Source organism: Schistocerca gregaria, chromosome 3, assembly GCF_023897955.1.
Source record: "Schistocerca gregaria isolate iqSchGreg1 chromosome 3, iqSchGreg1.2, whole genome shotgun sequence".
Lineage (NCBI taxonomy): Eukaryota > Metazoa > Arthropoda > Insecta > Orthoptera > Acrididae > Schistocerca > Schistocerca gregaria.
In genome coordinates, this window is record NC_064922.1 from 917,414,532 (window position 1) to 917,486,620 (window position 72,089).

The 72,089-nt window shown below is 42.4% G+C and overlaps 2 protein-coding genes across 2 annotated transcripts; both read right to left on the reverse strand.

Annotated features, from left to right (window-relative positions):
- Positions 1-23,031: 23,031 nt before the first annotated feature.
- Positions 23,032-26,183, reverse strand: LOC126355776 (cuticle protein 63-like). Its single transcript, XM_050006179.1, has 2 exons — positions 26,132-26,183; positions 23,032-23,474 (listed from the first exon to the last, which is right to left on the reverse strand). The coding sequence occupies exons 1-2, from the start codon at positions 26,141-26,143 to the stop codon at positions 23,160-23,162; spliced, it is 327 nt and encodes a 108-aa protein (XP_049862136.1). The 5' UTR covers positions 26,144-26,183; the 3' UTR covers positions 23,032-23,159.
- Positions 26,184-60,909: 34,726 nt separating this feature from the next.
- On the reverse strand, positions 60,910-64,475 carry LOC126355775 (cuticle protein 18.7-like). Its single transcript, XM_050006178.1, has 2 exons — positions 64,436-64,475; positions 60,910-61,490 (listed from the first exon to the last, which is right to left on the reverse strand). Exons 1-2 carry the CDS (start codon positions 64,445-64,447, stop codon positions 61,038-61,040), a joined length of 465 nt encoding a protein of 154 aa, XP_049862135.1. The 5' UTR covers positions 64,448-64,475; the 3' UTR covers positions 60,910-61,037.
- Between the last annotated feature and the right edge of the window lie 7,614 nt (positions 64,476-72,089).

Below are 72,089 nucleotides of genomic sequence, written 5' to 3' on the forward strand. Positions count from 1 at the left end.
GTCAGTGGTTTGATTTAGTTTTCAGTTTGTTTCCCTTTTTTAAGATTTTTTTTATTCAGTCCATTTGGCCATGGTGGCTACCGTCCCACGTCCACTCTAACGTTCAGGTTTTTCCAACCGTTTGGTCAGAGCCTCGGCTGGCTGGCCTGCACTCGCGAGTTCTCGTACTTTGAGGTCTGCCAACCATCGTATCTCAAAGGTGGCGCCACCTACTGACTACACTGCAAAGCTCATCCAACTCAACAGGGGCGCTGCAGCTGCGAGAACTCGCTCAGTTGGCTGTCACTACACTCGCCGATTCGACTGCTAGCATTGCAACAGGACATACATGGATCACCCCGGTAGTTGATGTAAGGTCTCAAGGGCTAAAACGTAACGGTTTTCATAATCTTGTGTGTACTTCTAAAAATACGACTTTTTTGCAGCCAGAACTGTGGGTGCGTTTCATACTTTTTTCGACTCTACTTCATCACCCCGTCCGGTGATAAAGTTTTTTTGTCTCCATTCCTGGGATGTAAGGTCTCAAGCGCTAAAACTTAACAGTTTTCAAAATCTTCTGTGTATTTCTAAAAATACGACTTTTTTGAAGCCAGAACTGTAGGTGCGTTTCATACTTTTTTCGACTCTGGTGTAGCAAGTGGGGTACTCGAGACATTGCAGAAATGCCCTGTTTTGATAGGTGAAAGGGGGTGCTGAGAGCATGTTTGGAAACAGGGGAGCATCATTTTCGAGATGCCACTCGACTGCAGATTTCTGATAATTAGCAAGTGTCAAACTCTGCAATTGGGGGGAGGGGGGGGGATGAAAGGCCATAAACTAAGCTAGCTAACAGCAGAGCGGTGGTAGCCTGGAGTGTTACTTTGAGGCGGGTAAAAATCCATGCGCTTGGTGGTGGCACAATGCTGGTGGTGTAAGACACCATCATGATTCAGAGACAGTGGCCAAAACTTCATTTCACAGCCACAAAATATATAAAATTGGAATCATTACAGGTACAAGCAAGACATGAATACCAAAGAAAAGCTAGAAACGTGACAAGAAAGGGCTTCTAAACATCCAATCGGCAGAGGGAATAGTCCTTAAGACAGTATACATACAACATTTGGTAATACGTATTGACTTAATAAATTACTATTATTCTCGTGTCAGAAACACACAGGCACATGTACATAAAACTTAACAATTATGATTAAATTACTTCTGACCAAAATGTGGCCACTTCCAGGGGATTTTCTGTTGCTTGTTGAAGATCATCTTGTGTACAGGAGAGTGGTCACAATCGACACTAAAGCATGTGCCGAGCTGTCTGTTCTTCTCAATAGCCACATCGAATATCATTTCGATCAGCGTATCTCCATGCTGGCAAGTTAACGTTTGATCTTCCAACTCCGGATCTCAGTCTATTAAGGGACATCCAGGTTGTTCAGTTCCCGTCATGGTTTGGAGATAAGGCTTCAACCACTCTTTTCCAAGCAGGGGTGAGGTAGGCCGAAGCCCTCCATAGCTGTAACCCAGCTTTTTCAGCAGTGGTTCTAAGTTCGTTTGATGTCCTCAGGAAACTCTCCTTGACCTTCAGTCGTTGCACATGCGGTTCACGTCCATAAAGAGGATGGATAATTTGCTGTTCCACTGCCTTTCTTTCCTTCTTCGCAGCTATCTCTCTTCGAACATGTGGTGGTGTTATTCCTGCGACGTGGTAAAACCATTCGACAGGAGTGGATTTCAAGCAACTTGTTATAATTCTGCAGATTTCGTTGAGAGCTATAGCCACTTGTTTTGAATGAGTTGGACTATACCAAACAGGACAGGCATACTCTGCCTCAGAATAGCACAGTGCCATTTCAGATGTTCGCATTGTTTCATGTTGACTACCTCGCTGTGACCCCGCCAGTTTCCGTAGGAGATTGCTTCTGATGGAATCATTCGACTTGCATTTCATGCAGTGCTTTTGAAAGTGAGAGATCTGTCAAGATCCACACCTGGATATTTTGGAGTCTCGTAGTGTTCCAGTTCGAACCCCGATCATACTATTTGGAACTTTCGAGTGGCATCCTTGTTTCTGAAATGAAATTCACACTCTTGGGTCCTTGAAGAATTTAATTTAAGCTGGTTTGTGTTTTAGTATATGGATAGATCTACAAAGGTATCCGTGAGGTTGTTCTCCACTGATTCAAAAGCTGCGCTCTGGGTGACTAGAGCGACGTCTTCAGCTTATAAGAAGCTCCTGGTGTTTGGGGCTATAGATTTGTCGTTCGTGTATTCAGGGTGGTCCATTTATTGTGACCGGGCCAAATATCTCACGAAATAAGCATGAAACGAGAAAACTACAAAGAACGAAACTCGTCTAGCTTGAAGGGGGAAGCCATATGGCCCTATGGTTGGCCCGCTAGATGGCGTTGCCATAGGTCACACGGATATCAACTGCGTCTTTTTAAATAGGAACCCCAATTTTTATTACATATTCGTGTGGTACATAAAGAACTATGAATGTTTTAGTTGGACCACTTTCTCCGCTTTGTGTTAATGGCGCTGTAATAGTCACAAACGTATAAGTACGTGGTGTCACATAACATTCCGCCAGTGCGGACGGTATTTGGTTCGTGATACATTACCCGTGTTAAAATAGGCCGTTTACCATTTGCGGAAAAGGTCGATATCGTCTTTATGTATGATTCTTGTTATCAAAATGCCCAACGGAGGTGTGTTATGCAGCCGGCCGCGGTGGTCTCGAGGTTCTAGGCGAGCAGTCCGGAACCGTGCGACTGGTACGGTCGCAGGTTCGAATCCTGCTTCGGGCATGGATGTGTGTGATGTCCTTAGGTTAGTTAGGTTTAAGTAGTTCTAATATCCCAGTGTCCGGACCGTTCGCCGGATAGTTATGTTATTTAAGGAAACAGGAAGAATTCAAACACATGTGAAACGTCAACCACGTCCTGCAAAAAATGATGATGCCCAAGCAGGTGTTTTAGCTGCTGTCGCGGCTAATCCGCACATCAGTAGCAGAAAAATTGCACGAAAGTCGGGAATCTCAAAAACGTCGGTGTTGAGAATGCTACATCAACATCTATTGCACCTATACCATATTACTATGCAGCAGGAATTGCACGGCGACGACTTTGAACGTCGCGCACAGTTCTGCGACTGGGCACAAGAGAAATTGCGGGACGATGACAGATTTTTTCCACGCGTTCTATTTAGGAAGAAGCGTCATTCACCAACAGCGGTAATGTAATCCGGCGTAATATGCACGGAAAATCCTCGATGGCTGCGACAAGTGGAACATCAGCGACCTTGGCATGTTAATGTATGGTCCGGGATTGTGGGAGGAGGTATAATTGGCCCCTATTTTATCGATGGCCATCTAAATGGTGCAATGTACGCTGATTTCCTACGTAATGTTGTACTGATGTTACTACAAGATGTTTCATTGCATGACAGGATGGGGATTTACTTCCAACATGATGGATGTGCGGCACATAACTCGCGGTATTGAATAGCATATTTCATGACAGGTAGATTGGTCGTCGAAGCACCATACCACGGCCCGCACGTTCAACGGATCTGACGTCCCCGGATTTCTTTCTGTGGGGAAAGTTGAAGGATATTTGCTATCGTGATCCACCGACAACGCCTGACAACATGCGTCAGCGCATTGTCAATGCATGTGCGAACATTACGGAAGGCGAACTACTCGTTGTTGAGAGGAATGTCGTTACACGTATTGCCAAATGCATTGTGGTTGCCGGACATCATTTTGAGAATTTATTGCATTTATGTGGTATTTACAGGTAATCACGCTGTAACGGCATGCGTTTTCAAAAATGATAAGTTCGCAATGGTACATGAATCACATTGGAACAACCAAGTAAAATGTTCAAACGTACCTACGTCCTGTATTTTAATTTAAAAGACCTACCTGTTAGCAACCGTTCGTCTAAAATTGTGAGCCATATGTTTGTGACTATTACAGCGCCATCTATCACAAAGTGAAAAAAGTGGTCCAACTAAAATATTCATATTTCTTTGCGTACTACATGAATATGTAATAAAAAATGAGGGTTCCTATTTAAAAAACGCAGTTGATATCCGTTTGACCTACGGCAGCGCAACCGATCGGGACAACCATAGCGCCATCCGGTTTCCCCCTTCAAGCTAGACAAGTTTCGTTCTTTGTAGTTTTTTCGTTTGAAGCTTATTTCGTGAGATATTTGGCCCCGTCACGATCACTGAACCACCCTGTATATAAAACAGAACTGGAGCCAAAACACTTCCTTGCGGGAGCTGCTCCCGTCACCTTCCGAGTTTCAAAGCCATCTTCTATAATCTGTGTGAGATTTAGCAAGTACGCAATACAGCTTCTACAATTATTAATAAATTAATAATTGCCAAAACCTTAAGCACTTTTAATGAAGCAAGTGCCAATAGAGACAACTTTTACAGTGCTGTAGAAACATAGTTTCTAAATTTTTATTTAGGTAATACGTTTCGTATTGTGTGCTCGACTGTTAATTCCGAGAAGTAAGGACTTATATTTTCGCAAAAGAATCAGAAATTAGTAAACGTTGTGGATGTTTGAATAAGTAAGCCGCAGTAGCCATTCTTCTGTAAATTTCATACTGTCTCACTGATTCAACCGTGAACTTAAAAAAAAATTGAAGAGTAGGAGAGCCCCACCACTCCATTCAGCAGCGGCGGACAAGAGAACAATGGACTACAGCTATAATCTAACGACATTCAGCAACGTTGCTGGTCTTTTGTCCTAATTCTTATGTGATTTATATTCTAGCGAAAAGTTAACTATTTACGGATGCAGTCATATTAGCTCTGAACAGGTAACTTGGGGAGTAGGCCGAGTAAACAGGTATTGGTTTTTGAGTTCAATGACACCCGCATCTTAAGGCCAGGTTCGCATACAAAATGGTCGAAAATTCGATTTTTATTGCTTTTTTTTAACGGTATGTGCGTCTAGAATGTTGGGACGGAAAGGCATTTTAATCTGTGCGTTACTGGATGTTCTACAGTCCATTGCTCGAAGCAGTGACACTTGCGCCGTGGGACTCTCTGAAAAAAAAGTGGTTCAAATGGCTCTGAGCACTATGGGACTCAACTGCTGTGGTCATCAGTCCCCTAGAACTTAGAACTACTTAAACCTAACTAACCAAAGGACATCACACTCATCCATGCCCGAAGCAGGATTCGAACCTGCGACCGTAGCAGTCGCACGGTTCCGGACTGCGCGCCTAGAACGGCGAAACCACCGCGGGCGGCGGGGTACTCTCTGAGCCAGAGGCGCCAGTCTCAGGTAGAAAATCTCTCGTGCCGTGACGTACGCAAGCGAACGTATTCGCCGAAAAAGCTGTCGAATAATATGTGGAAGCTGCCGAACGCAGCATACCCAACTCAATGATACTGGCTTTTCTCGCTAAGAAGAAAAGGGGAATTGCTCTGTAGGACGAATTGCAGTTAGAAGAATTGTTGATATACGGTCCTGGAAATACGGAAAACACTTTTCTGGTCAAAATTTTTAAAGATTTGTCAAGCAATATTTTTGGTCCGTCATACTGGAATAGTCAGTTTGAATTTTGAAAATCTAACTTCAGATTTGTATTCAGCGACATCAAAGTAAATAATAACACGTAGTTTGTATGGAAATTGAAATATTCGTATTAATAGATGTTAATGTTTTCCCTAAACCTTAAACAGCATCTTCTCAAGAAACGGTTTTTGAAGACTGCGGTCAGAATAAAATTAAAAAAGTTAACCCTATTAACTTCTACCATTGAACCCCGAAAAGTAAACAGATTTCTTGAGAGCTTGTACCTGTAATATATGAAATTTACTAAGATTTTTAAAAAACGCTCAAAAATCGTACTCAAAGTTCAAGTTAGCACCGTAGTTTTAAATTTAAGGCTATTTCATTGTTTTTAGGCAAAAGCTCGCATTAATTTAATGTAGTATCGACTGATTTTATCCATTTTTTTATTTCGGAAAACTCCTGAGGAGCTACACTGCAAGCAGTCAGACTTGCAGGCCCTTGATCAGACTATAATTATGGGCGCCACTTTCTTAGGTTTTTTACTGAAAATCTTAAAGGTCAAAGGTTGATCAGTCCTAATCCCCTGACAGATCCCTTGTATATATTTTGACTGTCTCAAAAAAGGTCCAAATGATGCCTGTTTTTTGCTCGTTTGAATGAGAACCTGGCCGTAAGTGATTGAGAATTACAGGGTGACAGTGACGCTAAGCAGGAGTTCTGAAAACTTAGTAAAGTTTCTAAAGTTAGTTTATGGAGCAGTTACCCAATTAGACTTGCAAGTGTTTTGACAGATACGGCGAGCTTTAACGTTTTTACAAAAACGCACCTGGCCTTTCATGCAGTCTGTGTCGTAGATTTTGCATCAGAACAGTTGGTGTGTGGACTAGTTAACATTTGAGTAGGTAGCCTTGTGAAACGCAGGGAAATGTAAAAATTTGTGACTTTTAATTCGGTGAATATTAACTTTAACTGAAAGCAGGGTGGAATTTGGAATTTTTCAGCAGTTAAGCACAGGAAAATTAACGTTGTACAATAACACTTTGTGCTGCATTTAGTACCAGTACTTCCGTAATTGCTAAGGACTCCATCTTTTGTTGTGTTGCTTTCAGACTAATATAGGTTTAATGAACTGTTACAATTATAAACGTAAACAGGTTTGTAATTTATTCACAGATTTTCTAGTTTTGCAACGGTTTCTACCAGATAGATGAAAAGTAAAAAACACAACGTCTCAAGGAGAAAGAACTCTCAGAAGTGGCGGAGAGCCAAGTTGCAGGCACTTTGACTCGAGCTCAGTTCCTTGGTCTGACCAGTCGCCGCGTTCAGCGACGCTGTAGCCTGTAAAACGCAACCGCCACGTGTTCACTGCACAAGGTGTAATGTGGTGTCTTTGGACATTCATACGTTCTGACTGAAATGAGAGGCCGGATAAAAGGTAGATCGGCTAGCAAATACACTGGTATCCAAAATTAAAGTAACAAACGGGAATTCTGCAAGGTTGCGTTTATTTTGCCACAAAACAGTGTAAAAAGTTGATAGTAAATTATAAACAATGTAAAGAATACAGAACACAAACGACTGCAACTTGCATAACGGTTTCTTCCAGCTTAACAAAACGCACAAACATTCCGACAACTGGTTAATGTGCTCAATATGGGGTGTGACCACCTCTGGCAGAAATGCGCGCCGGACAACGATGGAGCATGCTGTCAATTGTCAAATTGTCATCAGACTTTTGCTGAGGCGGTAACGACAATTCTTCCTGCATAGCTGCTCGCAGTCTTGGAGAGTGGTTGGTGGATTCTGACGTGATGCAAGCCGTCTCCATAGTGCATCCTAGACATGGTGTATAGGATTCAAGTCGGGAGAGCGAGCGCACCACGCCATGCGTGCAATATCTTCTGTTTCCAAGAAAACGTCAACCACCCATGCTCTATTGGGTCGAGCATGATCGTCCATCAGTACAAAGTCTCGGCCGCAACACCTCGCAACAACCCCGGATGAGGTCCCAGGACCTCGCCACCCATATATACTATGACGAGGGGTTCGAGTGGATAACATAAGCTCTGCACGCATCATTACGGATCCTCTTCGATCTCAGTCGCTTTCCACAACTCGCGTTCCGCGTTCTCTTCCGATGCGAGTCGATCGAGAATGACTCTCCAGACTGGAAATGGTCCAAATGGCTCTGAGCACTATGGGACTTAACATCTATGTGTGATGTACTTAGGTTAGTTACGTTTAAGTAGTTCTACGTCCCTAGAACGTAGAACTACTTAAACCTAACTAACCTAAGTACATCACACACATCCATGTCCGAGGCAGGATTCGACCCTGTGACCGTAGTGGTCGCGCGGTTCCAGACTGAAGCGCCTACAACCGCTCGGCTACAACGGCCGGCTCCAGACTAAATCGGGACTCATCTATGAAAACAACAGTGATCGACCGCCGAGGTGTCTTGTGATGACTTCACTCTACAAGTTCCCTTCTGTGAAGACGCATCAGAGGTACACATACAGCATGCATCTGACAATAACGCCATTCTACCGAAGCCTTCTGCAGACCGTTTACCGCCATACAACACGTCCGGAGGATGCTGCAAGTTCACGTTCCAGTTGCCATGCAGTACTAAGGTGGTAATGTCACCCACTTACAGAAATAATTGTCCTCTCTTGTGAAGCCACATGTGGTCGGCCATGCCTTGGCCTTCGGGATACAATTTCGGTCTTTATAAACAGTCACCACGTCCGAGAAACAACAGAACTATTCAAATTAAGCCTTCTGACCAAATCAGTTAGCGTCTGTCCAGCTTCCTTTCTTTCTACGGCCATCCACCGCAGAGTGTATGGCAGGTATCTTGTTTGTGCCATACTGCACCGTTTGTGACTACACACACAGCGATTGTGGGTGTGGGGCTACTCGCCAAACACTACCTCGTATCATAGATGCCCTGACGTCATCGTTGGCATGGTTGTCCGTTGACCGGAATGGTTGACAGTTTGTATGATGATATCGTGAACTAGACACAGGAAGGGAAATTAGCGGTTTGTTGCTTTAATTTTGGATACCAATGTAAAAGCCAAATTCGTACGGCAAAAACAGACTATATTTTTGAAGGTCTGCGTCCTAGCATTAAACTAGTGTACAGAAGTACCACATTCATAACATCAGCGATATGAGCACAACAGCAAAATTCAAGAATTCAAGGATCCATCACAAAGTCACAGAAGCCACTAATTCCGAGTCTTCCCAAAGTTCTCTGTACCATCTCTCAACACAGAAGGGAGATGAAACACTCAGGTCAGTGTTACTCACACTTATTCGACGACGGCTGCACAAAATATTCTGCAATTCGGGGCCTAGAACACCAAAGGCCAGGATACTAAAATACTGTTTGGCATCATTCACCGACGGTTTCTCCAATTCTATATCGTATAACCACTCAGTCATGATCAAAGAGACATCTGTAATTATATGCCGGCCGCAGTGGAAGAGCGGTTCTAGGCGCTACAGTCTGGAACCATGCGACCGCTACTGTCGCAGGTTCGAATCCTGCCTCGAGCATGGATGTGTGTGATGTCCTTCGGTTAGTTAGGTTTAAGTAGTTGTAAGTTCTAGGGGACTGAGGACCACTGCAGCTAAGTCCCATGGTGCACAGAGCCATCATCATCTGTAATTGTATAAACAAACACTGAATATTTGCAGCAGGATAATTAGCATAGCCCTACTTTCCGTTACAGTGGAGAAAAATGACGCAGTGGAGGAGCATAAGCTTTGTTCCATTGATCTATCTACGTTTACGACTGTAATTACTATTACAATTCCGTCTCAAAGACATTTCCTATGCGAACAAACATATTTCAAGTAGCAATGTCAAATATACCACCGATTCAACTTATTGCTACACTGAGATTCTCCTGCAACCAGCAGCGTGATCAGTTCTCTTCCAAACCTCATCATGATCTACTTCAAAGTTGGGACCACTATCCTTATTTGTAAGGTTTTCCCTCTAGTGATGCCACATACATCCGTCTGCATAGCAAACATAACTGAAATATACTTTTAGCACGAAGTGTGACGAACTCGGATCAAGTGTTACGAAAATTTTAGTATGTGCGTTTGTTATCTAAAATGTATATTTACTGATAGAGTACTTCATGTCTCCCGCACACACATGGACAAACTCAAGTGGTGTGTCCGCAGCTCGTGGTCGTGAGGTAACGTTTTCGCGCCCGGGTTCCCGGGTTCGATTCCCGGAGGGGTCAGGGATTTTCTCTGCCTCGTGATGACTGGGTGTTGTGCGATGTCCTTAGGATAGTTAGGTTTAAGTAGTTCTAAGTTCTAGGGGACTGATGACCTCAGATGTTAAGTCCCATAGTGCTCAGAGTCATTTGAACCATTTGAAGCACTCAAGTGGTGTCTCTCCTAATGGTTCAAATGGCCCTGAGCAGTAAGGGACTTATCATCTGGGGTCATCAGTCCCCTAGAACTTAGAACTACTTGAACCGAACTAACCTAAGGTCATCACACACATCCATGCCGCAGGCAGGAATCGGACCTGCGACCGTAGCGGTCGCGCGGCTCCAGACTGTAGCGCGTAGAACCACTCGTCCACTGCGGCCAGCAGTGTGTCTCCACTCAAACTAAATACCACTTTCTGTCTTCTCCGGCAATGTACCCATATGCTCATCTTCTATAAAGTTTAAGAAGCTTCTTTAACCCCTCGCCTCCTCCTTCCACAACGGCGTCCCCTCAGTTCGCTTGGCTGTTTGTTCTCTCGGCTTTCGCAACAATGGCAAATTTAGCTGCACTTGCTGCTCCGCTAGATTTAAAATTTGCACAGAAGTCAAACCATAAGTTTGATTTACATGCTGATTGCATCAATTAATTACAAATTTTCTATTTCATATTTTCCAACTCCTCACACAGTAATTTATTATTTACATTATTCGCCTTAAGCTTCGTTATTACCTAGTCTTATATTCGGTAATGAGCGTGGGCAGATAAATGAAATATCACTGCTACGCCTCAAGCTGGTGCTTAGGACGTCTTTTTTGTACAACGGACGCCAGTGCTACCTGGAATTAATGATTGCTAAGATTTTAAGGAAACTAGTTATTGGCTACAGTGATTGACTTGTAATCGTCCCCTAGCCAAGGATGAAATCGGTCACACATTCAAATCCGCTGACTTGCTAGAACACTTCAAACGATTTAAGGGAGACAAGTAAGTCAAAATGTCTCACTGAATGGATTGGAGAACTAAATGCGGAAAGGACGGAGTAGTTTAAGAGAAACGTCAATAGTAGAATTGATTCGGTTGCTTCGTAAGAGATCCACTGAATGGAGTTATCATTTCGAGAAAATGAATAGAAGGAACTGTAATTAACTAGGAATAACGAAGTGAACAGTTCAACATTTCGAGTACTAACGTAGTCAAGCTATCTAGAGCCTCAAAATAAGTCGAATGCCTAAGAACATAAGGCGTGGGACGTCTTAAGGAACTGTGTTGGAGAAAATGCAGTGGAGATGACTACATCTTCTAGCATATGGCAGACTTGTGTTGTAGAAGATGCAGTAGAGATGACTACATGTTCTAGCATATGGCAGACTTGCGTTCCATTCCTATGAAGGATCTTGGAATGGAAAGAGGGCATTCACTCCAAAGTTCATGTTTTAATTAATCAAATTTTGGTAACAAATAGCAAAAGGATTACACAGGTGAAACTTCTACTCTACGATATCTGAGAAATCTTAACGGGGTCTTAGATTCCTACTGGAAAGAGAGCTGGGCAGAGATGCGAGGTCGAACTTTTTCGAAGAGACGATGGTCGAAAAGCGGTCATTGAGAAAGAGATTTGCATTTATTTGGAAAAATATACTTGTTGTTATTAACATACCTTGAATAATTTCATGTTCCTTCAGAATATCACATTTTCCTTGAGGATTTAGTAAACGAATTTGTAGAATATTTGGTTTCATCGCTTCAGCTTTCTAAAAGTGAAGACTTTTTACCCCACAAGGCACTAAGCAAATAAATATATTTGCTTTACATTGATTTTAGACCACTGCATTTCCTGTCGCCAGAATCTGTCTCTTTAACACAATGGTTCGTCTTGACAACTGTGTCCCATTACTGTCAATCAATATGAATTTATTGATGGTTTCACATTTTAAAGTCAATTTCTTACATGCAGGTGTTGTGATGATAGCCTAGCGTTAGTTCATGAAATTTACTTCATCTCTTGACTGTCTTCTTGGTGTGTAGGAAAGAGGTTTGTCATGAGAGGAACATTACACTACTTAAAGTACGCGCTCGTTGTTATTAGGATGTAGAGAGAACAGGTACTCATCTTAAGGACAACTCACTGTGGATTCCTGTGAATCAAGTATACGCATGTATGCTACTGCAGTCTTTCTCGGCGTATTCCAATGATGAATTCTTCTCGGGTTATCAGCCGAGTGGTATAGTCGTCTTTTCGCAGCGTTTCGATGAGTTTGGTACCCATCATCTTCTAGCGAAGTGATAGAGATGACTGTCAGCAGTGTCACATACAGCATCTGATGACAATCAGTCGATCATGAACGAGCTATAGTGGAGACATTCGAAATCTATTATACGAGGGGTGTTCGATAAGTAATTCAACACACGTTTTTATCGATTTATTTCGGTCGACAGAATGCGGGACATCGTTGAATATTCTCCCTTCAGCCCCTATAGTTTCCTGTAGTTCCAATAGGTGGTGGCGCTATACCTGTATGTAACCTTCAAAATGGTGTCTGTAACAGAGGTGAGTTTAGAGGAGAGAGCTGTCAGTAATGTTCTTTTGGCGAAAAACCAAGCGTTGCAGATATTCAAAGGTGCTTGCAAAATGTCTACGGAGACCTGACAGTGATCAAAAGCACTGTGAGCTGTTCAGCGAGGCGTCTCTCATCGCAACAAGGTGGCGCAGACCTGCTCTTCCTCGTCCACCCTACATCCCGGATCTCGTACCTTCCGACTTACAGATGCCTTGCTCAAGGAAGGATGCACTCCGCAAGGAGCAGTAAGAGGATGATAGGGAGGTTATTGATGCAGCAATACATCATCTCCGATGTCGACCAGTAAAATGGGACACATGGCTATATAAACCCTGCCAATATGGTGAGGTAACGCTGTCACATTGAATGGAAATTATGTTGAAAAATAGAGTTTTGTAGCCGAAAGCATCGGGAATAATAAGGTGTACTGGGTTCCACAATAAAACGTGCCTCTTTTCAGAAAAAATTTTGAATTGCTTTTTGAACGTACCTCGTAGTACTAGATAGTGTCCTAAAAATACTGACAAACTGTCGAACGACAAATAAAAAGACGGCTTTCTCTGTGGTCTAGTATTTTATTACAATATCAAAATCCCAGAATTATACCCTGCCACAAAATGGATAGAAGTTCCTGTCTTCGGTGTTTCGATCCACCAGTGCACACGGAAACCAGTATCTTGCATCAGGTTCAATCCCGGCGCCTGCTAAGATTTTGAACAAAAATCATCAGCTATGGCACCCGAACACTTTCTGTATAGGAAGTCACCATAATTCTGCCTTCCAACTTATCAAGGAAGGAGGAAGAGGAAATAGAAGTTAAGGCCAGGCTCTTAATCTTGGAGTAGTAAAGTGTCCCTAATCACCAACGATCAACGGCGTGGTGATTCAAAAGGCAGAAGAAATCGCTACATCAACCCAGCGTAATACGTCTCCGCAGGAAATGTACTCTAGAGCTGAAAAGGAGTCAGGATAATCCCTCCACTGGAAAAATATTCCCGATGACGCTCCCACTAGGATACCTAGAAGGGGGCTACAAAGGAGAGGATGACTATGAGAAAAAAAATTCATAGCGAAACAGTTGGACTGCAAAAGTGGAAATACTGAAAGAAAATAAGAAAGACACACAAGGGAAATGCAGTGGCTCCAGCTAGATACAACTGGTCATTAAAGTACGTCGCACGACGTGTGGGTTGACTGGCAGCCTGCCGCCCCTACCAGTCGCGTCGTGGTGGCTCAAGTTAAGTAAATTTGATTGTTTCACACGTGTTACCGAGGATTGTCACCGCTTAAGCAGGAACCATCAGCTGGATCTGTTTGGTGGATTTAAAGAGCTCTGGAGGTGAAGGCGTGTTTACCAAACCTGAGATTCTTCCTCATTATACTTCTGTAACTATTTGTTTAAAAATGGCCACTCATTACTACTTCTCAGCGCGTTAAATTTGAGATCTCTTACTTATCAATATAAACTACCAGACCTTACCTTGATCCACAGTCGTTAGCTATTACACTTGCTGTTAAATTGGGCTGCTCAATCCTTGTGAGCTATGGTACTCATCTGCTGCAGCTCTCAGCTTAGTATGAATTATAGGCAATTGTATAGTTATTAAGGGCTGTGTCAACATTTCTGCGGGTGTGTACCAGTTGAAGTACATTTGAATTGCATGTACTTTCAACTTATCGTGAACTTTGGGCAAGTGTGCATTTATGGAGTGTTGTTGGTAATGTTTAGTTGGAACATAGGGTAGAGCATTTATGTTTAAATTTTATACCTTCCCAGTTGCTCTGTTTGAGCGACTATGTATTTTATTCCTTACGTCGTATCCTTATTAAGGTTTATGCTTTTCTAAGCAGCTTTCCAACAGCTACGAACAGTATCATTTCTTGTGATCACTCCCCTATTTGGATGAAAGTTGCCCAGTTGTGTGACAGTTACCTAGGCTTGTAATTTGTCAGTCCATTTAACAGCTGTTATTGTAATTCATTTGGTTGATAAAATTGTTTGTTGAACCTGCTTGAGTAATATAAATGAACAAATGGAGGTGCTACATAAAGCTCCAAAAAGTCTCTATCTCAACGTGCTCGAAGAGATTGAAATATACGCACATCAAAGAAAAACCCCAGGCCTACTACTTAACGAGCAAATTGATTTTATGCAGAGGAATTATTATGAGAATTTTAAAGACCTGTTTTAGGCTTACTCTTGTACGCAGCAGCACGCCCCAGTAAGAAACAGCTGCAGCGGGGCGGCCCTCAGCTTACTAGCGGCGACGTGAATTGGGCGCGGCGGAAGAGGACACGGCGTGGCGTTGTGTACGTTCTGACGTAAGGAAAAACACTCCACCAACAATCAAAACAAAGAAGAGGAAAAGGACGTTTTCGGAAGAATATCTACATTTTAATTATATTTTATGTTTCTTTATAAATAAATGTTAAATAAATCTAAATTTTTCGTTTCATGGTCCACTCAAAAAGATTATTCATGTTATTACCTTAAAAATTGTTTTATTAAAAAGAATATATGCCAGTTATATTTACGGTGAAACAATAACAAATGCACAATTGTTATAGGTAGAGGGCAATTTTACTGTTACCAATCAGGTTACTCTTAAAATGTTTTAACAGATTGAAATTTACTTTACTTATGACAGTTAACCGTGTGTTCTGTACGGACAAGTTACTCTGTAACGACGACATAGGGTATGTTGGCATTTAAATACGTTCCAAAAATTTCTTATTGTAATCTAAGATATTTCTATCACTGACTGTATCTCTCTTACTAATTACATTTTTAACTTTGTCTAACAGATCTGAAGATGGGCAGCTAGCCAGAAACCGGTAATTGATTGATAATAAAGAATAGCGATCGAAGACTGAAACGCCATATTTTATTTCATGAACGATCGCGGAACTCCCAAATAATACACACATGTCTAGTTTTGAGAAAAGAAATAGAAGTTAGAGATATAGGATAATTTGAGCCTGATAGTAGGGAGACCAAGAGATGAATACTCTAAGCAGATTCAGAAGGATGCAGGCTGCAGTAGGTACTGGGAGTTGAAGAAGCTTGCACAGGATATAGTAGCATGGAGAGCTGCATCAAACCAGTTTCAGGATTGAAGACCACATCATCAACAACAACAACAACAGTAGGAATGAAAAACAATAGATTTCTTGAGCACTAAAGTAAATTTCAGCTGTTGTTGTTGTGGTATTCAGTCCAGAGACAGGTTTAATGCACCTCCCCATGCTACTCTATCCTGTGCAAGCATCTTCAACTCCCAGTACCTACTGCACCTCACATCCTGCTGAATCTGTTTAGTGTATTCATCTCTTGGTCTCCCTCTACGATTTTTACCCTCCACGCTGCCCTCCAATACTAAATTGGTGATCCCTTGATGCCTCAGATTATGTCCTACCAACCGATCCCTTCTTCTAGTCAAGTTGTGCCACAAATTTCTCTTCTACCCAATTCTATTTAACTCCTAACTAGTTATGTGATCTACCCATACACTCTTAAGCATTATTCTGTAACACCACATTTCGAAAGCTTCTATTCTCTTCTTGTCTAAACTATTTATCGTCCACGTTCGCTTCCATACATGGCTACACTCCATACGAATACTTTCAGAAACGACTTCCTGACACTCAAATCTATGCACGATGTTAACAAATTTCTCTTGTTCAGAAACGCTTTACTCGCCATTGCCAGTCTACATTTTATATCCTCTCTAATTCGACCATCATCCGTTATTTTGCTCCCCAAATAGCAAAACTCATTTACTACTTTAACCGTCTCAGTTCCTAATGTAATTCCGGGAACGCCACCCGATTTAATTCGACTAAATTCCACTATCCTCGTTTTGCTTTTGTTGATGTTCATCTTATATCATCCTTTCAAGACACTGTCCATTCCGTTCAACTGCTCTTCCAGGTGCTTTGCTGTCTCTGACAGAATTACAGTGTCATCGGCGAACCTGAAAGTTTTAATTTCTTCTCCATGGATTTTAATTCCTACTCCGAATTTTTCTTTTCTTTCCTTTACTGCTTGCTCAATATACAGATTGAATAACATCGGGGATAGGCTACAATCCTGTCTCACTCCCTTCCCAACCACTGCTTCCCTTTCATGGCCTCGACTCTTATAACTGCCATCTGGTTTCTGTACAAATTGTAAATAGCCTTTCGCTCCCTGTGTTTTATCCATTCCACCTTCAGAATTTGAAATAGAGTATTCCTATCAACATTGTCTATAGCTTCCTCTAAGTCTACAAATGCTAGTAACGTAGGCTTGGCTTTCCTTAATCTATTCTCTAAGATACGTCTTAGGGTCAGTATTGCCTCACGTGTATCTCCCATTTCATCTTCTTCTACCTCCTCTTCCATTTCCATAATATTGTCCTCAAGAACATCGCCCTTGTATAGATCCTCTATATACTCCTTCTACCTTTCTGCTTTCCCTTCTTTGCTTAGAACTGTATTTCCATCTGAGTGATTGATATTCATGCAAGTGGTTCTATTTTTCCAAAGGTCTCTTTAATTTTCCTGTAGGCAGGACTTGTCTTACCCCTAGTGATACATGCTTCTACGTCCTTACATTTGTCCTCTATCCAACCCTGTTTAGCCATTTTGCACTTCCTGTCGATATAATTTTTGAGGCGTTTGTATTCCTTTTTGTCTTCTTCATTTACTACATTTTCGTATTTTCTCCTTCCATCAACTAAATTAAATATCAATTCTGTTACCCAAGGATTTCTATTAGCCTCTGTTGTGTTGGCAGAAGAGCCAACACCGTTTTACTAGTGGGGGCCGAAATGCACGCGTTTTAGCTTACGCAGGCTGCCGTGAGGAGGGAAAGACTCTACTGACGTGAGGTCTGGAACATGACAAGGAATTATAATTCAGAAAGCGCACGTAATTACTTTGATACTTAACTTTAATCCATTAATGATGAACGTCGCTCTTGACGGTACATGATTCACAATATTATCTGTTCAGAAGACATGTAGTTACTGAATATGGCGCCTTGTTATGTCGTAGCAAGTGATGTAGCTGAAGGCTATGCTAAACTGTCGTCTCTGCAAATGAGAGCGTATGTAGACAGTGAAGCATCACTAGCAAAGTCGGCTGTACTACCTGGGGTGATGAGTGCTACGGAGTCTCTCTAGACTAGACCTCCCGTGTGGCGGCGATCGGTTGGCAATCACTGACAGTGGCGACACGCGGGTCCAACGTATACTAACGGACCGCGAACGATTTAAAGGTTACCACCTAGCAAGTGTGGTGTCTGGCGGTGACACAACAACCCTTGTCTTTTTCCCTACTTTCACTACTTCATCACTCAAAGCTACCCATTCTTCTTCTACTGTATTTCTTTCCCCCAATCTTGTCAATCGTTCCCTAATGTTCTCCCTGAAACTCTCTACAACCTCTGGGTCTTACACTTTATCCAGGTCCCATCTCCTTAAATTCCCACCTTTTTGCAGTTTCTTCAGTTTTAATCTACAGTTCATAACCAATAGATTGTGGTCAGAGTCCCCATCTGCTCTGGATATGTCTTACAATTTAAAACCGGTTTCCTAAATCTCTGTCTTACCATTATATAATCTCTCTGACACCTTCCAGTATCTCCAAGCTTCTTCCATGTATACAACCTTCTTTTATGATTCTTGTACCAAGTGTTAGCTATGATTAACTTATGCTGTGCACAAAATTCTACCAGGCGGCCTCCTCTTTCATTCCTTAACTCCATTCGATATTCACCTACTACGTTTCCTTCTCTTCCTTTTCCTACTATCGAATTCCAGTCACCCATGACTATTAAATTTTCATCTGCCTTCACTATCGGAATAATTTCTTTCATCTCATCCTACATTTCATCAATCTCTTCGTCTTCTGCGGAGCAAGTTGGCATATAAAATTGTACTATTGTGGTAGGCATGCGCTTCGTGTCTATCTTGGCCACAATAATGCGTTCACTAAGCTGTTTGCAGTAGCTTACCCGCATTCCTACTTTTTTATGCATTATTAAACCTATTCCTGCATTCCCCCCGTTTGATGTTGTATTTATAGCCCTCTATTCACTTGACCAGAAGTCTTGTTCATCCTGCCACCGAACTTAATTCCCACTATATCTAACTTTAACCTGTCCATTTCCCTTTTTAAACTTTCTAAAGGATCTGACATTCCATGCTCCAATCTGTAGAACACCAGTTTTCTTTCTCCTGATAACAACGTCCTCCTGAGTAGTCCCCGCCCGAAGTTCTGTATCGGGGAATATTTTACCTCCGGAATATTTTACCCAAGAGGACGCAATTGTCATTTAACCATACAGTAAAGCTGCATGCCCTCGGGAACATTACTGCTCTGGATTCCCCTTGCTTTCAGTCGTTCGCAGTACCAGCACACCGAGGCCGTTTTTATCAGTGTCACAAGGCCAGATCAGTCAATCATCCAGACTGTTGCCCCTGCAACTACTGAAAAGGCTGCTGCCCCTCTTCAGAAACCACACGTTTGTCTGGCCTCTCAACAGATAGTCCTCCGTTGTGGTTGCACCTACGGTACGGCTATCTGTATCGCTGAGGCACGCCAGCCTCCCTACCAACGGTAAGGTCCATGGTTCATGCGGGGAAATTTCAGCTAGTACCAGGAAATTCACTTTTCAGTAATCATAAGGAGCTAAGGTAGATTTAGAAAACGCCTGAGGGCTCTTCAAGACCGAGCTGCATTACATCGGAGTGAGGCAGAGATTCGCAGATCAGGTACTAGACCGCAAAGCTGTACTAAGGCCTTAGACACTACGATAAGGAATAGTACAATACACATTTAACTTTAACAGGACATCGCTAAATAGGGGAATCGCAGAATTGGGAAGACAAATGTATCTACAAGGAAGGTAACTGTAAATTAAAAGTCGGGAACGGAATAGAAGTCAAAACAAGTTGATCGACGAAAGAGGAACTGTAGTAATGTCTTCGGTATGTGAATCTAAGATGCTATGACGAAAACAAAATAAATCTTCAAGTGAGAGACTAAAACTTACTGATAACAGTCGCTGATAATTCTGCTAATTTTAATGGAACTGTCGAAGAATTATAGGAATGAACAATCTACTGAGCACCTGAATATTGATTGAGAATTATACAACCAGAGAAGAAAGTCCTGAGGGATATGAGAAATGACTTTAATGACGAACATAACATCAAAATCAGGGAAAACGCTGTACCCGATGTGTAATTATTCCAATTTCTAGGATGTAATATAATGTAATAGGGACGATGAAAGGAATATGTATAGGGTCTGACTAGGATCAGCAAAGAGTGTTTATCTTGGTTAAATCAGTCTACTAGTATAGAACGTGACACATAAATTTCAACAAATTTCCATCTACAGCTCAGATTTATTGAAGCGAGTTACGGAAGAGAAGGGAATCATACTGTTAGAAAAGTGGTATTACAGAATAAAGTCGACTCATAACATTAGAAAGAAGGAGGTCCTGTGCGGAACGAACGAGGAAAGGAATATGTGGAAACCACTGGCTGAACGGTGTTCCATGATTGAGCACATCAAACAGAATAACCCCTTCAGAGTCCCGGAAGACCTGCTGAGTGTACGGCATTCGAACTTTTTCTTCCGAGGAGAGGCTGTGTAGCGCTACTCCATGAACTGCCGTTTTGATTCCGGTTCGAGTGATCAACTCATGTTTCGTAACCTATGACCATGTTCAACAGAAAGTTGTATCGATCAGCCTCGTGACGTGAAAGCTACTCCATACGGATGGAACTTTGTAGCTCTTCATGGCCTTCTGTTATGCGGCGAGGAATCAAGCGGACACAAACCTTTGAGTACCACAACTAATGGACGAGTGTGTCAGCATAACAACACAGGCGTTCAGTTGTGCACCGAGGTATTTGATTGTGATCCATCGATCACTTCGAATGAGAGTGTTAGCACGAACACTGCAGGAGTCACAACTGGGTGCAGCCTGTTGGCATGCAGGAGATCGGACAGGTTTACGCGATCTTGTTATGATGATGATGATACACACCTTGCTCAACGACTCGCCGTGCTTTTGTTCACTGTCAGGCCTCCGTAGACTTTCTGCAAGCGTCTACGAATATCTGTGACGCTCTGTTTTTTCCGCCATAAGAAACACTTTGATATCTCTCAGCCTGGAACGCATGTCCGTTACCGACGCTATTTTTAAGGCTGTGTATAGACCCGTCATAATCCTGACTTCATGACACTATAGTGGCTGAAGTGAAGATATTCCACGATGTCCAACAAGAAATCCCGAATTTTTTTTCAGGTGAAATTGGGCGAATCAAAAATATGTGGCATTACGTACTGTACGCCCCTCATATATACTCTGTCATCGAGTGACTCATGACCAATAAATTACAATTCGGTACTGAGAACGTAACGAAGGTAAGGGATGAGGCGGTTCTGCGCAGAATCAGAGAGGAAAGGAATATATAAGAAACGTTGACAAGGAGAAGGGACACGATGAGCAATTCGTGAAGACTAAAAAAAAAAAAAAGAGAAAACTGAGGACATCGCTACAGTTGATGCCCCTTGGACACATCTGTCTTCTCTTTTAGCACGCTCAAGTATTCTCTACTTAATGTGCAGACAATCATCATTTCCTCTAAATTTGACAACTACGCATTCTCCTCAAAGTGCAATACCTTCATGATACCCAACGAATTCTGCTCATTGTTTAGGTGTTTCGCCACCATCGATGAGCCTTTCTCTTGATAACCGGTCGCGGTGGCCGAGCGGATCTAGGAGCTTCAGTCTGGAACCGCGCAACTGCTACGGTCGCAGGTTCGAATCCTGCCTCGGGCATGGATGTGTGTGATGTCATTAGGTTAGTTAGGTTTAAGTAGTTCTAAGTTCTAGGGGACTAATGACCTCCGATGTTAAGTCCCATAGTGCTCAGAGCCATTTGAACCATTTTTCTCTTTATAATTTTGGTCTTTAAACCTTACTTTAAAGTTTCTTCCCGTTTCCTGTAAGTACTTTATTTCATAGTCCTGACACTTCATTTCACGAACTCTCACTTCCCCACCCAGTTTTCTCCTGCGCCAATCTTACGCTTCAGCCTAAATTCAAGTTTGTTGTCAGTCCTGAATGCTAGTTTAACCCTTCATTGTTAAATGACCTTGCAGCTTTCATATGAAGTATGGCTACATGGTGCCTTGTCTCTCTATTTCTGTGGTTTTTTTCGCACTTTGCTGTTTTATATGCCCTATTTCTACATCATTCTATCTATCAAAGATGCATAAAAACCATTTTCTACTGAAATTCCCCAAAGATTTTTTTGGTTCTTCATCCTTGTTCTAACAGAATTAGCACGATAGAATTAGCGCTGTGCAGAACATAGTAGTTTATGGGGATGCCGTGTGGTCTTATCAGTTGCTGCACTTGTAAACGTAGATTTTCTTATTCTGGATCTTCGAAGCAATAATTGAAAACTCCCTGTTGTTCATGCTCTAATGTAAGTACTATATTCCTAGCCATTTTGTTAAGGTCATTCGCTGATTCACTTGCTTCTTCCTCGAATCCTTGATACACATTAAGCATAACGTCAGCATATCTTCTGGACATATGTATTCTGTCACTGTACCTATCATTTTACTTTAAATAAACCGTTTCATATGGATATGAAAACGATGGCCATCATGTACCCTGCTATTGCACAATCATCTGCTAAGCCGTTGTGGTGTAAATAAAATTTAACATTAAATTTAAAACAGTTGAATGAGAAGACAATCATTAGTAATCCTACAAATACATCTATTTCAACTTCTTATATTTTACCATGCAGACAGAACCTGTTTTCCAACGTGTCTATCGTTTCCTCAACTGGCACAGATGTATACAAATTAGTTACTTCCAATGAAGACAATCTTGCATCATCATATAATTTGTCCTTTCGTGTCGGTTGTGCCACCTCCCTACTAATGTTAACCACAAAGGTTTCATTGTAGATGTATCAATGTCGAAGCATCTCGCTGAACTGTTTAATTAATTTTACTCCAGGTTCGCGTCTCCTACTGATAACTGGCCTCATTGGTTCCCCGAATTTATGTGTGTTTATCCTATGATTGAAGTATGGAGCTTGCATAGATGACCGCGACTGCATTGAGAGTGTAACACGCCAACATGAGACATTCTAGGAAGTGTTTTATGTGTGATCATGCATGTTTGCTGCTGGAGTTTTACTTTTAATGGTGCTTGATGGGTTAGATGCTTGGAGAAAGGTTATTATGCAGACAATGTAAATAAAATGTTCATCTCACTACGTGTAAGAGTGCGACTTACGATTTATTTCCTTGTTTGATAGCACTTGATAGTAGGAAAATCTAGTACTAAAACGTGTTGTGGTGAAAATATCATACACAGCTGGTGCTCAGCAAAAAATGGCTCTGAGCACTATGGGACTTAACTATTCTGGTCATCAGTCCCCTAGAACTTAGAACTACTTAAACCTAACTAACCTAAGGACATCACACACATCCATGCCCGAGGCAGGATTCGAACCTGCGACCGTAGCAGTCGCACGGTTCCGGACTGCGCGCCTAGATCCGCTAGACCACCGCGGCCGGCCGTGCTCAGCATTCTTAGTATCGAGTCACGAAACAGTTCTATGATGGCTTCCCAACAGATAATAAATTAGAAATTTCTGTATGAAAATGATGTGTAATTTGCACATTTATTGATAAATATCTATATACATCATTGTCTGTAGCCTCGGTGTTGTTGCCTCCAGTTGGACACAGAGACTGTCAGTCGGCGGACAGCAGAGGACGGTGTTGCCGAGTTCAGCCAAGAAGGGCAGCCTTGGCCTGCAAGTGGGCGGCGGCAGCAAGGGCTCCAGGGGCTCCAGCCACCGCTGGACCGAGGGCGGCGATCGAGGGGGCGATGCCGCCGATCAGCGCGGGGGGACCGACTGCGTAGGCGGGGGCGGCGGCGATGGCGGCGGGGGCGGCGATAGCGACTGGGGCGGCGATGGCGGCGGGGGCGGCGATGGCAGCGGGGGCGGCGATGGCCGGGGCCGCCAGACCAGCACCCAGCAGTCCAGCCCCCAGGTAACCGGGCTTCGCCACAGCCACGGCCAGCACCACGCTCAGGATGATCTGAGGAAACCACGCATCCAGTTTCACCGTTTATAGTTAGAGATAAAGGTAGACAAAACAAGTAACCTACGCAAGAAGCTTGCACAAAACATCAGCAGTAGCCTCTGAAAGTCTTTCTTCGACAGTCTTTTAACGTGAAATATTTCGAAATCTGTGAATTGTTTCTGCTCATTATTGCCAACTGTCTAACGCCATTTTTGCGTAACTGAGTAGTGTAAGCCTAAAGGAGAATGTTAATTTAGTAACAAATAGCGACGAGAAAAACAACCTACTAATAAGGTCAGATCAGGATAGCGGATACTGAAACGATTACAATTATTAGCTACGGCAACACAGGCTATACGTACACACTTCCTAGTGCTCAGCACTGGCAGTCGTTTTGACCTCACCTCCACAATGGTACGTCTCTGACAAACTGTTATTTGGAAAATGATACACCATTCAACATCTCCAACGCAAAAACTTTGGTTGTTGTAGTTATGGTTGTAGCTCCACAGTTATATATTTATGACCTATGGCTATTTGGAAAACATTCCTCTGCTGTACGTCCCCTACCCTGAACTGACCGTAGTACCAAGGTATTTTTCTCCATCTTCTATAGAGTCTGCTGGTCATACTTTAACCTGAACTCTGTGAGCAGTCCGTGCAGACTGTAGTGTCACGTATGTGTGGTTAACAGTGAAACATCTACCTGTGCCGTCACTCCAAGAAACCCTTCACAGAATTCTGAAATCGAACATACGAGGGTTGTCCAGAAAGTAAGTTCCGATTAGTCGCGAAACGGAAACCACTGGGAAAACCCGGTAAAGCTTTGCGCAGATGCATTGGGCAGTGTCTCTAGTATGCCCGTCGATCGTGTCGCATCTCTCTTTTCAGTTCTGAGTGAGCATGTGAAGATGAGTACAAAATAGCGTCTCCAGCCAAGTATGAGAGCCTGGTTAGAGATTTTGTCTGTGTCATGCAGCCCACATAGCACAATAGTCGCGCAGTTCCTTTTTCTCGTCAGTTCTCGGCGCCACACTTCAGGGGCAATGAAGACGCTCCTGCAGCGTTTCCGACGAGAAGTGTTTGACCACCCACAATACAGTCCGTAATTGGCTCCCCATGAGTCTCATCTCTGCTCACATGAACTGCTGGCTGTGAAGACAAAATTTTTCCACGGACAACGAGCTGCAGGCCAGTGAAGATGACTGGCCGAAAGCACAGGCGGCTGCTTTGCATGACGAAGATATTGGAAAGTTAATACAACACTACGACAACACTCGAAGTTGGAACGGCGACTGTGAAGGTGTACCTAACTGTTGCAAATGAAACGTTTCTGGTTTTCACTGTGGTTTCCATTGTTTCCGATCGTAACTTACTTTCTGGACAACCCTCATACATATTGGTCTGATGAAGGCACGTGCTACATCCAATCCTCTTAATTGACCGGATTTTAGCCACCAGTCTCCAGATCTAAGAGTTTATAAAATCTGACCAAACAGTGTTGCTTTGTGATAGTGTACGCTTCTTCTTACAGCTGGTTCATACTTTATTTATTACTGAATGAATCTTCCTTTTGTTATTGAGGCCTAAAGGCTACCCAGTGAATTAGGGCCTACGTGAGTACTTTGCTATGTTGCGTATATGTACTTCTACTTACTTTTCATCTGCTTGGAAATGTTTATACCTCTCAGTTACTTGCATTTCAATGGCTTATTGGTAGTATTCACCTTAAGAAGCATTTTGTAGACTCCAAGGAATGCTTCTATTTCGTGATATGTCGGTTTCCATTAATTCAGAGATCATTATATGTGATGAGACATTACGTACCTAATAACGTTTCGGAGGTAACCTGCATACAACAAATGGTGGTAATTTTTGTCAATTTTAGATGGGATTACAATTTTCCTACTGCTTGAGGAAGTGGATTGTTACTGAAGCGTCGTTTACAATTATTTTTAATAATAGAATTGCATTAGTGTAAATATCGGCTTTTCATAATGAATCGATTACGGCAAACGTTTACAGTCACAATTGTTTATGTTCTAATTCTTTATAGCCTGTTTTCTGCAGTGAATTAAATTTTCGACAGTTTGAAACAATAATAATACAGCATTCAGACACAAACACGAATAGAGAAGTATTATTGTTAAGCTGTGTTAGCCGTTAGGATTAACTTGTGGTCACCAGAAAAATCATTTGAAGTCAATTGCAATTTCCGCTGAGAAGTTTAATACTGACTCTCTCACGGAATTACTTGGATGAGTTGCATATATTCCAAAAAAAATGGCTGTTACTGAGGAATGATTCTGAACGACATATTTCTCAATTCCACTCGATCTCCAAGGCACTGTGATTCCTCGGCAACTGCCGTTAGGAACTGACCAACCATATACTTGCATCTTTAAGCAAAATCTCAGACTTATGTGTTCTAATTATTATTAGTGATCACAAATGGAATCTCGTGTAACCACTTTGTTTCTGGAGCGAGAAGGAAACCATAGAAATCAAATATTTATGTGACGTCGGGTAGCTGTATGAGAGATTCTGTCGGCGGAAATGGACATACTACCTACTGTTCAAGAGAGCGAACGCTTGCGCGAAGTAAAGTGTGCAGCCGTACCGGCCACGCCCCTAACTCAGCTGTGAGCTCTATGGTAAGCGGTCGCACTTACCAGGGTCTTCATGGTCGCCTAGGAGGCAGGCTGCTGCAGTTGCTCAACTGTCACTAGGGTCTGCGTAGTCGTGATATTTATACTCCAGTTCTACGGCGTGCTGCCGTGAAAGTACTAGCGGGTGTCCTTCCCCCATGTCTTCCTTGGGCGGTAACTGCACGCTGTGGCTGATGCAACACACCCTTCGTACAACTTTCACACTTTTAGTAAGGAAGTACACATCCAAATGAACGTACTATTCTTGTTTTAAGACGTTTATTACATGGTAGGAAAGTTCATCGGCAGAAAATACTTCCAAAAAAAGTTATTACCACCAGTCATTTCCATAATACGAAAATTCCGCTGGAGGATATTGCAAACTGATATATATTACACAATATATAAGTTTTTAATTTAAATAACTAACTCTTTTAAGGTCTCAGCTACAATGAACTGAGATAATTCCTGCCTTCAAAATTGTGCTGTTTGTATAAAATATTTGATTATGTCCCACTTCAAGACACAACTATTGTAGTAATAGGTGTTTGAACGATTTAGAGACATTCAAAATGATATAAACAAAGATTGCTTGTTCCGCTTGTGGCTAACAGTAAGTAGCCAATGAGTAAGACCATGATCGTGAATGCACCCAGAGCGTCCTGACCTGTAACATCTTATTCAGTAAATGGTTATGAATTTACTTTAAAAGCGAAGACATAACGACACTGAGATATAATTTATTTTATAGATTTCATTGTCACCTTCGATTGTAAAAATTATTTATTTTTAAATACACGATTGCAGTTTCTACCTTTGCCCATTTTCAAATAGAACGTTGCGAGAAATTGGTGTTTTAGCACATGTCAAAATTTTAAAGAAATCTGACAGTGGAATATATGCCGACAGCTTGTCACTCATTAAAGGCTGCTGTTATAAGATTTTAGGGGCCCTTGAGTAGCTGGCTAGAATGTAGCAGAAAGCTACTCACAGATAAGAAAATATATTTTTATACCTTAGGATAATTATTCAAAACCTTTGAACACAAGTATAATTTAAATTAGAACATCTTTATCGTCAGTAACGCTCATTACCAACTACCACTCTTCTCGAACTTAGTTTTACATATAAAATCCTGTAAGGATTAATTTGTGGTAAAACCGTTTGTTAAATTAAAATTGAAACTGAATTTTTGTTCCTATGAGAAAATTTAATATCTTATGGGGATACAAACGATCCTTATCTATACAATTTGCTACAAACAGCTACCTGTTTACAAATAGGTGCTGTTTTTTTATTTATTCTCAATATCGGTCATTGAATATTTACTTGACGAATGAAAAAGGAATTCAAGATACTTTTAGATAATTGTAGCATGCTTGTCGCAACTACGGTACCACTGCTGATCTTTGTGGCTGAGTTGCAGCTGGCAATGTATGTGATGTTTTATTCTTCATTAAGAATTAATATGTTTGACCACTGGTTGAAAACCTACATAGTACTTGAAAACGAACGACTAGAGACATGATAAAGAGTTATTATGAACATTCGTCATAATTAACATTTGAATTACCTCGAAAAGAACGATCTACTAACACACAGTGAACATGGATTTAGAAAACAACGTTCTTGTGAAACACAACTAGCTCTTTACGCACACGAATTGTTTAATGCTACTGACAAAGGATTTCAAATTGATTCCGTATTTCTAGATTTCCAGAACGCTTCTGACACTCTACTACACAAGCGGCTTGCAGCGAAACTGCGTGATTATGGAATATCGCCTCACTTATGTGACTGGATTCGTGATTTCCTGTCAGAGAGGTTACAGTTTATAGTAATTGACGTAAAGTCATCGAGTAAAACAAAAGTGATTTCTGACGTTGCCCAAGGTAGTGTTATTTCCGCTGTTCCTTATCTATATAAACGATTTAGGAGACAATCTGAGCGGCCATCTTTGGTTGTTTGTAAATGATGCTGTCGTTTATTGTCGAGTAAAATCATTAGAAGATCGAAACAAATTCGAAGAAGATTTAGATGACCTATCTGTATGGTGCGAAAATTAGCAATTGACCCTAAATAAGGAAAAGTGTGAGGTTATTCAGATGAGTGCTAAAAGGAACCCGTTGAACTTCGGGTACACGATAAGTCAGTGAAATCTAAACGCAGTAAATTCAAGTAAATACCTGGAATTACAACTACGAACAACTTAAATTGGAGAGAACACATTGAAAATGTTGTGGCAAAGGCAAAGCAAAGACTGGGTTTTATTGACAGAAACCTTAGAAAATGTAACAGATCTACTAGAGAGACTGCCTACACTGCGCTTCTCCGTCCTCTTTTGCAGTAATGTTGCCAAGTCTGGGATCCTTACCAGATAGGATTAATGGAGTACATCTAGAAAATTAAGAGAGCAGCACTTTTTTTTATTGTCGCGAAATAGAGGAGAGAGTGCCACTGAAATGTTACATGGGTATCGACATCATTAAACAACGGCGTTTTTCGTTGCCACGAAATCTACTCACGAAATTTCAATCACCAATTTTCTCCTCCAAATGCGAAAATATTTTGTTGACGCAAACCTGCATAGGGGAAACGATCACAGTAATAAAATAAGGGAATCGGAGCTCGCACGGAAAAATATTGGTGTTCGTTTTCTCTACGAGCTGTTCGATATTTGCAATAATAGAGAATTATCGTGAAGTTCATTGCATTAACCCTCTGCCAGGCAATTAAGTGTTATTTGCAGAATATCCATGCAGATGAAGATGTAGACTATACACAGGGAACTTACAAAATAAAGAACCCTTACAGAGGAAAAGAATAAAGTATTTAAATTTCATCTAATCGCTTCTTCCTCAGAAGAAAACCGAAAGCCACTCCATCGAATTATGACACTTTCATTTGACGTTCTGCACAGCTGGAGTTCGTAGTAATCATAATTATTGTAAACATCACATTTATCCAGAATGATTGACAGGTTAAGGAGAGGTTTACTATCTTTGGCCCGAAAAAAGCATGTTTTTTGAGAATTTGTTTCTCGGGATGTGTTATAGATATCAATGTCAAATTTGGTCAAAGTGTTTACTGATATTTCCTCTACAAATTGGTATTTTTTCGACCGGAAATGGTGAAGAGCAAAGGCGGAAGTGCCGTCGGAACGAAACAAAATTTCGATGTAGACCTCCGCGCGATCCTCACAGGTCAGCCGAATCGTCTGAAATCAAAACTGAGTTGACGTTAGCGATGTATGTAAGATTCTTTAGGAATTGTACCTGGCTTAAGTTATTTGGACCATAGGAAACAAAATGGCAGCCATTTGAAAAAATGGGTACTTTTCATCGAGTTTTCGACTTTGTTGGCCAAGTAAAAATATTTATACTTGACGGATCGGAATAAAAGTCTTACAACTCCTAGACAATTTAGTTAGCTTCGTCGGAAACGAAGAATCACGCCAATCAATTTAGTACATTTGAAGTTACCACACCGCGCGATAAAAAAAAGTCGTATCGGGAAAGACGCGTTTGAAGTCTTGACTACATGTAAATGCAATACTATGCAATCTACGGTCAATCTGCTAATCCGGGACCATAAACTAGTCCTTCCTCTTCCTCATAGAGGGCGTTATGCTCGATCTGGGCCATCCTGCAGTGCTCCAGAGCCGCTCGTACGGCCGGTGACAAGCGGATCTCGGCCACTTGAATCGGGTGGTCGTCCGAATGCTTCGCGAACTGCATCGAATAGAGTCTCAGGGTGACGTCCATCGTTTTCATGGTCTTCAGAATTGCTGAATACACTTCGTTGAACCTGTCACTGCCAGGAAAGTCCCAATCTGCACAGTCTTCGCACCAGAATGCAAATGCTTGTGGGTTAACTTCCAAACACACGCGTTCAAACTTTCATTATTTAAATTTTGTGTGTTTCCTCCCAAGCACCGGAACAATAACTCGTCCTCCGAAAGAAAAAAAATGGTGCGTGGAAAGGGCCGATTTCAGGCAGGTGCATTTTTTTGTTCAACTGCGAAAAACAAACATATCCGTTCCGTATTCGGAAAAACCGTTTCAGGGGTGGATTCTAAACACTTTATTGTTCCAAAAATGGAATTTAAAAAAGTTCTATTTTTTCAACCAAAAGCCGACATGCACTGGGAAAAATTTATGAATCGCAACGTACAGGGAAAAACAACTGACTGCAAAACAGATATATTGTATCTCTTCATTTTCTCTCATACTTTATAACAAAATACTTTGCTTCTTTCTCACTAGAGAGCTAAATACTGATTACAATCCTAGATATATAAGTTCAACACCTTTGAAGTTTTACAACTGACGTCAAGTTTCAGGTTCAGTACTGAAAGGAGGATATAAAATGAACATCAACAAAAGCAAAACGAGGATAATGGAATGTAGTATAATTAAGTCGGGTGATGCTGAGGGATTTAGATTAGGAAATGATGCATTTAAAGTAGTAAAGGAGTTTTGCTATTTGGGGAGCAAAATAACTGATGATGGTCGAAGTAGAGAGGATATAAATTGTAGTCTAGCAATGGCAAGGAAAGCGTTTCAGAAGAAGAAAAATTTGTTAACATCGAGTGTAGATTTAAGTGTCAGGAAGTCGTTTCTGAAAGTACTTGTATGGAGTGTAGCCATGTATGGAAGTGAAACATGGACGAGAAATTGTTTGAACAAGAAGAGAATAGAAGCTTTCTAAATGTGGTGCTACAGAACAATGCTGAAGATTAGATGGGTAGATCACATCACTGATGAGGAGGTATTGAATAGAATTGGGGGGAAGAGGTGTTTTGGGCACAACGTGACAAGAAGAAGGGACCGGTTGGTAGGACATGTTCTGAGGCATCAAGGGATCACAAATTTAGTATTTGACGGCAGCGTGGACGGTAAAAGTTGTGGAAGGAGACCAAGAGATGAATACACTAAGGAGATTCAGAAGGAAGTAGGTTGCAGTAAGTACTGGGAGATGAAGAAGCTTGCACAGGATAGAGTAGCATGGTGAGCTGCATCAAACCAGTCTCAATACTGAAGACCACAACAACAACATTAACACTGAATGTAGCCTCTTTATCAAAATCTGCATTCCTTCATGCACGTACGAAAACAACTGTGACATATTGTGTAGGTGAGTTAATGAGTATCGGAATTTAATTATGCATTTGGATCTTACCTTACTGACGTTTTCCTGTATCTCGATACGAAACGAAGCGTACGTTATCCTAATGCGGTTAATATTATTTTAAGTCGTTTTCTCTAACATAAATATGAGCAAAGATTAATGATCTTCGAAATCAAGTTTCTAATTTCCCATCATATAAAAGATCATAGAGCATTAGAGACGATGTTGGTTCCAAAATAAAAGTGATAGCATAATCGTTAAATGTTGGAGCCTGACAATCCTCAGATTTGTTAGGCTTCAGAACGCCTGTGATGTACAGAATACCTTATCAATGAGGATAGTCTTATGTCGGGCAGATTAGCACATTGCGACGAGTTGTCCTCGCTTGCGACTATTTTGAAATCGCACTACCTGCCGTGTACGAGGTTGCTGTCAGAGTGATGCCCTCTGGTGGCTGCTCCCACGACCTGAGGCAATATAACGGCCAAAGGCGTTGTCTCCTTTCTCGTAACAGCAAGCGATGCAGTGCGGAAATGCCGCCAGTATGCGACGCCTTTAGCGGCTGTTGGATGATTTTCCTCATTGTAACGCGGGGGCGTATACTCGCGGATGTAGAAGTTGTTGTGCCATGTTTTCGATCGCACCGTTATAGCTGGAGTCGAACTGCATTATGTTCTGAGTTATTCTCGAGTGGACGCGCTTTCACTATTTTCCTCGGTGTTTTCCTTGTTTGGTAATTAAGTGGCGAACTAATTGAGCATCGGTTAGAATGTCTACATTCTACCAGCATAGTAATTATTTCGTGTTGTAGTCTTCGGCAAGCTGACGCAGCGTGGTTTCGCAGTGGTTTTAGTCTTCGTGTGTCTTTTCCTAGTCAGCTCTGCATTATTGGCTTCAAATGGTTTGAATGGCTCTGAGCACTGAGGTCATCAGTCCCCTACAACTTAGAACTACTTAAAGCTAACTGACATAAGGACATCACACACATCCATGCGCGACGCAGGATTCAAACCTGCGACGGTAGCGGTCGCGCGGTTCAAGACTGAAGCGCCTAGAACCGCTCGGCCACTTCGGGCGACTCTGCATTATTGAAACGGTACAGTAGTTTCCGCTCTATAAGCAGGAGGTTTCGCTACTTGCTCGCACCGACAAATACAAACAGAGGCGACACTGGCTAAAATGGCTCTAAGCACTATGGGACTTAACATCTGAGGTCATCTGTCCCCTAGAACTTAGAACTACTTAAACCTAAATAACCTAAGGACATCACACACATCCCTCCACCGGGGCCCAGGAAGACCTCCGGGTGCCCGCTACATTCGAGGAGTGTTACAGAAGACGTGTAAGTGAGCAGACGTGCCCTCAGAGAGTCTGTCTCAATGTTCACGCATCCAAGAGAGGTTTTTGAATAGTTGTACTAATTCTTTTATTTCCAGCTTTGGATTGTGTGAGGAAATGAATGTTCTCGTTTAATTTTGGAAATTTGACCCTCTGTGTTAACGTATCTGGTCCCCAGTTTGCCCGTTATCCTCCTCACATAGTGAATGTCTTATGTAAAACATTGGGAGACTTTGGTGGTGTACCTTTGGCCAAGGCAATTCCGCCTTGCCCATAGAAATGTGCGTGAGATATGCATGTGATATACCGGAGCTATAAGTTGTAAAATTGTAATATCTATAAACTGGAACAATTTCTGCAATCGCTGTAAAATCGAGTGATAATGTTTAAAATAAATAGGTAATCAACTATCATCAATCTTTAACATACCTTAAAAATCAAAAAGAAGTAAAGTTAAAGAAATTCACTTAAGATAAAAGATATAGAATGCAAGAAACCACACATCAGCGTGTGAGCTCTCCAGCCCCTTGCCTAGTATCGTACAGAAAGGGCACGCTCTCTAGGTAGCGCCCTCAAGCTCCCCTCCCCAGTTTTCCGTTGCGCAATTTTCATTCAGGTCTTGACGACATCAACTTTCATCTGGCTTCTCTAGGCAAGGGGGCGAGACGGTAATCTTTCAGTATGCATTCGGAAATTTGTGTTGGTTCCTCTGCGAGTGTTTTCGTAATGTAGTGTAGACATGGATCAGGACAAAGAAGAAGGTTTCGTACGCGAACCGCTTGCAGGTTTATGGAATCAGTAGTAGTTGTCGTTGGAGATTCTGTACCAATCAACGTATGTGTTCCCTGTTAGTTTAGGTACCACGTCAAGAGAAATTGTTGTTGGCTGACTTTGTGATTTTTCCACACTGACGTGTGGTTACCAATGGAAAGGTGACGTTCGCTGGAGGTTTCGTTCTCCACAGTCATTTGTCGATGTTTCGTACCGTCAGCTGTACTAAACAGATTTGTTTGATTATGCAACGTTAGGGTAATGAATTATCGCATTCTATACCAGTGACTGCGTGTTAGTTTAGTCAGTTTCGCAATGTGAAACGAAATATGCACAGAGTTAGCTACCGTGCTGTATGCTTCTGGAAGCAAAAGTGCGTGCCCTCCTAATCGTTCCGTGGGCTGTCATAAGGCTCACTAACTTATTTACAGGTGGGTAGCAAAGGCCGGGGCCAAGAGAGAGTTAAATAACGCTGTCTGTGTGGCAATAAGCTGTCTCGTTACTTGTCGCTTAGTTCGACGAATGTGTGTGCACCGAGTTCTGTGGTCGTTTGCTACAACAGTTCCTGGTTTTCAGTATTTGTCTTCTGGCGTTTCTTGAGTACTGAGCACACGCTCCGCAGTTAGCTGAAGTCCCCGTCGTCTGTTGTTCAGTTTGCGATGAGTTTGACGTTTGGTCGTTAGTTGGGAGCAACGACGCTCATGTGTCTCGCCTCATGTGAACTTTTCTAAACGTTTAGGTCCTGGTATTGAGCACGCGTGCGTGTACTTACACTGAGGTGACAAAAGTCATGGGGTATATCCTACTACCGTGTCGGACACACTTTCCCCCGGCGTAGTGCAGAAACTCGAAGTAGCATGGACTCGAAACGTCGTTGGAAATGCCCTGCGGAAATGTTGAGATATGCTGCATCAATAGCCATTCATAATCGCAAAATTTTTGCCAGTGCTGGATTTTGTGCACGAACTGACCTCTTGATTATGCCCCGTAAATGTTTAATGGGGTTCATGTCGGGTGATCAGGCTGGCCAAATCATTGTCCAGCATGTTCTCCAAACAAGCCGCGTACAACTGTGGCCTGGCGACATGGCGCATTGTCATCCATTAAAATCCCATCGTTGTTTAGGAGCATCAGGTCCATGAATAGCTGAAAATAGTCTCTAAATAGACGAACGGAACCTTTTCCAGTTAATGAGCGGTTCAGTTGGACCGGAGGAGCCATTACATTCGACGTAAGTAGAACCCACACAAATATGGCTCTACCGCCAGCTCGCACAGTCCCTTCACAACTGGCTTCGTACGATGATGCGCCACGTTCGAACCCCACTATCGGCTCTTACCAACTGGAATCGGAAGTCTTCTGACCAGGCCACGGTTTTACAGTTGTCTAGGTTCCAACCTGTATGATCACTTTCGCAGGAGAGGCGTCGCAGGCGTGGCCGTGGTGTTAGCAAAGCACCGACAACTCTACGCAAACCCAGCTGCACCGAGTTACTAAGTAAAGGCAGTCTGCAGTGCGTTGTCTGTAGTGACAGGTGATGACTGAAATTTACGTCGTCGGCACACTCTTGACACTGTGAATCCCGGAATGTTGAATTCGCTAACGATTTTAGAAATGGACTGTCACATGCAGGCTCCAACTACCATTAAGCATTCAGTCTTTTAATTTCCGTCATGTAGCCTTAATAACGCTAAAACGTCTTCACACGGATCACCTGAGTACAAATTTTACTCACAGCGCCGGTATTCCATTGGCTACGCAAAGAGCAGACGCGGGAAACCAGATGGACTACTACGCAGTGGGCTGCAAGTTGAGAGTGGCATAAGCAAAATCAAAGACTGGACCAAGCCAATCACACGCTATCGAGCTTATTAGATAGTGAAGCGAATTAAAGTGCGTTTCTACAGCAATCGCCGTAAAAGCTCTGGTTTCAACACGACAGGGGTGGCTGAAGGTCATGGTCATTCAAAATAATCAAGTTCAAAAATGGTTCAAATGGGTCTGAGCACTATGGGACTTAACATCTGAGGTCATCAGTCCCCTAGAACTTAGAACTACTAAAACTTAACTAACCTAAGGACATCACAAAGATCCATGCCCGAAGCAGGATTCGAACCTGCTACCGTAGTGGTCGCGCGGTTTCAGACTGTAGGGCCTAGAACCACTCGGCCACTCCGGCCGGCTCATAATTAAGTACTGAGTATTTATCCAAACAAAGCACAAACTGAACAAATGGTCAGGCCGTCTAGTATCGTAAACGTACGGGCTCGGACAGAAATAAACATTAAATTTCCAAAAAGTACGAGAGACGATGAAATAGTGACACTAAGAACTGCGCCAATGAGTTCTCCGAGTGTTTAAGTATAGTGCCCCTGTCTCTACTAAGCTAGGAGCCACCCTCACAGACCACGTGGTGTGAGCAATAACCGTCAATGTTCGCACGGAGAAAACCACCCTAAAATTTACAAAACTTGTAGAAAACGTGCCCCTCTCATTTCAGAAAATTTATCTTAATATTTTAAAACAAAAAATATTACAAAAGCGAAATGATGTTCCTGCTACAGCGCTCATTCCGAACACAAAGGGACACACCAACATTCACAAAATAATTGTGTAAAACTATAGGCAACAAATTTCCTATCCTTAATCTACAGCACTTCCTATCCTTATTTATTCACAGAATGCATTCCTGTGGACACTGAATGTGCCATGTGGAAAAGAGGGCGAACATGCACACCGATACACATCACAAGGAAAATGCCATGAATTATTAATTACTCCCACAAATTTTATACTACGAATTGAAATCATTTATATTACAGCGAAAAATAATCATGGTACTGTCTGCTGCTCGTCTTAACGCCTCTTGTTCATACTAGTACGAAGCCGTTACGACTACGACCTAGAAAAGCACTCAGTCTGCCAACATTAGAACTATTACTGCACCGTTCAGTACTTCTACACCCAGAGTGGAACTAACTCCAACGCCTAGAAACGCATCGCATTTTTTACCACATCTTACTGTATCCCCAGCCGCTCCGCGGATCGTCCTTTCTCCAGCATCCTCCTGCTAACAGTAGCACTCCAGAGGGATCCCAACGGGAACCACCGCCCCTTGTCCGAATCGCTAGCTCTCACTGCATGAGGGCCAACCGGTCCCTTCACTGCTGTAACCAAACTGATCTGTCTCAAGCATCGCAGGCCATTCCTGCTTTGAGCATTGCTAGTTTCTACGTTGAGGAGCCTACTGCCCTACTACCTGTCTATGGAGCTATTTTTTTCCACACATCATTACTCTCTCACACATAGTAGGACGGTCATGGAAAGGATAAGGAAGTGTGACTTAGCACGACGTTTATTGAAATAAAAGACTCGCTTGTTCCATTCTCATGTTCAAGAGTTGGGGTGTTCAAATAAAGAAATAAAAATAAAGACTGATATTGCGTTAACAGTAACTCGTCATTAAGCAAATAGTTCATTATCTATCCGCAACTCATTCATGTTGCTCACAAGTTTCGTCAGTGAAGCGTACTATTGGTACCGCTTCTGCCGGACCACTGTCATTATACTGTAAGCTCAGGGCACTAACTCTGATAATCAGCTCCCTAAGCTCATTGATCATTGAAAGGATTGAAATCCGTATCACTGTACGATTTGTTTGTAAGCTCAGATTCACTGCTGATGACAACATCCCACGTCGACAACGAACGCACGTCCGCTCTTCCATACACACCACAAAGGAAGAACCTGCACTCAGGTGACTAAACTCACTGGATACCGAAATGCATGTATATACTTCGCGACACTATCGCGTGCACAAGGTATAAAAGAACAGTGTTCTTGTGGAGCTATTACACTACTGGCCATTAAAATTGCTACACCAAGATGAAAAAGGATGATAAACGGGTATTCATTGGGCAAATATATTATACTAGAACTGACATGTGATTACTATTTCACGCAAATGGGTGCATAGATCCTGAGAAAGCAGTACCCAGAACAGCCACCTCTGGCCATAATAACGGCCTTGATACGCCTGGGCATTGAGTCAAACACAGCTTGGATGGCGTGTACAGGTACAGCTGCCCATGCAGCTTCAACACGATACTACAGTTCATCAAGAGTAGTGACTGGCGTATTGTGAGGCGCCAGTTGCTCGCCCATCATTGACCAGACGTTTTCAATTGGTGGGAGATCTGGAGAATGTGCTGGCCAGTGTAACAGTCGCACATTTTCTGTATCCAAAAAGGCAAATACAGGACCATAAACATCGCGTCGTGCATTATCCTGCTGAAATGTAGGGTTCGGAGGGATCGAATGAAGCGTAGAGCCACGGGTGGTAACACATCTGAACTGTAATATCCACTGTTCAAAGTGCCACCAATGCGAACAAGAGGTGGCCGAGACGTGTAACCAATGACACCCCATACCATAATGCCGGGTGATACGCCAGTACGGGGATGACGAATGTAGGCTTCCAGTGTGCGATCACCGCGATATCGTTAAACACGGATGCTACCATCCTGGATTCATCCGAAAAAATGACTTTTTGCCATTCGTGCACCCAGCTTCGTCGTTGAGTACACCATCGCAGGCGCTCCTGTCTGTGATGAAGCGTCAAAGGTAACCGCAACCATGGTCTCCGAGCTGATAGTCCATGAAGCTGCAAACGTCATCGAACTGTTCGTGCAGATGGTTGTTGTCTTGCAAACGTCCACATCTGTTGACTCAGGGATCAAGACGTGGGTGCACGATCCGTTACAACCATGAACCATGCGGATGAGATGCCTGTCATCTCGACTGTTAGTGATACGAGGCCGTTGGGATCCAGCACGACGTTCCGTATTACGCTCCTGAAACCACCGATTGCATATTCTGCTAACAGTCAGTGGATCTCGACCAATCCGAGCAGCAATGTCGCGATACGATGTACGGCAATCGCGATAGGCTACAATCCGACCTTTATCAAAGTCGGAAACGTGATGGTACGCATTTCTCCTCCTTACACGAGGCATCACAACAACGTTTCACCATTCAACGCCGGTCAACTGCTGTTTGTGTATGAGTAATCGGTTGGAAACTTTCCTCACGTCAGCACGTTTTAGGTGTCGCCACCGGCTCCAACCTTGTGTGAATGCTCTGAAAAGCTAATCATTTGCTTATCACAGCATCTTCTTCCTGTCGGTTAAATTTCGCGTCTGTAGCACGTCATCTTCGTGACGTAGCAATTTTAATGGCCAGTGGTGTAATACTCGGCACCTGCTTGCCCACTTAATCATTCCAATAGGTGCCTTAAAAGCTGTGTTTATCAGGAAGCCGTCGTTTTTATTGAGAGAGTTGCCAGTTACGTTTATTTCTATCGCTTCTTTTATTACTCGCCCATTTAATTACAGATCTCTCGTAGACGTCGATTTTTCAGAGAATGTCCTGCTACCACCGATTTATCTGGATACTCTTAACAGGAAACATCCAGCGATGTTTTAACGTATAAGCTACTGTACGAGTCCGTCACCAGTGCCAACATAAAGATGTAGCTCCTTATGCTGTTAATATAATACTCTTGGTACACAGAATACTAAGAGAAGATCAAATATCAGTTAACTACCTGGGCAACATGGTTGCAGAGTGGAGCATTGGGATGTTTGCGACTGCGGGAGCTACGACTGAAATACTTAGTTTTTTTCTCGTTTATTTTCTTTTTATTAATTTTTTTTTTCAATTCATCTTAACGTCTTTGACAAGGATTATGATCCGATGCTGGTCACCACACAAGTTGTGGTGAGCCAAGCGTTAGATGAGAAGAGTAGCCCGTCTCGACCAATGTCTTGCGAAGTCGGTATTAAGACGGCGTACATCGCTCAAGAAGTCAGAGTCCAAAGTAATGGGAAGCGGACGCGTAGCAACAGACACCCATGTAACTGAAGTTTCCCTATAACAACTAACACTACTGGCATAATATTTAAAATCACGACATAAAACCATTTGCTCGAACAAATAAATCTTGAAGAAAAGAACTGTGTTATTTCATCATGAATTCAAGGTTTCCGGTCTCATAAAATATAAAATAGGAGAGGCATTACCACTAAGAAACCACACTGACCACAACATAGTGACACACGCAGCAGACACTTGGCGTATACAAACGGTGCCGACAGCTACTTAACTAGAGCTGTCGCTGGTAACTTAGCCTGAATTACACTATGCCAGTGGGCGACGACTGTAAAATAATAGAGAACGTCTGGGTAGCAACCCACTCTTATGCTAATTCATGCTAGACATAAACGAAATTTTTGGATTAGCTCTAAACAGACAGAACAGTTGGCTCTAAAATTTTAATGTGCCGGACACGGAACAAAACCTCGTCCCTTCATTGAATGATTCTAATTCTCTTTAATTATGGTACCGTGCTACCAAATGCCTCTAGTACCATTTAGTGAGGTTACGAATGCAAGGAAATTCTAATAAACCCACAATTAATATGGTAACTTTTAAAGGAAACGATGCGTGCAACGGATAACTATCCTTGCACACCAAACCAAACGCATACCGGGGAGGCGGTAACCGTGAGCTATAAGCGTGGCTCAGCTAGGGATACAACTACTGTCTGTACCTGATAAGAATACTGCCGATGACGTAACTATCTTTTATTGCTTATTGTAGGTTATAGAGTGGATATGGCTAGGAAGGGGTATAGTTTTCCGTGACAACTTGATAATTTTGACTAAGATTTGGTATGTATTCCTTCAAAAAAAACTCTCATTCGTTTGATCCTGCAGAAGTTTGTCTCTACACACCAGTCTAAATGAACTATGCAGATGGTCTCTTAGTTCCTATTACTGTGGGCCACAGTGTGCGAAATTTGGTGGCATGAACATTCTGCTCTCTCTAAGCAACCCCATTACTTCATTATTACGGCCAGAGGTGATTGTTCTGGCTACTGATTTCTCAGGATCTATGCACTCAAATTGCGTGAAATTGTAATCAGATGTCAGTTCTCGTATAATATATTTGTCCAATGAATACCCGTTTATCGTCTGCATTTCTGCTTGGTGTAGCAATTTTAATGGCCAGTAGTGTTGTTTACATGGCGCTGGAACTGGCAGCGGCAACTTTCCACTCGACATTACGGCTGTGCTCAGAGGTGACAAGTCATGGAACAGCGATATGGACATATAGAGGTGGTGGTAGTATCGTGTACACGAAGCATAAGAGGGGAGTGCACAGGCGCAGCAGACATTTGTACTTAGCTGATTCATGTGCAAACGTTTGTGATGTGACTATGGCCGCAAGACGGGAATTAACGGACTCTGAACAGGGAGTGCTAGTTGGAGTTACAAACATGGGACGTTCCGTTTCGAAAGTGCTTTTCCGAGGTCTACAGTGTCAGAGGTTTGCGAAGAATACCAGATTTCAGACATTTTCTCTCACCACGGATAACGCAGTGGCTGACGGTGTAACCCCTGACACAGTACTCGTTAAAGCCTGTGCTATGGTGAGTGAGCGGGATTCACATTATGAGAAAGGATTTTCGCCTAGATATCGACCGCGTGTACCTGAATGGTGGCAAATCAGACTTACATCCACTCTGTAATAACAGTGATACGTCAAGTAAGTTCGAAATGCAATCAAACGTCAGGATGGATCAAAAGGAAACCAGTAGATGCTACCAATGTGACAATAATACGGTCGCCAGCCTAATTACGCATTAACTGGGTTTCGTCCCTGTAGAAGTTGGTATATATTCATGCAAAACAACAAGTTGTAACCCAGCATAATATAGTAGAATTTTAGAACCAGAAAAATCTATTGAACTCATAGTTTCACATTCTGTACTGATATGGAAAATCATGAATACATAACACTACACTATAATGTTCACTGCAAAACTTTAGACTGTCTGTTATTCTGATTAAAATCGGGATAGGTTACCCTAGAAAATGTACTTTCATGCCACACACAAAATGTCAATTTTGATAAAGGTAAAACACTGATAAATTTTGACTTTTATATTGACTTTAACTTTTTCTGGTCAAACCAATTCAGGACACTTCAGAATACAAATGAATGAGGGGGGGGGGGGACACCCTGAAACTGTTATGATCACTGTATTAAATAAAAAAAGGTTTCTGAATTTATTATTCATTCAAGATTTCCAGTATATACGTTACGACTCTTTTCATCTTACTGCTCATTTAAATGCCTTTAAATCTGTCTAGACATAATAAACTTCATTACTATATCAATACTAAAGTTATCTTTCCACTTCGTTACACCTTCGCAATTCATTTACTGGTTCATTAATAAAACATTTGTTTAAACACCATTCTAATACAGCTTGTTCTGCACATAATTATTAACTACACAATTTTTATTTTCACTTCGGGACACTCGGATTGCATAACGTTTGGAAATAACCATATCTAGGTTAGTTGTGAGAATAATTAAGTGATGGAGACGTTCTGGTAAAATTTAGGTTATTCTTGCACTAAAGTACTAAAAGTTTCAACCTGCTAGTATCGATGCGGCGGTTGGCGGGCGGAGAGATGGCGAGGCACAGAGCACACATACAACCACAGCTATGGCTCTTGACGTATCGACACTTCAATTCTTCTTAGTGTCGCAATACTTTTCCATTTAGTGCCTATGGAATTTTGTCATGCTGTGTGGGCGTTGGAACGGCATACGCGAGACTCAGTGAAGCTATGTCTTCCAGGAGAGCCTCCTCGCTCCAGAAGGTGTTGCTCAGACCAGTGCCAGACTCCAGCTACTACTGCTGAGCCCGTTGTGCCGTGCAGTGGCCGTGCGCATGTTCCCGCGCTCGCCTGCCATCCACCTTTTACCGCTCCGTGACAGACCGGGTATTCGCCCGAGGTTTTGTATTCTACATATCCTAACACATGGACGAGACGCACAGTTCTAATTTTAAACATCTTATAACAGTTTCAACATTTGTTACGTTTCAATTCTAGTACAATATTACTTGACATTTGACATAAACATAACTTATTTACAGTTTTCTTAACATAATGGCATGAAACAAAAAGAAATGAGATCAGAACATCAATTACACACCTTTATCGTAAAATCAGATGAAAAGAATTACTTATATGTACAGTAGTACAGAGTCGTTGTTATTACAACGGCCTTTGCTTCACTACCGAGAGCAGCGGCGTTTGCGTACAGTTGTCAGTGCTAACAGACAAGCAGATCTACTTGAAATAAATACGGATACTACTGTGGAAAGTACGTAGAACGTGTCCGGTAGAACAGAGCGGCAATGTTTGGCGTGAATGGGCTATGGCAGCTCACAACTGGCGCGAGTTCTTTTACTAGCAACACGATGTGGCCTGAAGCGCCTCTCCTAGGTTCGTGACTATACGTGTTGGACTATAGACGAGTGTAAAACTGTGGCCTGGACAGATGAGTCTTGATTTCGGTTAGTAGGAGCCAATGGTAGGGTTCGAGTGTGGCCCAGCCCCCCCTCCCCCCCCCCCCCCCCCCACACAGACACACATGTACCCAAGTTGTCAACAAGGCACTGTGCAAACTGGTGGTGACTCCATAATGGTGTGGGCGGTGTTTATGTGGAATCTACTAGGCCCTCTGGTCCAACTGAATCGATCGTTGGCTGGAAGTGCTCATGTTCGGCTATTTGGAGAGTATTTCCTGCCATTCACGGACTTCTGTTTCCAAACAACGAAGGAGTTTTAATTGGAGACAATATGCCATGCCACCGGGCCACAGTTGTTCGCTGTTGGTTTGAAGAACATTCTGGACCATTCGAGCGAGTATTTTGGCCACCAGAATTCCCTGACATGAACCACATCGGATATTTATGGGACGTATTCGAGAGGTCAGTTCGTGCACAAACTCTTACAGCGACAACCCTTTCGCTACTATGGACGGCTGTAGAGACAGCATGGCTCAGTATTTCTGCATGGGGCTTCCAACGACCCATTGAGTACATTGCACTTCTCGTTGTTGCAGTACGCCGGGCAAAAGGAGGTCCGACAGGATGTTAGGAGGTATCACATGACGTGTCACTTGAGTGTATAAGGACGGAAGCATCAACTACACAACCAAACATCCCTTCCAAAATATTTCCAACTACAATTTCCTGTGACCCAGTAACAGCTCGTTTGGTATTCGGTGGAGAAGTCCTGACTATACATCTTTCATTACTGAAATGCCCGTCCTGTGTGTCGAATGTGTAAAAAATACGTCGGTAAGCGTGTGACAAAGAGCAAGTGGCTCTAGTCCCCAATTTCGCACATATTTAACCACTTAAAGTGAACAACGTGGTGCAGTGGTTAGTACGCTGGACTCTCATTCCGGGAGACCACGGTTCTAACACACGTTCGGTCATACAGATTTAGATTTTCCGTGATTTCCTTTAATCGCTCCAGGCAAATTCCCGGATGGTTCGTTTGAAAGGGCATGGCCGATTTCCTTCCCCATCCATGTTACAACCCGGGCTTGTACTCCGTCTCTAATAACCTCGATCTCGACGGGAAATTATACCCAATCTACACAACTGGCCATTAAAATTGCTACACCAAGAAGAAATGTAGATCATAAACGGGTATTCATTGGACACATATATCATTCAAGAACTGACATGTGATTACTATTTCACGCAATTTGGGTGCATATATCCTGAGAAATCAGTACCCAGAACAACCACCTCTGGCCGTAATAACGGCCTTGATACGCCTGGGCATTGAGTCAGACACAGCTTGGATGGCGTGTACAGGTACAGCTGCCCAGGCAGCTTCAACACGATACCACAGTTCATCAAGAGTAGTGACTGGCGTATTGTGACGAGCCAGTTGCTCGGCCACCATTGACGAGCCGTTTCGGTTGGTAATATATCTGGAGAATGTGCTTGCCAGGGTAGCAGTCGAACATTTTCTGTATCCATAAAGGCCCGTACAGGACCTGCAACATTCGGTCGTGCATTATCCTGCTGAAATGTAAGGTTTTGCAGGGATCGAATGAAGGGTAGAGCGACGGGTCGTAACACATCTGAAATGTAACGTCCACTGTTAGTGCCGTCAATGCGAACAAGAGGTGAGCGAGACGTGCAGCCAATGGCACTCCTTAGCATCACGTCAGGTGATACGCCAGTATGGCAATGACCAATACACGCCTCCAATGTGCGTTCACCGCGATGTCGACAAACACGGATGCGACCATAATGATGCTGTAAACAGAACCTGGATTCATCCGAAAAAATGACGTTTTCCCATTCGTGCACCCAGGTTCGTCGATGAGTACACCATCGCAGGCGCTCCTGTCTGTGATGCAGCGTCAAGGGTAACCGCAGTGGTAGTCTCTGAGCTGATAGTCCATGCTGCTGCAAACGTCATCGAACTGTTCGTGCAGATGGTTGTTGTCTTCCAAACGTCCCCATCTGTTGACTCAGGGGTTGAGGCGTGGCTCAACGATCCGTTACATCCATGCGGATAAGATGCCTGTCATCTCGACTGCTAATGATACGAGGCCGTTGGGATCCAGCACGGCATTCCGTATTACTCTCCTGAACTTACCCATTCCATATTCTGCTAACAGCGTTGGATTTCGACTAACTCGAGCAGAAATGTCGTGATACGATAAACCGCAATCGCGATAGGCTACAATCCGACCTTTATCAAAATCGGAAACGTGATGGTACGCATTTCTCCTCCTTACACGAGGCATCACAACAACGTTTCACCAGGCAACGCCGGTGAAGTGCTGTTTGAGTATGAGATATTGGTTGGAAACGTTCCTCATGTCAGCTCGTTGTAGGTTTCGCCACCGGCACCAACCTTGTGTGAATGCTCTGAAAAGCTAATCATTTGCATATCACAGCATCTTCTTCCTGTCGGTTAAATTTCGCGCCTGTAGCACTTCATGTTCGTGGTGTAGCAATTTTAAAGGCCAGTAGTGTATGTTTCTTTTTAACGACTTAACGCCGCTAGAAGCTCCTGAAAACTTCGTTAATTTCTGAAACTGACATTATTGTCCCGTTATTGTATATTAATGCTAGCATACGAACAGAGTGGTAATCCAAACCGGATAGAATAGTGGGGAAATGGTGCACCGGTCGATGAGAGAGTGGATGTAGATCGTTTCGCATGTTGTTTTAAGCAAACTCTGAGTTGAATTCCAATTTCTGTATCAGAAAACAGGATACACAAACAAAAATACGATATGGATGTTTTAACTTTGTTCTGTATTCTGTATGTTACACACATGGAATGTCAAACTACCCTTCCCTCTCCCCACTTAGGCTCTCACAAATGACCATGGAAACAGGAAGGTCATCCGTATAGAAAGTTAAGGTAAAAATAAACTTGTCAGATCTTGAAGACAGCGGAGCCTACTCGAAAATGTATTTGAAAAAGAAAGGGAGAAACATTATCCAATTTGGCTCCATACTGTCGCAAGTATTTCTACAGATTGATCGTTTCACCGACATAGAGTGTTTTACTGTGAAAACGTTGTGCTAGGTGACCTTCCTTTACCTTACTTGGCCGTTTGAACCGGACTAACGCTGAGTCAACGTAACCACGGCACAAGGCTTCTAAGTGCATGTAGAAACTCATGGCCCTTGAGTTAGACATCAGAAGAAATTGTCACTGGACATGCAGTGATACTCGACACAGGTGCTAATGAAACAAATATAAAAATAAACAACCGCAGAATAGGAAGATACCTGCTGCGCTTCACCTGGTTTCCCTTAGATTGTACATGCGAATGAATTGGTTCCTCTTCTAATAAGTCTGTATTAGTTCACCGGGACAATGGAGCGTACCAGGATACTGAAAAAAAATATGTACGTCACACCACTTTGAAAGAGGGCTCGCAGGACAATTTTCAAAGATAATCCATTGTCGGCTTTTGGTTCTTGATAGCGAAGCTCAAGTTTATTCAGTTCCTTAGATACAGATCCGTAACCTTGTGTAGTTAATAAAATCGTGCTTTGCACATTAAAATCGTGCTTTGCACATTTTAGTAGACAGGATGATGATGGACTGAAGAATCATTACCAAATATGTATCTCTGCTCGTCGTTGTTAATAGGGTGACGAACGTAGCCTCCGGTGCACCAAACGGAACTTTAATAGGACTATTACCGTTTTATGATAGCCGTGGCTTCTCAAAGAGCGAATAATTATATTTAAAGAGCTCTCATTATTAGAAAATTATTTTGCTATGCAGAAGCAGTGATAATCAGTGTTTGGTGCAAGGACTAAACATCAGTATAAAAAATGCGCGTACCTTGGTCTAGTAATAGTGTCTTTGACTACAAACCCAAACGTAGCTCGCCTCTGGCAATGGTCGGGACCGGACGAATTACGGATTAGTTGCTCGCAGAGACAGGCATTTACGTTCTATCACGGATTTTGCACAAACCAGTACGCAAGGATAGGTTACTTCGTCTACAGCACGAGTTTTGGGAAATGCTGTCTTCCTTAAACTCATTAGTCACGCCTTTCTTATAGATTAGTAGTCACCTATTTTCCAAAGTTACAATGCACTGATTGTGCGTGACGATCAACCACACAAGTGTACATGTGGCCGAGTTGACCATCTGCGTGCTCATTTCTGGTGCAGAGGAACTGTCACAACATTAATCGATCAACAACGAACTTAAACGGACGTCTTACGACGTCCGGCCCGAGCACATGCAATTAACAAAAGCAAACCAGTTGAGATTAAAAAAATGTGGTCAGTGCTACAGAATGTCAATCCTAAGGGCCCGAGTTCGATTCCCGGCTTGGTCGGAGATTTTCTCCGCTCAAGCACTGGGTGTTTTGTTGTCCTAATCATGATACTTTCATCCCCATAGACGCGAAAGTCGCCGAAGTGGCGTCAGATCGAAAGACTTGCAGCCGGCGAACGGTCTACCCGACGGGAGGCCCTAGTCACAAGCAATTTACATTTTTATTGAAGGTACAGACATCGAGGAGCTTTATGATAGTTATAGCTGGCTGAAATTTCATCATTGAAAGGTCTATGATCACCTTTATCGGAAGAAGAACCAAATCATGTAGTTCTACAGAGTTCTCGGAACACGCACGACATAAACGTCCTTCCTACAAATCTTCGGGCTCGTGGTCATCAGTTCCCAAGCAGCCTCAAAACTTTTTTAGCATATGACGATGTTGTAACGTAAAGCTGCATTACGAGTTGGTCAACAGTGCCAACTTGAAGATGTAGCTCCCTGTGCTGTTAATCTAATACTCCTGGTACACAGAATGCCAGGAGAGGACCAAAGATCAATTAAGTAACTACATCCACACGCGCTATCTACCGAATATGGAACGCTCAGCTCTTCTGTACTTCCTATGCGTACAAGTCTGGAAACTGGTGTGACTATATCTGTGGCTGTCATACACACCTATTGTTCTTGTAAACTGATCTCCTGTTCTGTCTAGATGGTACTCACAGACCTGTACAAATATTCCATTCTCTACCCGCAGCTTTTGAAAAAATTGTCACAGGCCGTACGAAGAACTTTTGTTGTTATTTTTAGATATACAGTCATTAATACGGACTGACTTGGGAATACCTCAAAGGTGTACCAACGGCCATTTATCATTTCTTAGTGTATTAACAGTATGATATTTATAGTACGCTACCAGTGCGTATCACGTGTTCCACTTTGGTCTTATTTAGTCGTTTTTGTATACTCTTACTCTGATTGTAAATCTTTTTTATGACGAATCAGTCCTTTGTTAATTCTATTTTATATCATACTAGGCGACGACTTAAATAATGTCTACCCCATGAATTCTCAAAACCAGTTGTAGGATGACGTTTCCTGTGATTAGATGACTGAAAGGGAAAGTTCTCACAGCCAATAAAATGAAGAAAATTAACTTGTACATTGTAGCTAACTTAACTTCCCATGAAGCAGAAGCTAACTTGCAAACAAACCACGTTGTACGCTTCTGCAGGCTGCCATCACCTACATGGAGACAGTTTATAACATTTTTGGAACTCCTGGGAGCTGGACATCACAAATGTCCCGAAGACACTACACAGCTCATTGCCTACCTGATTCATGTAATGGAAAACCTCGCTGTACCCCAGCGTTGCCTTATATGTTAAGAAGTGCGGAACGTGAGATGCGATTTAGATAAGGTTAATGTTCAGTACCTACAAATGCTTCTCAATTTTACAATATACGGTGGGAAATGAGAATACTTCAAAATAAAAAAGGACGACAAGCGGAATGAAAAATTGATATCACAAAGGATGACACGGCGGTGGGATGATCCTGATGGATCACTTGTGGCCTGAAGATGGAGTGCTTTCTCCTGATAAATTTCCTTGCGAAACTATTATTGTTATGGGGAAACGTATCAGCCTTATCGCACTCTCGTTGTTTGCCAAAGTGAGGTATCCTAGATTTGATAAAATTAGTCCAGGTACTTGCGAAGTAATTAAAGTGTGCTGAGTGCGGGAAAGTTTGATGACGGAGATCTTCACGTTGGTTTAGTACTTACTAATTGTGCAAGACACTGGTCGGAGCCATTGATACATTGAAATGGTTCTTCCGAGTCGGTTCCTTAATCAGCACGAAGGTTGTTAAGTTCAGGTAGTCAAATTTTGTTCCTTGTGGAATTCCGAACAGGCTCCTTTTAACTAGTGTTTGTTCGTTTGTTCTAAGCCTGAGCTCTGATTTCTTTCGTGTGTTCCATGTAGCTCAATAATTGAGCCTGTAAATCCTTGAGCTCCTACTGATGGCTGACGAGCGCTATGTATGTCACGGCTTAGTAGTCCCTTGTCACCACTACGTGTAATTATTCAGTCAGCTGACGCTAGTAGATACGCCCGCTGGTTCTGGACGTGTTGCCTGGATGTGTTATTACTGTAATTATTGAGACAACGTGCGGCCTTGTAAGTGCGTGTAGTTTAGTTCTTTAAGTGACCCAGGAAGTAACTCATTTAATAGAATGCTGTGTCAGCTTTTAACTGGTTTTCAGGTTTCTGTCATGCACTTTTACTCTGGTCACTAGTAAATTTTGTCACTGTGATAACTCTTTGGCTTGTAACTGCAATAATTTTCTGAAGTTTAAAGTTAACGGAGCGTTTCAAGACAAAATGAGAAGTTGCGACAGAGTTTTCATCTTTAATGCTTGCATGTTTAAGTCCGTTGGGGACGTGATCAATTAAAGGAACAATTAAGGTTCTATTTACCCTCTGGGAAATTTCATCTGTAATAAATGTCTTTTATAGTATTATGTGTTTATTAGCTAAAACAGCCCATCACCAGTCCACTACGTCGCTCGAGGCTATCGTGCCGTTACACAAAAAACGAAAACATAAATTGCAAATCATATAAATTGGGGAAAGTAAGTATTTCTACACATCATACCAGCGCACATTAAACGAAACACACTACAATTTTGGATACAAAACAATAAATATTACTGCACGCAATACGAAAGTTAAGAAATGGATACTGACAACAGTGATTGTCACAAGAAAGCGCCTAATGTCTCTCAAGGTGAGACAGTGCGTTACGACTTAGTTGCATGAACAGCAATTTAGCGATCGGCTTTCGTCGTGTACGCCACAGAAACGACGGGAAACAATTTTTCTATAGGTTTATTAATCTGTCCTTTGGCAGTTTTGAGCATTACACTAACATGCTCAAAAGGACAGGGAAACAGATGCTCCACACCAACGGATGCAATTTGTCCTCCCTGACCAGCAGATTTCGCCGGTTTGCGGTTACCGTGTTCCTTTCAATGTCCATTCATGGCATTGCTGCAGCTACTCGCGTACCATATCTTTCAAAAGAACTCGTTGTATAAGTTATCACTTGTATAGCCTGTTGGAGGGAATCTTAAGAATAGTGTGTTCAGAATAGGTCCAAAGTGTCTCTCCAGTGAGTAAATGTTCAGGAGTGAGAGCAGATTGAGAATCTATGTCGTCACAGATGGCACACAGCAGCCTTGACTATAAGCATGCTTTATTAGGATTAACCGCTATAGGTAACTGTTCGAATGTCAGCACTGTACTGGAATGACACTTTTGACCTGTGACTTCATAGATTTGATTCCTGCTTCCCACGGGTAAGCCGCTGAGATCAAAAAATTCACCTCACCTCTCTTTCAAATGTAGCATCATTCGAGAAAATCGTTCAAATTGGTTGTGTTCGCCAGCGAAAGTAGTCCATTACCACCGTACACGTGGAAAACTTTTCGTCTTGTCGCCGTGAATCGCTTTTGTACAGCCAACATTGAGCTGATTCCTACTTCACTAACTCTAGGCGGATAGCCTTGGTTGACATTCAAATGAATAAGTCGATACCCATCTTGGCAGTAATTTTACTCCATCTTCCACCAAGCTTTACACGCGTAGGGCAGGCAAAATCCAGTCCACAGATCTGCAACGGACGAGACTAGTTCACTCTAGACTCCAGGTCCATGTTTCCCAATATCGGGCTACTTCCCCGCTAAGGGGTGAAATGAAATTTTTTGAGGGGTAAAAACATATTGACACAACTACATTTCGGTCGCGAAGCGAAAAATTCTTTCAACACCATTACTGTTATCACCATTCCGTAAGACTGTAATACCGATTACAAAAGCTACCAAAAGTTAGAATTTATTTTAAAATAATAGCGTTAATATGGAACACAGTGTGACGGAGGTGATACCTTCCGGGAATAGAACATAAATTGCTTCATTATGCACTTCGCGACGATAAAACAACTAATTGACAGCGCAAGGGTAAAGGCACTTAGGAGTCAAAGTCATAGCGGTATGCAGGTATAAAGATGGCGGTAGTACCGCGTACACAAGGTATAAAAGTGTAGTGCATTGGTGGAGCTGTCATCTGTACTTAGGTGATCCACTTGAAAAGGTGTCCGACGTGATTATGACGTCACCACAGGAATTAACAGACTTTGAACATGGAACGGTAGTTTGTGCTGGACGCATAGGACATTCGGTTTCAGAAATCGTCGCGGAATTCAGTATTCTTGGATCCACAGTGTCAAGCATGTGACGAGAATATCAAATTTAAGGCATTAATTCTCACCACGGACAGCGGCCTTCATTTAACGACCGAGAATAGACGCATTTGCGTAGAGTTGTCAGTGCTAGCACACAAGTAACAGTGCGTGGAATAGCAGCATCAAATAATGTGTAATGCACGAAGTACGTATCCCTCAGGACACTGCAGTGAAATTTGACTTTAATGGGGTATGCCAGCAGACGAACGACCCGAGTGCCTTTACTAACAGCACGACATCGCCTCCAGCGCCTCTCCTCGGCTCGATACTGCAAGCGTTGGGCCCTATACGACTGGAAAATCGCGATTTAATCCGATGATCTCCCAGGTTTCAGTTGGTATGAGCTGATGGTAGTGTTCGAGAGTGGCGCAGACCCCACGAAGCCATGGACTTAAGTTGTCGACTAGGCACTTCACAAGGTGGTGGTAGTTCCGGAATTGTGTGGGCTGTGTTTGCATGGAATGGACTGGCTCCTCTGGTCCAACTCAACCGACCATTGACTGTAAATGTTTATGAGCGACTCCTTGGAGGAACGGTGGAAATTTTATGATTGACAATGCACCGTGTCAGCGGGGCACAGTTGTTCGCGATTAGTTTGGAGAATACTCTGTACAGTTCGAGCGAATGATTTGGCCATCCACATCGCCTGACATGAATCCCATCGAACATTTATGGGACATAATCGAGAGTCACTTCAGGCACAACATCGTGCACCATCAATACTTCTGCAATTATGGACAGCTATTGATGAAATGTATGATGAGATAAAAGAAATTATTCAGGTAGTGAAGGGGGACGAATATTTAATAGTCATGGGTGACTGTCATTCGAGAGTAGGAAAAGGGAGAGAAGGAAACATAGTACGTGAATATGGATGGATTGGAGCTATGAAATGAAAGAGGAAGCCGTCTGGTAGAATTTTGCACAGAGCATAACTTAACCATAGTTAACACTTGGTTCAAGAATCGTAAAAGAATGTTGTATATACATGAAAGAATCCCGGAGATACTGAAAGGTATCATATAAATTATATAATGGTAAGACAGAGATTTAGGAACCAGGTTCTGAATTGTAAGACATTACCAGGGGGAGATGTGGATTCTGACCACAATCTATTGGATATTAACTGTAGGTCAAAACTGAAGAAACTGCAAAAAGGTGGGAATTTAAGGAGATAGGACGTGGATGAACTGACTAAACCAGAGGTTGTACACAGTTTCAGGGAGAGCATAAGCGAAGAATTGACTGCAATGGGGGAATGAAGTACAGTAGAAGAAGAATGGGTAGCTCTGAGGGACGAAATAGTGAAGGCAGCAGAGGACCAAGTTGGTAAAAAGACAAGGGCTAGTAGAACTCCTTGGGTTCAAATGGTTCAAATGGTTCAAATGGTTCTGAGCACTATGGGACTTAACATCTGTGGTCATCAGTCCCCTAGAACTTAGAACTAGTTAAACCTAACTAACCTAAGGACATCACATCATCACACACATCCATGCCCGAGGCAGGATTCGAACCTGCGACCGGTAAAAGAAGAGATAATGAATTTAATTGATGAAAGGGGAAAATATAAAAATGCAGTAAATGAAACAGGCAAAAAGGAATACAAACGTCTCAAAAATGAGATTGACAGGAAGTGCAAAATAGCTAAGCAGGGTGGCTAGAGGACAAATGTAAGCATGTAGAGGCTTATCTCACTAGGGGTAAGATAGATACTGCCTACAGGAAAATTAAAGAGACCTTTGGAGAGAAGAGAACCACGTGTATGAATATCAAGAGCTCAGATGGAAACCTAGTTCTAAGCAAACAAGGGAAAGCAGAAAGGGCGAAGGAGCATATAGAGAGTCTATACAAGGTCGATGTACTTGAGGACAATATTATGGAAATGGAAGAGAATGTAGATGAAGATGAAATGGGAGATACGATACTGCGTGAAGAGTTTGACAGAGCACTGAAAGACCTAAGTCGAAACAAGGCTTCGAGAGTAGATAACATTCCATTAGATTTGCTGACGGCCTTGGGAGAGTCAGACCTGACAAAACTCTACCATCTGTTGAGCAAGATGTATGAGACAGGCGAAATACCCCCAGACTTCAAGAAGAATATAATAATTCCAATTCCAAAGAAAGCAGGTGTTGACAGATGTGCAAATTACCGAACTATCAGTTTAATAAGTCACGGCTTCAAAATACTAACACGATTTCTTTACAGACGAATGTAAAAACTGGTAGAAACTAACCTAGGGGAAGATTAGTTTAGATTCCGCGGAAATATTGGAACACGTGAGTCAATTCTGTCCTTACGACTTATCTTAGAAGAAAGATTAAGGAAAGGCAAACCTATGTTTCTAGCATTCGTATACTTAGAGAAAGCTTTTGACAATGTTGACTCGAATACTCTCTGTCAAATTCTAAAGGTGGCAAGGGTAAAATACAGGGAGCGAAAGGCTATTTACAATTTGTACAGAAACCAGATGGCAGTTATAAGAGTCGAGGGGCATGTAAGGGAAGCAGCGGTTGGTAAGGGAGTGAGACAGGGTTGTAGCCTGTCTCCCATGTTATTCCATCTGTATATTGAGCAAGTAGTACAGGAAACAAAAGAAAAATTCGGAGTAGGTATTAAAATCAATAGAGAAGAAATAAAAACTTTGAGGTTCGCCGATGACATTGTAATTCTGTCAGAGACAGCAAAGGACTTGGAAGAGCTGTTGAGCGGAATTGACAGTGTCTTGAAAGGAGGATATCAGATGAACATCAACAAAAGCAAAACGAGGATATTGGAATGTAGACGAATTAAGTCGGACGATGCTGAGGGAATTAGATTAGGAAATTAGACACTTAAAGTAGTAAAGGAGTTTTGCTATTTGGGGAGCAAAATAACTGATGATGTCGAAGTAGAGAAGATATAAAATGTAGACTGGCAATGGCAAGGAAAGCGATTCTGAAGAAGAGAAATTTGTTAACATCGAGTATAGATTTAAGTGTCAGGAAGTCGTTTCTGGAAGTATTCTTATGGAATAGTTTGGACAAGAAGAGAATAGAAACTTTCGAAATGTGGTGCTACAGAAGAATGCTGATGATTAGATGGGTATATCACATAACTAATGAGGAGGTATTGAACAGAATTGGGGAGAAGAGAAGTTTTTGGCACAACTTGACGAGAAGAAGGGACTGGTTGGTAGGACATGTTCTGAGACATCAAGGGATCACAAATTTAGTACTGGAAGGTAGCGTGGAGGGTAAAAATCGTAGAGGGAGGCCAAGAGATGAATACACTAAGCAGATTAAGAAGGTTGTAGGTTGCCGTAGGTAGTGGGAGATGAAGGAGCTTGCACAGGATAGGGTAGCGTGGAGAGCTGCATCAAACCAATCTCAGGACTGAAGACCACAACAACAACAACATTGATACAGCATGTCTTAATATTTCTGCAGAGGTCGTCCGACTTGGTGGGTCCATACCACGTCGACTTGCTGTACTGAGGCAAAAAAAAAAGGTCCGACACGATATTAGGAGTTGTCCCGTGACTTTTGTGAACTCAGTGTATTTAATGGCTCCCACACTGCAGTAGCGCCTACGCTTTATTATTATTGTTACTAATATTAGTAACAGTGGTCAGACACAAAGCATTCGCAGCTTGGAGAGATTCAATTTCTGCCAGTTTCGAATGAAGGAGTCCTACAATCAATTGATTTACAAACAACAAATGTTGTGTGATGTTTAAAGCTTTCCCGTCGTGCTGATCGTGCCATAAATTTAGTTTTGGTTGATTATAAATCGGTATGCAGCTTGTGAGCGAGGCAAGTCTCAGTGAGGAGAGAAATGCTACAGAGGAATCATGTTTTGTAACAAGTGTCTACCCTCAAATTGATAGATAGCTTCTTTTTCCGAAAAGGAGTTGTCGGGTGTACTGACGGTGTAGTTAGAATTGTTTCATCGTCGTATAACAAAGGGGAGTAGGAAGTAAGCAGTTCCAGTTGTTTCATTAAACAGTAGTTCATGGTTAAGAAACAGATTCAAAATTTTTTAACATTTCTTAGCGCGTATATATATATATATATATATATATATATATATATATATATATATATATATATATATATATATATATCATTTATCTTAATTTAAATTATAAGACAATTTAAATACAATGCATGGAATTAATAAAAAGATACAGAGCTTATTAGGTAGATGAATTATTTTAGTTTTGGGATTTAAATTTATTTACACATAAAACGAAACATTTCAGTTACTTGTCATTTCCCTTCCTGTTCCACTAGAAAATAGAACGAGACAAAAACGACTGTCTGCATACCTCTGTATGGGCCCTAATTGCTCGTATCTTATCTTCATCGTCCTTACTCGCAATATATGTTTGCAGCAGTAGAATCGTGTGACACTCAGCTTCAGTATGCCAGTGTTCTAAATTTTCTCACTAGTGCTACTCGAAAAGAACATCGCTCTCCTCCTGTGATTCCCATTTTAGTTCCCGAAACATGCCTGTAACACTTGCGTGTTAGTCAGACCTCCCAGTAACAAATCTAGCAGGCCGACTCTCAAGAATAGGGCGTACCAGCGTCCTATATGCAGTCTCCTTTACAGATGAACCACACTATCCTAAAATTCTCCAAATAAGCCGAAGTTAATTTTTTACCTTCGATACCATACTTCTCACATGCTCGTTCCATTTCATATCGCTTTGCAACATTATGCCCAGACATTTAGACGAAGAGACTGTTTCAAGCACAACACTACTAACGTTGTGTCCGAGCATTATTGGTTTGTTTTTCTAATTCATCCTCATTAACTTACATTTTTATACATTTACAACCAGTTTTCATTCATCATATCAACAAAATTTTTTGTGTAAGTCATCGTGTATCCTCATGTAGTCATCCAACCGCAACACCATACCGCAAACCATAGCATCGTCAGCAAACAACCACAGGTTACTGCCCACTCTGTCCGCCCAGTGATGTATGTATGTAGAGAAAATAATAGCGGTACTTTCAACTACCTTGGGGCGCTCCTGAGGATAGCCTTTTTTCCCATGAACACTGATCTTCCAAAATCTACACCTACATCTTCATCCATACGCCGCAAGCCACCTGACGGTGTGTGGCGGAGGGTACCCTGAGTACCTATATCGGTTCTCCCTTCTATTCCAGTCTCGTATTGTTCGTGGAAAGAAGGATTGTCGGTATGCTTCTGTGTGGGCTCTAATCTCTCTGATTTTATCCTCATGGTCTCTTCGCGAGATATACGTAGGAGGGAGCAATATACTGCTTGACTCTTCGGTGAAGGTATGCTCTCGAAACTTTAACAAAAGCCCGTACCGAGCTACTGAGCGTCTCTCCTGCAGAGTCTTCCACTGGAGTTTATCTATCATCTCCGTAACGCTTTCGCGATTACTAAATGATCGTGTAACGAAGCGCGCTGCTCTCCGTTGGATCTTCTCTATCCCTTCTATCAACCCTATCTGGTACGGATCCCACACTACTGAGCAGTATTCACGCAGTGGGTGAACAAGCGTACTGTAACCTACTTCCTTTGTTTTCGGATTGCATTTCCTTAGGATTCTTCCAATTAATCTCAGTCTGGCATCTCATTTACCGACGATGAACTTTATATGATCATTCCATTTTAAATCGCTCCTAATGCGTACTCCCAGATAATTTATGGAATTAACTGCTTCCAGTTGCTGACCTGCTATTTTGTAGCTAAATGATAAGGGATCTATCTTTCTATGTATTCGGAGCACATTACACTTGTCTACATAGAGATTCAATTGCCATTCCTTGCATCATGCGTCAATTCGCTGCAGATCCTCCTGCATTTCAGTACAATTTTTTATTGTTGCATCCTCTCGATACACCACAACATCATCTGCAAAAAGCCTCAGTGAACTTCCGATGTCATCCACCAGGTCATGTATGTATATTGTGAATGGCAACGGTCCTATGACACTCCCCTGCTGTACACCTGAAATCACTCTTACTTCGGAAGACTTCTCTCTATTGAGAATGACATTTTGCGTTCTGTTATCTAGGAATTCCTCAATCCAATCACACAATTGGTCTGATAGTCCATATGCTCTTACTTTGTTCATTGTTCATTGTTCGAGGACAACATGCTGGTTTCTATACTTCTAGAAGTTTTCTAGCCACTCACATACCTGCGAACTTATTCCATATGTTCGTACCTTCGTTAGCAGCCTGCAATAGCGCACCGTGTCAAATGCATTCCGGAAATCTAGAAATGTGGAATCTGCCTGATGCTGTTCTTTCATAGTTCACAGTACATCATGGGAGAAAACGGCAAACCGACTTTCGCGCGAGTGATGCACCCTGAAACCATGTTGATTCGTGAGCGTAAGATTCTCGGTCTCTGGAAAAAATTTTATATTCGAACTGAGAATATGTTCGTTGATTCTATAGTTAACCAAAGCTACGGATATTTCTAATTTTGGTGGTGCGTTGTTCTACCCTTATTTAGCCACTGCCACGCAACTGTCGAGTGGGGCAGGTAGGACTTCAGACCCCAACCTTACTGAGACCTACTTCTTTCTCCACGTGGTTACTCGAATCAGCACTCGCTGAGACTTGTGATGCAGCACTCGGTCATGTTCAAATACCTTACTGCATGCTTTGCTAATTGGCAGTGGCGTCAGAGGAAATTCTCCTCAAACGTTTTAATTTTATATGGCAGACAGGCAATTTCCAGAACTCGTGCAAGGAGGCGGTTCTCACACCTCTACTGAAGCCAGGGAAGGACCGTACGTCTCCCAGTCGTTGCAAAGTATCGCCTTAACGAGCTGCATAGGAAAGGCGCTGGAGCGAACGATTAACCGTCGTCTCGTATGGTTGTTAGAGACCAGACAACTCCATAGCTCTCAGTGCGGCTTCTGGAGATTTCGGTCCACTGTCGACAACCTGCGCCGCTAGAGACGACTACTCAGCAGTCTTTCCATCACTGTAACGGTACGTTCTTTGATATCATTAAGGCATCTGATACTAAGAGGATCACTCCACAAGAACTGCACACTATTTTTGTAAAAATACAGTTTTCATTGTGCATGTGTGAAAGTTTTAGTGTGTAGATACATCCTTCAAGCTTGTTTTGAAACTTAGTTCCACCTGTTCCCGTGGTGGTGCCGTCACAGCATGTCTTCAAGATGGCTGCTACACTTGACGTTCTTCAGAAGCTACGTGCTGTCATAGAAATCCTGTGCTGTGAAAACGAGACACTGGGAAACATCCAAAAGAGGTTGAAAAAGGATTATAGAAATGCTGGTGTCGATCGCAGTACAGGTTACGTGATGAAAGCGGGCACGGCGTCATCGAGGATTGTCCTCGCAGCGGCAGACCTTGTACTGAACACACTCCAATGTGCAGAGAGTTAACGAATTGGTGACTGCTGACAGACGCATCACAGTGAACGAATTGTCACGCAATGTTGGGATAGGGTAAGGAAGTGTTTGCAGAATACTGAAAGTGTTGGCGTTAAAAAAGCTTTGTGCCAGGTGGGTTGCAGGATGTTGACAGTGGCTCATAAAGGAACAAGAAAAACGGTATGCAGCGAACTTCTGGAACAGTACGAGAATTATAGAGATGAATTTCTTGGAAGAATTGTGACAGGTGATGAAGCATGGCTCCATCATTTTTCATGGAGTGGCATCATGCAAATTCATCCAAGAAAAAAAAATCAAAACCACACCTTCTGCTGCAAAAGTTATGGCTTCAGTGTTTTTCGAATCCAAAGGACTCTTCCTTGAGGACTTTTTGCCAGGTGGTAGCACCATAAATTCTGACAACACTGAAGAAACATCAGGCTCGACTGAGTCGTTTTCGGCCACATCAGCAAAAACAGGATGTTTGACTGTTGCACGACAATGCACGGCCACATGTCAGTCAAAAAACCGTGGAAGCGATCACAAAACTCGGATGGACAACACTGAAACAACCACCATACAGTCCTGACCTGGCTCTATGTTACTATCATCCTTGGGAAACTCAAGGACTCTCTCCGTGGAACAAGTTTTGAAAATGATGACGCCCTTGTGTGCGGGATGAGGAGTGGTTGGAAGTAATCGACAATAAGCTCCGTATTGTAAATCCCACAATCAGACTGTGGCCTACCTCCTTCCAGCCACGTTGACAGAACAAGGTCACCCGCCTTCCAACGTGTGGCGCTTGTGGCATACTGACCACTGTGCACCAGGCACATTTTATTAGGCTGCATTTTATTTTACCGACAAGAGGGCAGCGGGTGATTTGCCGACAGATTTACTGTGTCTATTTTAGGTAATGACAAATGAAAGTGGTTCGAGTTTTTAAGTTTTGTGCACTGTTCAACGTTCTTACCAAGCTTATCACGGAGATTGTGTTAATACATACACCATTTAACTACTAAATAGCAGGTCAGCAACTGGAAGCAGTTAATTCCATAAATTATCTGGGAGTACGCATTAGGAGTGATTTAAAATGGAATGATCATATAGAGTTTATCGTCGGTAAAGCAGATGCCAGACTGGGATTCATTGGAAGAATCCTAAGGAAATGCAATCCGAAAACAAAGGAAGTAGGTAACAGTACGCTTGTTCGCCCCCTGCTTGAATACTGTTCAACAGTGTGGGATCCGTACCAGATAGGGTTGATAGAAGAGATAGAGAAGATCCAACGGAGAGCAGCGCGCTTCGTTACACGATCATTTAGTAATCGCGAAAGCGTTACGGAGATGATAGATAAACTCCAGTGGAAGACTCTGCAGGAGAGACGCTCAGTAGCTCGGTACGGGCTTTTGATGAAGTTTCGAGAACATACCTTCACCGAAGAGTCAAGCAGAATATTGCTCTCTCCTACGTATATCTCGCGAAGAGACCATGAGGATAAAATCAGAGAGATTAGAGCCCACACAGAAGCATACCGACAATCCTTCTTCCCACGAACAATACGAGACTGGAATAGAAGGGAGAACCGATATAGGTACTCAGGGTATCCTCCACCACACAGCGTCAGGTAGGTTGCGGAGTATGGATGTAGATTTAGATGTTCATGAGTTAACTGGCTCCCCCATATTTTACTTGAGTGATAAGCCAGTGAAATTTTCCTGTGCCTTCCTTTTAGCTTCTTTGTCGTTTTACTTGTATTTTAGTCTTCTGTATAGCATCGTTTCTATTTTCCTTTTGTCTTAATGTGTATGTTCACATTTTACTACTTCTCTCACATTACTTACGTTTAATATGAGTAAGGGAGCTGATAACGTCGCCGTTGAGCGGCAGTAAGCACCAAACAAACACACACACTTCTACCCTTCTCTTACGCAGGAGTCACTTCTGCTTTCTTCCACTCGCTTGGGACTGTGCGCTGGGTGAGATAGTTGCGATGAATGCCAATGCCGTAGTGTACTCTTTGTGAATCCGAATTGGGATTCCAGCCAGATATGGTGAATTATTTGCTTTAAAATCTTTCAGTTGTTTCTTTATGCCGTGTACGATTATTAGTATGGCGTCCATCTGGGAATCTGTTTCATTGTCAAGTTAAATAGATAAGTAATTTTGCGTATTTATTTATAAAACTTATGTACATAAATGCCTGTAGCCTCTGTGTTGTGGTGTAAAACAAAGGTCAGTGACATACGTAGTGTCCCTCTGCTGACAGAGGTCGTTGTGGAGCGCAGTTCAGCCCAGCAGGGCAGCCTTCGCTTGGAGGTGGGCGGCGGCAGCCAGGGCTCCAGGGGCTCCAGCCACCGCCGGGCCCAGGGCGGCGATCGAGGGGGCGAGGCCGCCGACCAGCGCGGGGGGACCGACGGCGTAGGCGGGGGCGGCGGCGATGGCGGCGGGGGCGGCGATGGCGGCTGGGGCGGCGAGGATGGCGGCCGAGTTGATGATGGCGTCGCGGGCCCGCGTCTGAGCTACGGTGGCCAGGTGTGCGCCGCGGGCTGCCGCCACTTCAGGGGTGTCCAGGGGCACGCCGCCGGGCCCGATGATGATGTTGGCGGGGGGCTGCGGGATCGCCGGCACGGCGATAGGGGCGGCTGCGATGGCTGGGGCTGCCAGACCAGCACCCAGCAGTCCAGCGCCCAGGTAGCCGGGCTTCGCCACCGCCGCGGCCAGCACCGCACTCAGGACGATCTGGAGGAAAAAGACTTATATCTCAAACGAAAGAATCGTTTACTAATTTATGTTCACAGTAGTAATGAATCCAGTTGTTTCATTTTAATCTGTGTTGTTTCAAATATACAGACTGCACTTGTTCATTTATTTGTCTAATAATAATACTCCATTGCTCTTGATGACTGAAGAGACTCATTCAAAAGAAGCCACGTGTGCTTTATACACTTAAGCCATATCTACATGACAATACATGTGTGAGAGGCATTAAGATATATACGAGGGTCATTCCAAAAGAAATGCACACTATTTTGTAAAAATACAGTTTTCATTCTACATGTGTGAAAGTTTTACAGTGCTTAGATAAAAACTTATTTTCAAACTTAGTTCAACCTGTTCCAGTGAGTAGCGCCTCACAGCATGTGGGAGACATCCACAAGAGGTTGAAAAATGTGCATGGAGATCCTTCTGTCGATCGCAGTACAGTTAGTCGGTGGGCAAGCAGGTTACGTGATGAAAGTGGGCACGGCAACATTGAGGATTGTCCTCGCAGCGGCAGACCTCGTACTGAACACACTCCAGACAATGTGCAGAGAATTAACGATTTGGTGACTGCTGACAGACATATCACAGTTAACGAATTGCCACGCTACGTTGGGATGGCGGAAGTAAGTGTTAGCAGAATACTGAAAGTGTTGGCGTTAAAAAAGGTTTATGCCAGGTGGGTTTCCAGGATGTTGACAGTGGCTCACAAAGAAACAAGGAAAACGGTGTGCAGCGAACGGTGGGAGCAGTACGAGATTGGTGGAGACCAATTTCTTGGAAAAATGGCGACAGCTGATGAAACAGAGACGAAAAGGCAATCAATGGAGTCGCATCATACAAACCACACCTTCTGCTGGAAAAGTTATGTCTACGGTGTTTTTCGATTCGGAGGGACTCTTGCTTGTGGACATCATGCCAAGTGGAACCACCATAAATTCTGATGCATATGTGACGACAATGAAGAAACTTCAAGCTCGACTGAGTCGTGCTCGACCACATCGGCAAAAGCAGGATGTTTTGCTGATGCACGACAATGCACGGCAACATGTCAGTCAAAAAACCATGGTAGCGTTCACAAAACTCGGATGGACAGCACTGAAACACCCGTGTTACAGTCCTGACCTAGCTCCACGTGACTATCATCTCTTTGGGAAACTGAAAGACTCTCTTCGTGGAACAAGGTTTGAAGATGATGACTCCATTGTACACGCTGCCAAACAGTGGCTCCAACATGTTGGTTCAGAATTTTGCCGTGCTGGTATCCAGTCACTGGTTCCAAGATGGCGTAAGGCAGTTGAGAGGGATGGAAATTACGTGAAGAAATGAAAATATTGTTCCTAAAGGATGTATCTACACACTGTAAAACTTTCAAACATGTAGAATAAAAGATGCATTTAAAAAAATATTGTGTATTTCTTTTGGAGCGACTCTTGTATTTTTGATGGAGACATTATCAGCCCCGACACTAGCTAACAGTGAAATATTAACTACAACATTTGCGAATGTTTACTAAAAGACTCAGACTACATTGTAACTAATTTCGGCAACAGAATTTTGCTATCACTTATTTTTCTCTAACACTACTCCACTCCCTCTTAGTTCCATGTCTTCCTCTTTTTAGGTTCAGATGTCTTATAAAATAATTTCATGTTTCAGCCAGGAACTTTACTGGGTCACCCCACTTACAAAATTCTGTTCCTTTCATTTTCTATCTTACATCTCAACAAGTTTCCTAGGTAAATATCCCGAGTTCGATTCTCGGTCCAGCACCCAGTTTTAATCTGCCAGGAAACTTCTCGCCAGCGTGAACTCCGCTGCAAAATGAAAATTTCATCCTGGAAACATACCCCAGGTTGGGGATAAGCCACGTCTCCGCAGTAGGAAGGTAGTACATCAGATACTGTCTCAAGTAGAGATGTGAGGACCGTTTGTGTCAGGCTTCGGTAGCTTAGTCGGTAGAACACTTGGCTGCAAAATGCAAAGGTCGTGAATTTAAGTCTCGCTCTCGCACACAGTTTTAATCTGCCAGGAAGTTTCATTTCACATCAGCGCACACACCGCTGCAGAGTGAAAATTTCATTTTGGAGTATACTTTGACTTCTGTATCACAACTGGGTTACACAATTATCAGCTGTAAGAGATATTTAATTTTGGACTGCTTACAAAATCAAGGGTTATCGTTCCGAGTAATGGGAAAGGCTTAAGCTGGGCACATTACTCTGAATTTTCAGCACTTGTGTTTATCTTCATAATTCAGTCATAGATTCTCTTCTCTTTCTACTACTCTGTTGAATATCGCATGGTTCCCAGATTTATTCGAGGCGATACATTCAACACTAAAATGTGAACAGATCTTGCCTGGTATCGAGGGATAATTTTTGAAATATGTCGCTGGTGTTGATTTTGGATTGCTGGAAAAATCACCAGATGTCTTGCGGTATTAGAAGGGAGCAATTATTCCGTCTTACCCTCTTCGTTGCATTAATCCTTTACATTCTCTTATAATACTAAACAAATCTTGGAAAACCTAAATGCGAATCAGTCTGAGCTGCATTTGACCAAGGACCTTACTTACTTTTAATTCGGATACACATCGTCCTCTGTCGCCAGGTATTAACTTCCTGTGTACTTAGTAGCATTACATGAAGTCACGAATGCTTCAGATCAGATAGGTGTGGTTAGTTTTATAAGTCTTATTCTATATACTACTGCGAACAGAGTGTAAACTCTCGACTTTGCAATTCCATCCTGTGTCATGTTGCTGAATGAAGTAATGCGTCTTGCCAGGATACAGCCGCACGTCTCGTCGGAGCCAAACTGCAGTTATGAGCACCATGTAGGTGATAACGATATGGGTGACGACATCCAAGAGGCGGCGCATCCAGAACTTCTGTGAACTCAGGGTAGACACTGGCACTTACCAGGGTTTTCATGGCTGGCTCAGTGGGTTGTCGGCTGTTGCAGCTGCTGAACTGTGACTACGGGTAGCGCACCCGCGCTATTTATACCCGAGTCCAGCGACCCACTGGCGTGAAAGTGCCTGCGTATGTCCTTCCAGCCTCGTCTTCCTTGTGCGTTAACTATGCATTGCGGCTGACGCAATATACCCTGCATGCGACGAAGGTACCCAGGCCGTTGTTGCTCGTATGATAAGCTATGAATGAATTTATTTATAATTGCTACAACAGACTTCCCACAGACTTTCGCCAAATTTCTGTATGACAAATACACTTACAAGAATTCTGAGCTAACCCTTCAGTAGTACCACGATTTGAGTGATTTTCCTCTGAATTGGTGAAATTCAGGAATACAACATACCAGAGATAAATAACTTCATAGCTGAACGAAATGAACGCTCTCCTTAATATAGTTTATAAAATGAACATCAGCAAAGGTAAAAAAAAGGATAATAGAAATACTCTTATTAAATCAAGTGCTGCTAATAAAATTCGATTAGAAAATTAGGCACGAGGCAGATGAATTTTGCTGTTTGGCAGCCAAATACCAATGATGGTCGAAGTAGAGAGAACTGCACTGCAGGCTGTCATTAGCAAGGAACGCGTTTGGGAAAGAGATAAATTTGAAAACTTCGAATATAAATTTAAATATTATTCATTTTCTGACAGTTTCCGTAAGAGTGAAGCCTTGTGAAAAAGTAAACGGCAAGAAACGTAGCAACAAGAGAATAGAAGCATTTGTAATGAGGGAAATGAAATATATGTCACAGCTTAACTAAAAAAAGGATTGTATTAATACGACACAGGCTCAGGTTTCAAGGAATATTCAGTCTGGTAGTGGAAGGGAGTGGAGAGGGGGAGGGGTGGGGGGTGGTGGGAGGAAGAGGGAAATTCTGCAGGGAGAGTAAAGCTTGGACACCCTAAGCAGCTTCAAATCGATGTATACTGCAGAATCTATGCAGAGATGAAGAGGTCTGTACGGAACAGATTAGCCTGGAGAGCTGCATCGAACCAATCATCAGACTGAAGACTACTGAATTTAAAAATTCACTCTTGAGGATATTAAACCAACAGCACAATTTCTTTCCTTAAGTTTTGGAGCAACATATGTAGACCATCTAGTACTCTCCAATACATTGTGAGTTTACCGATGTTAATCTGTGTTGCCTTTCACGCACAATTAGGGAGTACCTCAGGAATTCGGCGGAATGACATCAAATGTCTCAGGCCATATGTCAAATTCTGAAGCTATTTTTTTTTAGTTACAAGCAACTCCCAAGATGTGTAAACCACTTTCTCGTACCTCGTTATGAATAAAAACTTAAGACTATAGTAAAGAGTTTCAAAGCCATCTTGCTGGATCAGATCTCTACTCCTCGTCGTTAACTGTTTTTCCTTGGGTTGTGCATTGCCTACGTAGGGTACTAAAGTTAATTTTTTCATATATAACTCTTTGACCATGAATTTGTTGTTTCTTAATTGCCTCAACGAAAGGCCTAAGCCACTCAAGAAATCGTCTAAACACTTATTTATACTGTGTTTAGTGATCTCCACAACAGCCCTTTATAAACAGTATTCCATGATAGTACTAGACTGCGACTGAAAGGCTACATAATAAGTAGAGTGAAGTAGTTAGCTGTAAATGAATGAAAAATTAACTTAATGCAGATGAGTAACAGTAACAATCCCGCACTTTTCAGATACAGCATTAGTAATGTAGTGGTTAAAATAGTAGCGTCAATGAAATACCTAGATGTAAGAATGCAAAGCGAAATGAAATGGACATGTAAGGATCGTAGCAGGGAACCTTAACTTATGAGAACTTGTAAAACTATGTCTCTTTAACGAAAATTTGTTTGTACCCGTAATATGAATCTTAACCGCTGAATATGCCATGAAACTCAGAGCAAGTATTTAGTGAATGAGATTTGTCATTTGCTACAGCAGAAGAGTGTAAACCAAATAATTCTCCTCCTCTTAATATGTAGGGTAGTTTTTCATCATTGTTCTTAAACGGTATTCCCAGATAAATGTTATTCCCAATCCTAATTTATACAAGCGATTAGGTTAATTTACTAGACGCTAAGTGAGCTACATTAACTGCTTGTCCTGAACTATTCAGACTGCTCAAACGAGCGACAGTAGGAGGAGAACAGTTATAATGGACAGAATTTTATCCTCTCTGAAATCCCCTACCATTCCCCTCCCCTCTCCCAACTACACTTCAACATTCCTAAGCCCCAGCCCTTCCACTGCCACACTGTCCTCCACCATAACTAACTTATACCCCTTCCCCCACCCCACCGCTGTTCTACAAGATGACCCTTTTTTGGAAACAGGCCAATGAGAGTATTTTTAAACGAACAAACATATTTAGTACTCCCAGTAATAGCGCAACATTTTAATGACGTAACAACTCGTCCGATTCGTCGACCCACGTTGCTTTCTTGGAATTTAGGCTTGTAAGCCAGTTGTGCTACACATGTTTAGAACTTCCAGTGAGAGTTCAGTAGTTCATTGTCATAAAACCTACACACCTAGCTAGAGAGCTTTCTATAGTAAGAATGGGAAGGACACAACGCTCTTGACCAGTAGCATCCCCCTGGTTGGTTGAGGCATGTACGTTGTTTATCTGGACACAGCAAAGTCCTTACACATGCACTCTTTGAAAGCTATCCTTTGACATAATCTTGCCAATTTGATACATGCGTGAAGGAAATGGAATGTTCTGTGTGCCATGAATATTCAAAGACACATAGGTAGAGTTTGCAAGTAAAACACTGAGACATAAAACTCCTAATACGCTACGAATGTTTTTCATTACATTTTTATAAAATTTCTATTGCACCTCCTTTATTTCTATAACCAGTACGTTACAATTACATTTTCATTTTATGTTTACAACTAAAGTATTTCATTTTCATTGTCATAACATTTCAGTAACATGTAGATTATTGATATGTGATAACCGGACATGTGGATCATGATGTGTGGCAACTGAGTACACAGAAGCAAAAACAGTAAACAATCATTATTTCACACAACATCGAGTCCGTACTTACCAGTAATAAGGACATTTGACAATTAATACTATCAAAGGCTACATATCTTAAATGAATGACCATTTCCAATCTGTTTCACATTTCAGTATTGTGGCTAAAACCAGGCCAGTAACCAAAATGTATTCAGAAGTTCCAATTAAGAAAACTACAAAAAAAGAATTTTTTAAAACAAAATCAATTTTAAAAATACTTCAAAAAACAGTAAAAATATTTAAGGACCTATTTAAAAACACAAGAACGTCACAAACAACTATAAAACAAAAAAGATATCATCGCCCAAAGAAATAATGTTTTATAGACAAAGAAACTTTTAATGAGGCGCATCCATTTCAATACAGTCAGAAACCTCATAAATAACGTCAGACGTATACCGGGCTCCAACAGGCATACACAAACGAGGCCCAGGTGGCCCCAGTGTACGCCTACCCTAGGTATTCACTGTGCGAACATTCTGTCGTGCCACAAACGTCGCGCGTAACAAGAGCAATATACAAGCTTTCTAATACAGAGAAATATCAGTCACCTTTAAACTCGTAAGCGTCTGAGAAAGTACTGGACACAACTAAACAGGCAATACCAGCAATTCTTTCCCTTAAAAAAATGACCCACCCTTATGCAGTGCATGGGCAAGAGGTACTACACAACTGAGTTTACCAACGACGACGTCTTTATCTTTTAATAAAACATGAGGATTGATTAAAAGAAAATACAGTCTGTCAGTGCTCCGGTGAGAGGTACTACAAAGTTAAATTTACTAATGAGGTCAGGACTATCAATGAACGTCGTAACGATACCACTTTTGGAAGCTGGAATAGCAGCTCAGCCTTGGTACCTACTAACCTTGTCGAACACAATTCTAACTTTAGGCAGCTACTGAATGAGGTAAGTAGCTTTTCTTTTGACGGTTCACTATCATAGGTAATCAGTAACATGACAAAAGCGTCAGAAACCGCTAAACATAAGATGGCACATGGAGGTCCACCGTTTCCAAACTTATGTCCGTATGGATTATGTCGGCCAACTGACAAGCAACAGCAAGCAGACAGGCAGTCTCTCTATCGTGGGCTTACTCGCTCAGGCAGAGGAACCACGAGATGCAATGTGCGATCACTCATTGCCGGTATACGCAACATCGACCAGATGTTCCCACACGCCCCTCTGCACTGCCCTCAGTGCATCCCGTTGCCAACCCTTCACACGTGTCCTCTTCTGTGGCAGCACCCTCTCACGAAAGGAGTTGAATTCTCAAAAGTGGCAGGGACACCAACACTATCCGGCACCAGGAACTCAACGCCCCGTAAAGATGGACTGTGTCCACGACTATCGACATCGACTTATCAACCCCCCCCCCCCCCCCCTCCATCTCCATAATACGAAACCCGGGAAGGGATCACAGTTCCTCACTCCTTCATAACCTACATTCTACCTTCAATATTACTGCAATGTATTTGTTTTTTAATATTCAAATCTTGGAGCCATAGGATGACAGACGTCAACCTTTTTACATTGACAAGTGGTCCGTGGAAATGGGATCAAATTTTGCCTGATGCCCCCTGGGCACCGTTGCTTTTCCCCGGAAGTCCTTGACATATACACGATCAACAACTGCTATTGAAAGGGATCACCTCCACCGATCGTCCCTGCGCTTCTTTCTCTGATCTGCAACAGTGATACTCTTCGTCGCAATTTCCCGCTTCCTTTTCATGCCCATAGAGTCAAAGAATTCAAACAACACATCATTTAACGACCACACGTTGGCTAGGGGAAGATGGGCGGGAAGGCAAAGGCAAAGGTGTGGTCTTATGTGCTTCATGATTGGCAGTTGTTGTTGTTGTTGTTGTTATCTTCAGTCCTGAGACTGGTTTGATGCAGCTCTCCATGCTACTCTATCCTGTGCAAGCTTCTTCATCTCCCAGTACCTACTGCAACCTACATCCTTTTGAATCTGCTTAGTGTATTCATCTCTTGGTCTCTCTCTACGATTTTTACCCTCCACGCTGCCCTCCAATGCTAAATTTGTGATCCCTTGATGCCTCAAAACATGTCCTACTAACCAATTCCTTCTTCTAGTCAAGTTGTGCCACAAATTCCTCTTCTCCCCAATCCTATTCAATACCTTCTCATTAGTTACGTGATCTATCCACCTTATCTTCAACATTCTTCTGTAGCACCACATTTCGAAAGCTTCTATTCTCTTCTTGTCCAAACTAATTATCGTCCATGTTTCACTTCCATACATGGCTACACTCCAAACAAATACTTTCAGAAACAACTTCCTGATACATAAATCTATATTCGATGATAACAAATTTCTCTTCTTCAGAAACGCTTTCCTGGACATTGCCAGTCTACATTTTATATCCTCTCTACGTCGACCATCATCAGGTATTTTACTTCCTAAATAGCAGAACTCCTTTACTACTTTAAGTGTCTCATTTCCTATTCTAATTCCCTCAGCATCACCGATTTAATTTGACTACATTCAATTATTCTCGTTTTGCTTTTGTTGATGTTCATCTTATATCCTCCTTTCAAGACACTGTCCATTCCGTTCAACTGCTCTTCCAAGTCCTTTGCCGTCTCTGACAGAGTTACAATGTCATCGGCGAACCTCAAAGTTTTTACTTCTTCTAGATGAATTTTAATACCACTCGAAATTTTTCTTTTGTTTCCTTTACTGCTTGCTCAATATACAGATTGAATAACATCGGGGAGAGGCTACAACCCTGTCTCACTCCTTTCCCAACCACTGCTTCCCTTTCATGCCCCTCGACTCTAATAACTGCCATCTGGTTTCTGTACAAATTGTAAATAGCCTTTCGCTCCCTGTATTTTACCCCTGCCACTTTCAGAATTTGAAAGAGAGTATTCCAGTCAACATTGTCAAAAGCTTTCCCTAAGTCTACAACTGCTAGAAACGTAGGTTTGCCTTTTCTTAATCTTTCTTCTAAGATAAGTCGTAAGGTCAGTATTGCCTCACGTGTTCCAACATTTCTACGGAATCCAAACTGATCCTCCCCGAGGTCTGCATCTACCAGTTTTTCCATTCGTCTGTAAAGAATTCGCGTTAGTATTTTGCAGCTGTGACTTATTACACTGATTGTTCGGTAATTTTCACATCTGTCAGCACCTGCTTTCTTTGGGATTGGAATTATTATATTCTTCTTGAAGTCTGAGGGTATTTCGCCTGTCTCATACATCTTGCTTACCAGCTGGTAGAGTTTTGTCAGGATTGGGTCTCCCAAGGGCATCAGTAGTTCTAATGGAATGTTGTCTACTCCGGGAGCCTTGTTTCGACTCAGGTCTTTCAGTGCTCTGTCAAACTCTTCACGCAGTATCTTATCTTCCATTTCGTCTTCATCTACATCCTCTTCCATTTCCATAATATTGTCCTCAAGTACATCGCCCTTGTATAAACCATCTATATACATCTTCCACCTTTCTGCCTTCCCTTCTTTGCTGATGTACTGAAAGCCAACTCAGTCTTATCCTAACAGCTTTGAGCGTGCAAGTAATAGATTCTAAGGGCCCATTAAGGTTTCTTATAATACTTCCAGCATAGATCTGCGAGTAGCAGGTCGTAGTGGTTATATAAGAGATCTCATGATAGAAACAAAACCCCTTAAACTTTCTTGACATAAAGACGGAAGATTTATCGCTCACCAAGGGCTTTTGGGAACCGAAACTAGTAAATGTCTCCTAGAGACGCTGAATGCTGGTATCCACGGTCATTCCCGAACTAGGTACCAACCAAACGATCTTAGTGAATGTGTCGACCACTAGAAAACTAAATCGATTACCACTTGTGGTTCGTGGCACAGGACCTAAGAAATCAACAAATATCTTGTTTGTAGGTTGATACTCCTTAGTCTATTGAAACAGACCCTGATTGCTTCTTGTATCGGAGTTATTACATTGCTCACATTGTGGATATCAGCGTCTATTCCTTTCCATGTTAGTTATTCCTTCATTTTAAATCTCGTCCCCTGGTAGCCAAGAAGCCCTCCAGGCAACGAATGGTGGAGGTCAATTGGTTAAAACTACACGAGCTCTCGGTCAAGCACTCCTTGGCCATTGTCAAGTGTTATGACTGCCAGTGGGATGTTGGTGCACCCTTATATACGCTAGCTGCCGGCTGTGACGTCACTGGTGCCCATGACATTGCCATATATGGGCATGTTTTCAGTCGGCGTTCGATGTGCCCTCTTCAACAGCGCGATCGCGGGATCCCACGCAGCGCTGAGCTGTAAGCCACCCTCTCTATTCAGGGCGTTTGTGATAATTTTTATTTTAATAGCTTCCTGTATTAAACGGTCCCAGAAGCCGCTAGTGCGAACCACGACAGAGGTATCGTCAAATTTTATGTGGCGACCGATTTCTAATGCATGCTCAGCTAAAGCAGATTTCTCTGGATAGCGTAGGCGATAATACCTCTGATGTTCTTTCCTGCGTTGTTCCACAGTGCGCACTGCCTGTCCGATGTACTTCTGGCCACACTCACTAGGTATTTCGTAGACCCCAGGTGTTCTGAGACCTACAGCGTCTCTACTGGTCTC